We start from the raw sequence: 72,089 nt of genomic DNA on the forward strand, positions 1-72,089 counted from the left end.
TCAGCTCCCTGGCTGGGGATGGAACTCATGCTGCAGTGGCTGTTCATAGTGTCATAGTGCTGAGTTTAACCCCTTGCACCACCAAGGAGGCCCTGTGTATGATTTCATTTTATTTGGTATTTTCAGACTTTATTTTGGAAAGGTAATTAAATGGCATGTTACTGAAATTAGTAGGAAATATTGAATAAAAGAACTCTATACTTCGTTTCTCTCCTGTATGTGAATACCTCAAATGTGATAGTTCTAGTCTTTTTGATAATGCCCTCCTATATCCAGTAATTAGTAATTCTGTAATAATACTTTTTTGTTTGAGTGACTAAGTTCTCTTAAAACTTTGTCAGTAACTTTCTCAGAAAAAAAGTGTACTTGCTGAATGCTTTATTTCATCAAAGAACAAGGATATTTAAGAACTGTACAGTCTTTAAGCTTTCTTAAATTGTCCCTCGTGGTCATTATAGAAATCTTTGGAATATTCTGCTTTCATTTTTTCCTCCTAGTATATCCTTTAGGATACACTGTATCTTTTGGGATTATGCATTTGGTTATTCAGAGATATATTGGCTTATTAGTAATATGGGAATTACTTTCTAGAAGAAACCAATTACTACAGTTTTGTGACTACCTATTTAGGACTCAGATCATAACAGAAATTAGTAATAGAACATAACTTTATCAGATCTTCCTCTACCTAAGTAAACTAAGTGACTAGAAAGATATTTCTGGATTTTCGAATAAGGGATACCAAGTTACAATAACAATTGACTTTCACTCAGTGTTTTAGTCTTCCTTGCTTGTACTCAATCATTCTCCCTCCCCCTCAAGCCTCTGTTAAGAAGTGAAGCAGTTAGTCAGCTTTTTGTTTTCTTACATATCAATTTTCCTATAGGAGATGGTGTTTTAGCTTGGCTATGGCTTCTGTTAAGGGGGAACTTTTACATGATATCTAAAACTTACATAGTAGTGGCCAGTTCCATTCACTGCTCTTTAGAAAGTCAAGGGAATCAGAAGCAGAGGCAGCTTTTGACTACCAGAGACCACCTTGTCAGCTGGAGAACTCTTAATTTCCCACCAGCAAACATTGTGAACTGAGTGGAGTATTATGAAATAGACACTGGCATCATTCCTAACAAAACAGAATAATGATAAATTACATTACCTGGTTTTGCCTGAGACACCTGCTTGCTGAAGTCTGTTCCATGGTTTTGAGGTTAAAGGACTGTACTGCTTTCTCAGTAAGGTAGTACTAGAGTCCTTTTATCCTGCCCAGCAGTCCTACTGTTCTAATTGTGAAACTTTACATCTATTTCGGTATCCCACCATTCTGCCTAGCAGATCAGCTCTACTAGGTCTCTGGGGGGAAATTTTGCTTTAAGAGAAACCTTCAATGATACTGTTTTAGGATAGCGGACAGGCTCTCCCTGGTGGTACACGGGGTTAGGACACAGCACTACAAGCTGGCTGCAGCTGCTTCAGTGCACGTTCAATCCCCGGCCCTGGAGGTGACCCACATGGCACAGCAGACCTCTCCTGTCTCACCTGCTGCTCCCCTCAGCAGTGTATTTCAGTTGATCCGCCTGTCCTGCTCCGTACTCTGTCTCTGGTGAATCCTGTCACCCCCCCCACCACACCCCCAACTTCTGGCCTACATCTCAGTTCTTGTATGTATAAATAAATTAAATAAATCTTTTTTTTTTTTTAAAGATTTGGACAGGAAATAATAAACTCTTCTTTACTGGCCTAGTATGTCCCCCCAATTGTATATTATCTTTCAATCCACAGAATAAACCTGTGATGTTTTATAGAAGAGAAAAAATAAGATTTAGTCAGGTTGGTTAACTCAGTCAGGAGTAGGACTCTGCTGTGTCTGATTTCTAAGCTCCCTTCATCATGCAGCTTCCTCTCATTTAAAAGTGCAGTCTGACCCCTTGGGAGAGCTGCATTTAACCACAGTGGTAGACAAGTAGGCTTTCAATCGTCTGTTAAAAGCTGAACCTTTAGCAGTAATAGAACCTTGAGAAAATCAAGTGTCTTTTTGTCTTTGTCTCTCTGTTAGAAGGAAAAAAAGTGTAATAGTTTGTTTCTTTAATTTAACTTAACTTATTTTGTAGATAAGATTATGTGAAATACTTTAAGCTTTTCAGAACATGTTTAGTCTTGCAAATAACTCCATTTTATAGCCAATGCAAGTCAAACTAGCACACTAAATTTCATCAGTTACATGTCACTGGGATCAGGTTTTTGTGCCTATAGGCATAAGTTTGATAATGTTTTATTATGGTTCTCCTCCCCTTCCCCACACACTTTCTTAACATAAGTATTGCAGTGAAAACAATCCCTCATAAATTATTAAGTAAATATTTATATATCCCTGTTATGAACAACTGACTGTGTACTTGGCCCAGTTAAAGTAGGGCATGCTATAGTCAGGGGGAGAGTGGGCAATATAGAGGACCAGGAAAATTATGCATCTTCTTACCTATATCAGAAAGCCCAATTGGCAGTCACACAAGCTAGATAATACTGATCTGGCTAAATATTCCTCAACTGAAACTGTAATAGTTTTACTCTGGTAACCCATGCCAGTGAATAACTAATACAGATTCTAACTAAATTGACCTCAATGTAGTTATCCTTACAGGTGAGGCTCTTTTCTATTTTTAGGCTTAGGCCAAAAGTCCAGGATTTTATTGGGAGGAGTGGTAGAATCTACAGTTGGCTGATTTAAAAATGAACCCATGACCTGACTTTTGTTTTTGTTTTTATTTATTTATTTTTATTAATCTCTTTAATTTTGTTGCCTCTTTTTTTTTTTAAATAGATAATAGTTTTTTTTACATTGTTTTGTGCCTTTTTCCATCTCAGTTGTTATCCCTATGGGCTTCCCATCACCAATTCACCCATGTACCATCACCATAGTCCAGTGTACTCCCCCCCCACCCCATTTTTTATTCTATTACCCATTCCACCTCCATAAAATGTCTCTGGTCTCAGGTATATAGTTGTTCATTATTCTCTACCCTCTCCCCAAGTCCTTTATGCTGCTGCTATGAGTGAAACTATCTGGTATTTTTCTTTTTCAATCTGGTTTATTTCACTAAGCATAATCCCTTCCAGCTCCACCCATGTTGCTGCAAAAGGCATGAATTTATCTTTTTGATTGCTGAGTAGTATTCCATTGTGTATATGTACCACATCTTTTTAATCCAGTCATCTACTTTTGGGCATTTGGTGAACACATGCCCTATTTTTAAGGTAAAAGGTATAGTGTCATCCATTCATCTCTTGGCCTGTGTTAAGTTAGCCTAAACCTAGGTCCTAAACCTATAGGCAGTAACAAAAATTTTATTACTTTCAGTAGTGTTCATCACACTACAGAAAATAGTGCTTTATGTGTGTTACATGAAGTCCCTTTTGCTATATGTAAAAGCTGTGTGTGCTACAGGTCCTAAAAAGAAAAGATGTGGTCAAAATGATTTTGTTTAGAAATGTTCCCATTTCCCCTCCATAGTCACACTCCCACACATCTTTGGAAGTTGAAAATGCATTCTTTCAACAAAAGTACATTGAATGTCCATTACCAACCTGATAAGCAGAAGGATATTGTAATAAACAAGTCATACACAGTCCTTGCCCTTGTGGAACTTGCATTCTAATGGGGAGGGTGGGTCCGGACATCAAACAGTTCTGTATATTATTAGTTTTTCTGTCTCGATTACCAAAAAAAGTACTGGATGTTACCAGAGAATTTATAATAGGGCCATGTAACTGGAGATTAAGGATGTGACCTTCTGAAGCTATACTGCTTCAACTTGAATCTGGCACTAGTTTTCAGTAGGTGTGAAATTTGGGCAAATTATTATCTCTCTGTGCCTTGGCCTCCTCATCTGTAAAATAAGGTAATTATTTCAGGCTTAAGAAAATTATGTATGCTAATACATCTTCCTTGCTTAGAAAGCACCTCCTGTGCAATGCATACTCAATAGACTGTTTGGGAGGCCAGGGAAAGCCTTTATTTGAATTGATGATAATGTTGAAAAGAGCTTTGAAGGATAAGTAAGAATTAAACAGGTAGACTGGAGAGAAACCAACTAGAATGCAGTTCAGTATTGCAGGGAAATGAGTTTGTTGTATCGATACAGAGTGACAATAACAGCAGAAGTAGATGGATTTGAGGGATATTTACAAGGTAAAGGTAAGATTTAAAAATATTGGATATGGGGCATCCCTGGTGGCCTCAGGCTTTAAGCCTCAGCACTCTCACAACACAGTGGCCTGAGTTCGATCCCTGGCCAGGGAGCTGACCCACTTATGGTGCAGCAGACCGTTGCTATCTCACCCACTGCTCCCCTAAAGCAGTGTATTTCAGTACATCTGCCTGTTATGCTCCCCACTCTATCTCTGGTGAACCCTTTTACCCACTCACACCTCTGGCCTACACTCCAGATCTTGTATGCAAAACAAATACATCTTTTAAAAATATATACTGGATGAACTTCTGGTCTCTGTGGCCATGATTGGACAGATGTTGAAGAGGACTACCTTTTTTGGACTACACTTTGTGTGCACACGTGGTACTGGGGTTGGAGAATTTTAGAGGGACTACTAAGAAATCCATCTCCTTAAGGTAATAAAGTTAGGCGGTCAGTCAAGTGAGTCAGTCGAGGAGGCTGGCAATAGTATCGAGAACAACTGAGTAAGCCAGTGCATATGTAGATACAGAATTTAAAGTGGATGTCTTATCTTCAGTTACAGATTAACAACATAAATAATTTGTTGAAGAAAATAATAATAATTGAAAACATGTATTTGAACTAGATATTTTTGAAAATATAGAATGAGAAGAAAGAATATCTAAGACCACACTCCATAAACTTTTAACAAGTAACGGCTAGTAGAGAAGAGTAGCAAAGAAGAAGTGGCCAGAACAGTAGAAGGAAAATAGAAAAGTATGATGTCTTGGAAGCTATCTAAAAAAAATGTTTGAGGGTACAAGCCCCCGCCCCCCCCCAATCATTATGACCCTTCCTCGGATCCTGAGAGTCTTAGGGTTCTCATTTTTCAAAGTTGGGTTTTAGTGACTTAGACCATCTATAGCAGGTTGAGTGATGAATGCCGGAATCTGATCTTCAGTGTGGTGCTATTCCTTTTTCCCTCAAGTTAGATTCAATAGAGAAGAAGAGAGAGCTGAAATTCACATTTAAACACATTGGGGCCCTCCCTGGTGGCACAGTGGGAGCACAGCACTAAGAAGTTAAAGCCACGTCAGCATGAGTTCGATCCCTGCCCCAGAGGTGACTCACATGGCACGGCAGATCTCTCCTAACCTACCCACTGCAACCCTCAGCAGTGTACTTTATCGATCTGCCTGTTCTGCCCCCCACTCTGTGTCTGCATCTCTAGCCTGTACCCCAGTTCTGTATGCATAAATAAATAAATCTTTTTTAAAAAAATAAACACACAGATACTAGCCTGCTGAAATTAACAAGGTACTTTAGAGACAGTCTGAGTGGTGACCCCTGTAAGACTAGTTGGTAGAGACACTTGCAAAATCAGTCACCTTCCCAATTTTCTGTCCAGCAATAGTTGTCAAGTACCCTCAAACATATAGTAGTTATGTGCCAATACTGTACTGGGTGTTTTTTTAATTCTCAGTAGTAACCTTGTAACCTAATCCCCCTATGTACAGTGGAATGCACTTGACTAGAAAGGTTAATTTCCTTGGACAGAAACTTGAACCTAGATACCTCTAACTTCAAAGCTCATTGTATCTCCATATGTAAATTAAACAACTACAAAGTAGAAGATATTACAGTAAAAGAGTACTTGACCAAAATGCTATGAAAGCTCATATGGAACTGATTACTTTTGGCTTGACAATGAAAAGTAGGGATTAAGAAGGCTTACAATTATTAAATCCAGTGGACATTTTCGAGTTCTTATATTATTAGACATTTCTGCTTTGGTCATTGCAATCACTCCCTCTTCTACCCTTATCAAACCACCCTCCCACCCCTCTCTGCAACTCTCTTTGCTTCTGGGATTTTTGCACTCTTCTCTTTCTCTCCCTGTGTAGTAGGTATAGCTTAATCTGATTCCTAAGTTCTGGTATCCTCTTATGTTTATCTTTAACTTTTCTCACTTTTAACCAAAATCTTAAAACAATTGAGTTTTCTGCTAAGTGCTTTATTTAGCCTATGTAGTGGCTTTAAAAAAAGTTACTGATTTTAAAACCTAGGAGATTTACATAAAACTGTATTTCTGGCTTTTAGAAAATCTGAAGTTCTCTTTCACTCTTGAATGTGTACTTCCATATGGCAACATTTAAGTAGAACTGAATAGAAGCTACTCTCTTTGGAATGTACACGAATTCTCCAGTTCTTTTCAGATCTAAACATTCTCTATCACCTCCCCGGTAGTATTGGTACATTATCTCATATATTTTGTCTGCTTTGTCACACTGCCGGATAATCTCAACTCTTTAAACTACCACATAGATACTGAGAACTTTAAATTTGTTACCAAGCCAACTTTTCTTTCTTCTTCTTCTTTTTAAATATAGTCAGAGGTCTTTTATTTTTTTTCCACACTTCTCATGCCATGCATTCATACGGAATGGTTTCCGACAGCTCAGCTCTTTTCCCTTGGTTCTCACAAAGTGTGCTGCTTTGGGTGGAGCAGGCTGGCACTAAAGTTGAACCCAAGTACCTTTCTTTTTGGCTTTTTTTTTTTTCTGATCATTTTCTTTCACACATTTTAGGACACTAGCTCAGCTCGTAGAGTGCTTAATATGCCCAATATGAACTCTCTTGGCAAGAATCTCACCCTTTACTTGTCTGTTTACAGCAATGCCAGCTGCATGCTGGGAACATTACAGACTGCCAGTTTTACCATGGTAGCATTTCTGGAGCATTCCTTTTAGAGCAGTGTCCATCTCCTTGATGTCTACAATATCAGCTTTCTTGTAGATTCACATGTATGTGCCCAAAGAAATAACTCCATGTTTTCTAAAAGACTGGGGAACATTTAGTGGGTACCTCTTTTCTTTCCCTTTTGTGTTGGTTATTTAGGTAACTTACTAGAAAGTAGCATTTCTGGCCAAAAGGCAGCCAAGTCAACATTTAGATTTATACATCTAACCTTCTGCTGATTACTACTTAACATGCTCTGGACACTTCAGTAACATGAATGAATGCATCTTTCCTCCATATTCCAGGTTCAACTAGTTTTTTGGCCCCTAAATAATTCTCGATTCTGCCTTTCTCTAACTTTCTCTTTCACTAACTTTTTTTAAAAAAGATGTATTTATTTATACATAGAAGAACTGAGGTATAGGCAAGAGGTGCAGGGGGTGAGAGGATTCACTAGAGTCAGAGTGGGGAGCAGAACAGGCAGAACTACTGAAATACATTGCTCTGAGGGGAGCAGTGGGCGAGGCACGAGAGGTCTGCTGCCCAGTATGGGTCACCTCCCTGGCCAGGGATTGAATTTGTGCTACAGTGGCTGCTTATAGTTTCATTAGTACTGCAGGTTAACCTCTTGTGCCACCAGGGAAGCTCTCTGTCACTAAACTTTGAACCAGATTGCTGTAATTCCGGCCCTAATCAGTTTGTTATGACTATTGGTTGCAAACAACAAAAATCATCTCTTGGGTAACTTAAGCAGAAAAGGAATCTATTGGAAGAATATTGTGTGGCTTACAAAATCAATGGTAACACTAGAGAATCTGGTGTAGAAACTGTCATGAAACTAAGTGAGGTTAGCAACATGGAGAACATGCCAAGAACATAGCTCTCACCATTAAAGTGTCTTTAGGATGCTGCATTTGAACCCTAGTGTCTTCTGTTGCTGTCCACTAGTTAGTTCTGGGAGTTTATAATACCTGTGCAGGTCACAATTCCCCAGCAGGAGTGTCCACTTAAACTACCTTAGACATGTGTGTTCTTCATCTCTTCCCTCTCCTTACCCCAATTATATAGTGGGAGGTAAGTTCCAGCTTACCACTGAAGACTTTTATCATGAAGTTCTCTCCCAGTTTATTGGAAGGAGGCTTTTGATCGCTGAGCAGGAAAAAAAAAATCAAGAAATATCCACTATCCAACCCTTTTTGGACTACCACAGAAGCCTTCTAACTGCTTCTGTGACCTCTGTTCCCTCACTCCCAAATCTATTTATCTGACAGAATGAGTGAGTTAACAAAAATGTGTGGTTTTTAAAAAATTTATAAAGTAAGACTTTATTGTATTTATTTATGCATACAAGAATTGGGGTGTAGGCCAGAGGTGTGGGGAGCAGTGAGAGGATTCACCAGAGTATGGGGCAGAACAGGCAGATCTACTGAAATACACTGCTGAGGGGAATGGGGTGAGGCAGGAGAGGTCTACACCATCTGTAGGTTAGCTCCCCGGCTGGGGATTGATCTCATGCTGCACTGGCTGGCAATAGCTCTGAGACTTTAACCCCTGTGCCACCAGGAAGGCCTCCCCAAATGATTGTGTCATTTCATGTTTCAGTGACTCCTCATCCACATACAAGAAAATGCTTTAGTGTGGCACTCAAATCCCTTAGTGGTACATTCCAACATTCCAACCCTCATCTATTCCTTCAATCTGATCTCTAATTTCTTTGTGATTTATACTTTGGCAAGACTGAACTGCAGAACTACTATTTGTATTTCCTGTACATGTCTCATGCTGTTATTCGTTACTGTGCTTCACTTTGCCTTTCCTCTTTCTCTATTGCCTGAATTCCTTTCTTGTTTTCTGAATTCTCTTTCTTGAATTCCCTTACTCTCCCACCTAGTTAAATCTTTGGAGATACTACATTTCTTGTCAACTTTTCTTACTAAGTTGTTAAGTCTCTTTCATCTGTATTCCTCTAAGGCTTTCTGCTATTTTTTTTAAAAAGATTTATTTTATTAATGCATATAGAACTGGGTTCTAGGCCAGAGGTGCCTGGGGTGTGTGAGAAGATTCACCAGACAGAGTGGGGAGCAAAATGGGCAGATCCACTGAGATACACTGCTGAGGGGAGCAGCAGGGGAGAAGGACAGAAGAGGTCTTCTGAATCCAGTGGATCAGCCCCCTGGTGGGGGATTGAACTCATGCTGCAGGTGCTGAGACTTTAACCCCTGTGACAGCATTGAGGCCTTTCCCACTGAATTGTGCATGTCACTTTGTATTACAGTTGTCACTGATGCCATTGTTCCTACTCTTTACCTTTAGCTACCTGTTGTGAGTTTTTTGAAAGTAGAGATGATGTCTTGTTCAACTTTGCTTCTCCAGTGCAACCAAATTACATGGTATATTATATGTTCAATAAACATTGAAGTGATGAAGAGACATTTGATCTTAGAGGATAAGGTTTTGATACAACAAATAAGAATTACGTATATATTTTTAAAGATTCTATTTACTTATTTATGCATACAGAATGGGTACAGGCCAGAGGTGCAGGGGCCGGCCCCTTGAGAGGTTTCACCAGGGATAGAGTTGGGGAGCAGAACAGACAGGTTGATGAAATACACTCCTGAGGGGAGCAGCGGGAGGGTCGGGAGAGGTCTGCTGCGCCATGTGGGTCACCTCCCACTCGGGATCGAACTCATGTGGAAGCAGCTTTGGCTAGCTTCGTAGTGCTGCTCTTTAACCCGTTTTGCCACCAAGAAGGGCCAAGAATCACATATAATTTGAAGATAGCAGCATTAGCTAGGCTCAGGTGAGAAAAATAAGTATTGATAGTAAATTGTCTTTTGGCATGCATGTGAAAGTATAATATATGTAACAGACTAGTGAGAAGTAAGGTTGGAAAGGTAGAATGTGATCTTATATTTTAAGAGTAATCTTTGAAAGTTAATTAATTAATCTGGCAGCAGAATGGATTAGTAGGGGGAGTGACCAGTTGTCAAATGTCTTTCTTTTAGCACTGGTAACAGCATATGTAAAAAGGTGATAGCCACAATAAAAGAGTCAGATATCTAAATCCTAAAGGTGGCAAATCCTACTTTGCCACTTAGTTTCATAGTGGAATCACCCAACTCCCTGAGCCTCAATTTTCTCATCTGTACAACAGGATAGCTGATTGGTAGTCTCCAGATCTGTTTGTGGTACATGCAGGGGAGTAACTGGGAATCTAACAAATAGATGGTGCATACCTTTGAGATTTGACCCCTAGTGAGTAGGAAAACAGTATTACTCTTTATGGGAGTGATGATTGGGTGTTCTTAACAATTGTAGTGATGCAGAATCTTTAAAAATAGAAAACCTAAAGGTAAATTGATCTCATTTATACTGGAGTACACAAATTAGGATTTCAATGTTGAGGGTAGTTATATTTCAGGGGAAGCTAGTGATCAGAAGGTAAGCAGTTTTCAATAGCAGTTTTCTTTGGGGGCTTTTGGTTTCTATATCCTCATTCTGGGGTTGACTAGTGTCATTGGGAATTAGAGTGGTCTCAAGTGGAATTTCATAATAAACATCACCAATATGTCAAACAGCCTGAGTTTGGGGAAGTGAGGTGTGCTGATGGATCAGGTTTGGAGTGGGTGTGTGTTCTGGAGGGGAGAGGGCTGGGACTTGTTAAGAGGGCAACTGAGATTACTTTCCAAAAAGTGATACAGCTGCCCAAGGGTTGGAGTGTGAGGAATATAAGCCAGCATTATGGGTTGTGGCAGCATTGCGCTTTATCTAGATTTTCAGAGTGAAAGGCCCCATATTCCAGCAACCGGGCTGACTCACCCCCATGACGAGGGAGGATCTGGCCCCTTGTAATGAGTAGTGGGATAAGGTATCGCTACAGCAGTGTTGACAGGGCTGCTAGAAGGCAGGGGATTCAGAGGGAGGCGGAGTTGACCTAGTGTGGAGCCCTCCCTCCCGAGTTTACGCTCTTTGGTGTGCAGAATACATTGTAGATAGTAGGGAATTTAATCCCTGTTAGTAGTTTCCCGCAGCATGAGACCGTTCTTCTAGCCAGGCCCCCCCACCCACCCCCCATTTTTTTTTTTCCAAGCAAACTGCAGGCTTCGCCTCGGCCCTAGAAACCGGATAGGCCTCTCCGTGCGCTCTCAACCTAACTCGCGGTGGCGGGGGAGGGGGAAGTTCTTCCTAGTCCCGCCCTCTGCGCTGGTTTGCGTCCTGGCGCTTCTGGTGAGTGGCAGCGGAGTCTAGCCAATGAGGATGCGGGGCAGGCAGGCGCATCATGGTAGGTTGTACTGGAGGAGGGGGAACTGGTGCTGGAGAGACAGCGAGAGGGGCGAACCGGCCCCCCACGGCCGCTGCAGGTAAAGGCACCTCTCTTCCCCCGCTGGGGTGAGGCACAGTTCTTTTTCTCCTTTGGGGCTTGTTGGGCCTTCCAAACTGTAGCTTCCGCCCTAACATTGCACCCACCCGGGCATCCACATCCCCCCCTCCCCCCGCATCTCCCGTCTTAGCCATTCCCACCCTGGAGGGCACCCGGCTAGCTCCCTCCGTCAAGTGCATGTACCTCATCTCCATTTTTGGGGCGCCAGTAGCCTGAAATCTCCCGCCTCTGCTGTGTGGGCCTTACTGGCACCAACCCCGGCAGTATGAGCAGGTAATGTACTATGGTCCCCGCCACCCCCACCCCCAGTCGCGTTTCCTTCTCCATCAACCCCTCACTTCTTTACCTTGTCTCTTCCTTTCTTCCAATGAGTACATAATTTCTGTAGTTTCTCTTTTACCCCCGAACATACGCACACGCCATTAGCTTTTATAGTTGCTTATTTTGCTTTCCTTATTAATCCAGAAGGGCTCACGAGCCATGTTAGCCCCCAATGTCCATACCCCAGATTGAGGTGTGAGTGCTTTCCCCTTCAGTAATTGGGAAAACAAAAATAGAGTAACCATACATTTGGCAGTGAGAATGGGGAAAGTAGAGGAAATGGCCTAGGATCTTGATCTTCAAGAAATCATAGTGGCTTCAAGTTAATAGCTCCATTTCTTATGGCTTGTGTCCTTCCATCCTGATACCTTGTTGAACCTAAATGTGATTACAGTTACCTTCCATATTTGTTTCTGATTCCTTTATAAGATTTGAGACCCTATTGGTCTTACCACTATCTCCATGGTAGATAATTTAAATCATTCTCTTTTAAAATTATGCTGGCAATTTTCATTTTAGGTCTAATTTTCCCCCCTCAAAGAATTTCTCATATAAATTAGGCTGCTTCTACCCGTCTTGTGTTTCAATAACATGTGTTTATGTCTGTCTGCAGCTGATCCTCTTGAATGGATACAGTTTCCAATAACAGGATTTATACTTTGAAGTAAAATAGTTTATTCTTTTTTGAATCTTTGAGCAGTTAGAGGTTAAGTGGGCATGGATGATACTTTCTTACAGTATATATAACAGAAAAATGCTGGTATTTGTGATTATAACATTCATTCACTGTCTTCTAAAAGGATAGGTAGTACAGAAAAATCTGTAAATGGAGGATGGATGGGTGGAACTCAGTTTATGTAATTTTATCTGTTGGACAAGACTGATCTCTGTTCAGTGTTTCTCATCCATCATAGACAATAAACTATGATAAACTCCCTTTTGCGAGACCATAAGAAATCTTATCCCACTACAAATATGTTTATAACCCTTTCAAGCCAGTCACACTTCTTTTTCTTTGCAATCCTCCCTCCTCACCTACTCTCATGTATGTTTTCTTTTTCAGATCATCACTGGCCAGGATGTTGTCTAGTTTTACTTAATATAAGTAATTTGAACAGTGTCATTTTTTTCTTTTTCATTTAATAAATAATGAAACTATGATACAGAATACCATTTCACATATTGAGATTTTTGTGAGATACTTTACTTATACCATCCCCCCCCCCCCAGCTTTACTCCCCTCAATTGAGAAGCATTGCTTTGTTAAAAAATCTGGGAGTGCTGAATCCAGATGGAGAAATATCAAATTAAAAGAAAGTTTAAAGAGTTAAAAGTATAAAATTAAAACTAGTTCCTTATGATGGAAAAAAATAAGATCACAATGGACTTGGGTGGGAGACACATAAAATAAGGATGATAGTTGAGATCTAGGTTTTCAGAACAAAGCAAGAACTACATCATTAAAGGTGGTAAAGCTGCAGCAGAACATGTTTATACTTAGTCTGAGGAAAAGTTCCCCCTTTAAGGAGATGTTGTGAAGGATTATTATTAATCAGTATAAAATACTTCATTAGCATTAACTGGCTTGTTTTGGGGGGGATTAGATGAATGGCCTTGGATTTTTACCTTAACTGATTAATTTGTTCATTTCTTTTCCCCCTTTCCCTCTATGCTTTCTGTCACTAGTCTGGTCATTAGTTTGGAATTATAGAAAATGATTAAATGTAAACATTAAACTCTTTCTTTTGAGTTTATCTGTGTGTTTTCTTTGGCAGAAATCGTAGGCCAAAATTGGGTTTTCATGCTCAGTGTTACAGAAGTCTGTTATAACTTCTTATGGAGGTAGCTGCTTTACTTGGGGATAAGTCCTTCGTAAATTTGAAGCCTGCTCACCATCTATTTATTTTTACTACCAGGATTTGAACCATAGAAAGAGAATTCATGGGTAGAGAAAGTTGGTAGGCCTTATGGATACAGCCAGGATAATCTACAAATAAGAGTAGAAGGAGGGGGTGAAGAAAGTTGAAGGTATGTTGGGAGAAAGTTTAATCTGTTGAGAATGTGAGGTAGAAAAGAAGTAAAAAACTAATATTAAAATAAATGGAATATATATATATACAAGATGAATTAGATCACTAAAAGTTAAAGGGATGAGACTGTTAAGTAGTGGTACTTGATGGTGTGGCATTAAATCGGTGGTGAGGTTTTTAAATTATTGTTCCTAAACCAAACCAGAAGAAGCAGAAATTGGACCAAATATTTGGAAGGGTGATAAATTATAAAAGCATTGACCTTTAAAAATTTATACTTCAGTTATATGGGAGTAAGGAAGTATTTCAGAAACTGTAAGCCTTCTTTCTGCCTTTAAAAATGAGACCTCTCTCTAAAGGAGGTTAGGACACTACGGAGGGAAGGAAAAGCATTTGGATAGGTTAAATAGTAAGAAGTCATAGATAAGATAAAATGCTCCGTGCAGGAAAAGCCAGGTTACAAGCTAGTATCAGTGTAAACTTGGGTGAGTGGAAATTTTCACTGTAGTTTTTATGATACTTAACTGCTAGATGTTAGTATAACTTCTCTGAAAGGATTAGGTGATAAAAAGTGATAGATGGCAAAGTAGAACATAACTTGAAGCAAGTTGATGTTAATGTTGGAAATTTACAAAATGGGTAGATTTTCATTAAGTCAAGAAATAATCATAACTTCTGATTACCATTTTGAGTAATTCTGAGATAGGTATCCCATGAGAGAGAATGGAGTGAGTTTAACCTGGATGAGAAGTGATGAGGCTTCTGAGTGAGGTGTGAAAAGTATATAATTTTGTCTAACAGTGATGGAGATACCATGTATACTTAGTGCATTTGATTCAGCTACTGATGAATCTATTCTCCTTAACTATGTTTGAGTTTTCTGACATACTTATCCACATTTTATTATTTTTAAAGATAACTGGAATGAGTTAGGAAGGGGAAAAATACCTTTGAGGTTTGTGTGGAAAATGTACAGTTAAGCTGTACTGTGTAAATGACACTTTATTTCTCTGGTGTCCTCTAAAGTTAGGAGAGAGGGAATCATTTAAAACTTTCCTAAAAAATAATAATAATAATAATAATTCCTGATGTGAAGTCAAATACTGAAATTCTATACAAAGAACAGCTTCTACTTTTCATATAGTTAACTTTGTGGTCATATACTAATTCCTTGGCTTAGTTTTTTTTCCCCTCCACTTTTTTTCATGAACTTAGCCCAGTCATTTGTACAACAACTTTTTTTAAAGATTTTATTATAGTTTATTTTTACATATTTTTACATCATTTTGTACATTTTTTTCCCATCTCAATTGCAATCCCCTTGGTTTTCCCATCACCAAATCACCTATGTGCCATCACCATAGACCAGTGCATTTCCCTCCCCACAGTGTTTTTGATCCCATTCCCCATGTACAACTTTTTAAGATGGGATTTTTCCTACTGTTTTCATCTTAGTTTCTGTAAGGAGTAAATAGTTCACTCCAGATAGTACAAACAAATGAATATATTAACTCACTAAATATTTTTTTGAATAGCTGCTCTGTTTACCATATGCTGCTGGTCTTAGCTATCCACAGATAAATTAGATATGGCCCCTACCATCCAGGATTTTCTGTCTCTTGGGACTGGGCCACTATGCAGAATTATGCAGGCTGTGCATTGCACATATTCATGATTATTATTGATAATATGTTTAGTATGACAATTTTCCAGTAGATGGCAGACAGGCATCTTGAGGAGCAGACAGCTCTTTGTAAATTGCACAAAGGAACCTTTTCAGCTTTCATAGAATATGGACTAGAGACTCACCATTTTAGTAAAATAAATATAAGTGCTGTAAATAAGGTGCAAGCAATTCATGGGTAAAGAAGGTAAAGGGACCAAGTCAACATTAACTATTCTGATAAAAGGGCAGAGATCCAGGGCTCATTTTATAGAGTAGAAGACCTTTGATGTTGGGTGGGATTTCAATTGGGAGAGATGTTTGGGGGGAAGGGCTAGTTTCAGGCAGAAACTGGTATAAAAGGTAAAGTCAGGTAGCTGGGCCTCACATTAAAGAAACTAGTCTAGTTGGACTGCAATGAAACAAATGAAACGATGGGAGAGGAGTTGGAATATAAGTGGGAAATATAAATGGGGACAATCCATTTCTACTAAAATATGGAAAGCTTCAAGTCACTGGCAGAGGAAGTTTTTGGTCTTTTAAAAAAAGATTTATTTATGCATACAGGATCCAGTGTACAGGCCAGAGGTGCAGGGTGTGAGAGAATTCAATTGAGACAAAGTGGGGAATAGAACAAGAGGATTGACTGAAATGCACTGCTGAGGGGAGCAGTGGGCAAGGCAAGAGAGGTCTGCTGAGCCAATATGTGGGTCAGTTCTCTGGCTGGGGATTGAACTTGTGCTGTGGATAGCTTCGTAGTGCTGAAACTTAACCCCTTGTGCCACTGTAGGGGTAGGGAGGGGGGCAGTTTTTGGTATTAATATGAGAAGGGGACAGTGGACTTCAGAACATAAATGCTATATATAGATTGATGTATTAACTAGAATAAAGTTTGCAAACCTTCCTGGAAAAATTACACTATAAGTTTGTTGTGCTTTTACTCTGGCCCCCCCCCCCCATAATATGAGTTTAGTTAAAAGGTGGTTATTTTTGTCACTAGTAAGTAAAAGTGTCTAAATACAAGAGAAATCCATAAAATAAAATGTGCAGAAACCTTGTGTACATCCACTGAAATGTTGACAGTAAGTTGTTAACTTCTGCCACTTTAAGACCTCAGAATAGAAGGTAAATGAATATCATATCTTCTGGTTGCTATGTAAGAATGATGATTTTAAAATGAAATGGACAAAGACAGCTGAGTGCTGTTGACAGACAGAAGCTTCAAAGTGTGTGGGTGGAAGTGCCCAGAAAATGGGTGGTTTGTTTCATTTTTCTTTTTCACTCTTAGTTTTGAAGCAGAAATGTTTGTGTTCCCTCTGCTGGGTCTCTGTCCTCATATTTCTTTTTTCCTCACATTATTATTTTGATGTCCTTTGTTACAGTGTTAATGTTAGTACCTAGGAAATATTACCCGAGGTCACCTACTTTGCTCATTTTTCATTTGTCTTCCCACAACAGGAGTTCCACCATCTTCCTCTGAAGACCTAGCCATCTTGCTCCATGAAGGTCAGGACAATCTGACATGCACTTGTTTCTTGCTTCTTTACCTGAAGAGTAGTCCTCTTTCATTGTGTACATTTTTTTCTTAATAGGGGAGGGGAGGGGAGAACCAGTACCCCCCCTCCCCTTCCCTCCTTAGATATTGGGGAACTACCCTCCATTGCTTTCCCAAGATGGCAGACCCCATCATGGATCTGTTTGATGACCCAAATTTATTTGGCCTGGACTCTCTGACTGATGACAGCTTCAACCAGGTCACACAAGACCCCATTGAGGAAGCCCTTGGACTGCCAAGCTCTCTGGACTCCTTGGATCAGATGAACCAAGATGGTGGAGGTGGCGATGTGGGCAGTTCATCAGCAAGTGACCTGGTCCCCCCACCAGAGGAGACAACCCCCACAGAACTTCCCAAAGAATCAACAGCTCCAGCTCCAGAGTCTTTAACTTTGCATGATTATACCACTCAGCCCGTCAGCCAGGAGCAGCCAGCCCAACCTGTCTTACAGACATCGACGCCAACATCAGGACTTTTGCAGGTCTCCAAGAACCAGGAGATCCTGAGCCAAGGGAATCCTTTCATGGGTGTCTCTGCCACAGCTGTCTCCTCCAGTAGTGCTGGAGGACAAACACCTCAGTCAGCCCCTAAGATTGTTATCCTTAAGGCCCCACCAAGCTCCTCAGTCACTGGTGCCCATGTGGCACAAATTCAGGCCCAAGGTATCACCAGCACAGCTCAGCCCCTCGTGGCTGGCACAGCCAATGGTGGAAAAGTCACTTTTACCAAAGTGCTAACCGGCACTCCCCTTCGACCAGGTGTTTCCATTGTCTCTGGTAATACAGTGTTGGCCGCCAAGGTCCCTGGGAACCAGGCTACTGTTCAGCGCATTGTCCAGCCCAGCCGACCAGTAAAGCAGCTGGTCCTACAGCCAGTTAAGGGTTCAGCTCCTGCTGGAAACCCTGGGGCCACAGGGCCCCCACTGAAGCCTGCAGTTACACTGACCTCTACACCTGCCCAGGTGACTTGAGTGAAAGGGGGAGGTGAATTTTGGTTTAGTAGAGGGCCCAGCAACTGTGTGAGAGAGCACGCATGAGAGTTATCCCTGGGAAATCCTGTTTAAATTCTGTATTTACTTTTTATCAGTTAGTATTGGCAACCACTTACTAGGTGAAAGCAGTTAATGTTAACCTATTTTTGAGCTCTTACTACATGTTTACACTGCGTAGCTGGTGCTGAACGAGACAGACACAGTCACTGTCCTTACAGAGCTCAGTCTGCCAGGAAAGGTAGACATTAAACAAGAATTCACAATAATAAAGTTTTGTAAGACTTAGGATATTCTGTGGGAACATGGAGTCATTTGGGGGGAAAAAAGTATACTTGTAAGACTTAACAGAGCTATGTGTAACTTTTTCCTGTTCTTATTACAAAAAAATGTTCTCCTACATTGCTCAGTGAAAAGGATAGTTTCTGTTGTAAGAAAGTAAAGGCTCTAGCCTCTGCATAAATGGCCAAATGGGTTTTAGGGGGAAGAAGGGAAAAGTATTGAGTAATAAGACCAATGGGAAGAAGCTCCAAGAAGGTGGTAGATTTTCATCCAAATAAAGTCGTTTGTTCTAACAGATTTCAAAAACATTGAAATGACTGCCTGAGAAGATCCTGTCTTCTATCAGGAATATTCAAAAGTAGGCTTGCTACCTAGCTGGCACAGGTGTTATAGAAAAGATTATATCAGGACAGAGGAGGAGGATGATCAAAATGAATTGTACCAAATCTTCTGACCCTCAGTTTTTATGATTCTAGGATGAGGAAAGCTGGTGTAAATATTTAAAGGTGCCATTCTTTAACATTGTGCCTCTTGCAATTTCCTTTTTTTTACTCTAGGGTGAGTCAAAACGCATCACCCTGGTCCTCCAACAGCCACAGTCTGGAGGTCCCCAAGGAGGACACCGGCATGTCGTGCTAGGGAGTCTACCAGGCAAGATAGTGTTACAGGGCAACCAGCTGGCAGCCCTGACTCAAGCCAAGAATGCCCAGGGACAGCCTGCCAAAGTAGTAACTATCCAGCTGCAGGTGCAGCAGCCACAGCAGAAAATCCAGATTGTACCACAGCCACCATCATCACAGCCCCAGCCCCAGCAGCCACCCTCAACCCAGCCCGTGACACTCTCCTCTGTGCAGCAGGCTCAGATAATGGGGCCAGGACAGAGCCCAGGACAAAGACTTTCAGTACCACTCAAGGTTGTGCTGCAGCCACAGGTGAGACTTCTCTAGTTAGGCAAGAACACCAGTCTCTTAGTACCTTGCTCTTAGCCCTCAGCAACTACTTTTCAAATGTAGCACCAGTTTAGATTTATACTTCTGAACTGAGATAACAGACTTTTACTTCTTCTACCCATGGAAATCTTGTTTCAGTTGCATGATGAAAAGATTTGAGGATTATTGTTTGGTTTGGGGTAGAGATTTTATTTTATCTGGGTTTATCCTGGAACTATCTTATTTATAATCTTTTTTAACATCCTTATAAAATAAAAATGATTCAAAATAGGCTGTCATATAAAAGATAAATAAAAGGTCTCAAAGGCGTCACTTATCTCACCCGAGAGAGCTAATGGTAGCCAAAAGTAGAATCTGAACTTTTAAGTTGTTACTTTTACCTCACAGAAATTATGGGCTACATTGGTTGAAATTTTTGCCCCTTAAGCCACTAAGAGATACACAATGATGTAAAAATAAACTATTATATAAATAAATTATTACTTTATTATATAAATAAAGTATATAAAATAAAAAAGGGTTAAAAAAAACACTGATAGTTATTGATAGTAGGAACACAGGTAAAGGAAATCGTAATTTAGTTGGCATAATTTTTGCCTTTTCTCACGCCCCAACAAGAACAATTTTTGTTTTAATTGTGTCTAGGTTTGATAAGACTTGATCTCTCTTGGTGAAGAATTAGCTAAAGCGTGTAGCCTACCAGCTTTTTGTCTGGGTTTCATTTAGGTCACTCAGTTACAAGGATGGTGAAATTTTAGTGTCTTTATTTTTCTAGGCTGGCTCTTCACAAGGAGCCTCTTCCGGGCTCTCTGTAGTTAAAGTTCTGAGTGCCAGTGAAGTAGCAGCTCTATCATCACCAGCAAGCTCTGCTCCTCATACCGGGGGCAAGACAGGAATGGAGGAAAACCGCAGGCTGGAACACCAGAAAAAGCAAGAGAAAGCAAATCGGATTGTAGCAGAAGCCATTGCTAGGGCCCGTGCCCGGGGTGAGCAGAACATACCTCGAGTACTAAATGAGGATGAATTGCCCAGTGTTCGGCCTGAGGAAGAAGGTGAAAAGAAACGTCGAAAGAAGAGCAGTGGGGAAAGACTCAAGGAAGAAAAGCCAAAGAAGAGTAAAACATCTGGTACCTCTAAAACTAAAGGCAAGAATAAGCTAAAGTAAGTACTGCTCCTTGCTGCTTCCATAGGACGTTTGACATTGCACTCATTTTAAAGTTAAGAGTTGAGAGAAACCATATTATGTTTATGTTTAACAGATACATAATTCAGAGTGACCAGTGTATCATGAAAGAGAATATGAACTTTTTTTTCTGTGTTGCAATGCTAATTGTTAAACAGTTGAAAATTAGCATGTTTGAAAGAGAAACACATGGGAAAGCTAACTAGTAGCCTTGGCATTCACACTTAAAAGCTGTGGCTATGTTTGTATATATTTACCCTGATCTTATATCACTATAGAGTATAAGATTTCCCACTGCCTCTAACACCTACACCAGTAAAAGCTGCTGGAGATGTCGTCGTCCTGTTCTGGCATCTCATCTCCAAACTGAAAACCTTTCAACAGCCTCTCTACCTGAAGCAGTGTTGAGAGAAACATGCCTTACCTTGCCACATAATTCTTGTCCGAATTCTGTGTCCTCTTTCCTTTCTGTGTTAAGTAGCTTCACACCTTCCTTCTTTGTTTTTCTCCCATGCTCCTGCTCTGTAAGATTCTTCAGACTTTGTACCAAAGTTACAATTCATATTTGTACAGGATTTTTCAATTACAAGTTTCATACCTGTTCTTTTTAAAGATTTAAAAAAAAATTATACATAGGCCCTCCCTAGTGGCGCAGCGGGTTAAAGGGCTGCACTGAGAAGCTAAAGCCACTTCCGCATGAGTTCGATTCCCGCCTGCCCCGGAGGTGACCACATGGCGCGGCAGACCTCTCCTGACCCACCCGCTGCTCCCCTCAGCAGTGTACTTCGTCGATCTGCCTGTTCTGCTCCCCACTCTGTCTCTGGTGAAGCCTCTCGCCACTCCAGTTCTCTATGTACAAATAAATCTTTAAAAATATATATATACATATAAGAATGGGGGTGCAGGCCAAAGGTGCAGGGGTGGAGGTGAGGATTCATCAGAGACAGAATGTGTAACAGAAGAGGCAGACAGAAAGAAATACACTGCTGAAGGGAGCAAAGGGTGAAAACAGAGGGTGCTCCTGTGGGTTAGCTCATTTGCTGTGGATCGGACTTGTGCTTAGTGGTTGATGCTAGCTTGATAGCTGAGACTAAACCCTTTGTGCCATGAGGGAGGCCCTTATATAAGTGATCTTTAATAACTGTTAGACCATGTGTTACTAATGTTTACAAATAAGGAAACTAATGCTAGTGATAGACCTTGAACTAAAAAAGTAACTTTGTAGTTCTTAGTCCAGTATGTTCTCTCTTATTCAACCTTCCATTCTGTACTTGTGACAGCAAGGATTTGTCGTTCTCTGGTGTAAAGATCAGCCCAGTGGATTAGAAACCCCAATATCTTTTTTTTATTCCCCCCAAGTACACTACTTAATAGTTGTGTGTCCCACACACAAGAGCTAGACACTTGTATCTGGAAATTTCACATATGATGGTATAAACTTTGTTTTTTTAAGATTGATTTATTTATACATACAGAACTGGGATACAGGGCAGAGGTGCAGGACTGTGAGAGGATTCACCAGAGACAGTGAGAAGCAGGATGGGCAGATTAATGAAGTACGCTGCTGAGGGGAGCAGTGGGTGAGACTGGAGAGGTCTGCTGCACCACGTGGGTCACCTCCCTGGTGGGGTCTGAACCCATGCTAAAGTGGCTGCAGCTAGCTTCATAGTGCTATACAGGCTTTAACATGTTGTGTCACCAGGGAGGGCAAGATTATATTTTCTTACAAATTTTTCTTAACCTCACTGAAAATGAATTTGGTTTTTCCTTTTTAGCACCATCACTCCTGTCGTGGGTAAGAAAAGAAAGCGTAATACTTCATCTGATAATTCAGATGTGGAAGTCATGCCTGCACAATCACCCCGAGAAGATGAAGAAAGCAGCATTCAGGTAAAATGAACCTTAAAGAACTCGTATCTGTCTTATTTCTGACATAGGAGAAATAGATACTGAGCAACTGTAAGCATGTACACATTTTAGTGGTTTTTCTTTTTTTTTTCTTTTAAAGATTTATTTATTTGTGCATACAGAACTGGCGTACAGGCCAGAGGCTCAGGGGCGGTGAGAGGCTTCACCAGAGACAGCGTGGGGAGCAGAACAGGCAGATCCACGAAGTACACTGCTGAGGGGAGCAGCGGGCGGGTCAGGAGAGGTCTGCCACACCATGTGGTCACCTCCGGGGCAGGCGGGAATTGAACTCATGTGGAAGTGGCTTTTAGCTTCTCAGTGCAGTGCTTTAATCCGCTGCGCCACTAGGGAGGGCCTTTTTTTTCTTTTTAAGATGGATTTATTTATGCACACAGAACTGGGGCACAGGCCAGAGATGCGGGGTTCAGTGAGAGGATTCACCAGAGACAGAGTGGGTAGCACAACAGACTGACTGATGAAGTGCTCTGCTGAGGGGATAAGCAGGTGGGATAGGAGAGTCTGCAATGCCATGTGGGTCACCCCCTGGCCAGAACTCTTAACTCGTGCTATAGTGGCTGTGGATCTCTTCATACTGCTTCATACTAACCCATTGCACCATTTTAGTGGTTTTTCTAAGCCTATGTATAGGCCTAAAAGGTAAAAGAGGTAGGACTTGGTCATTGTCATGTCTTTTAAATTTTGTCTTTTTAGGCAAAAGCTTATTGTAGAAAATGAATTTTTTTAAATTCCAATTTTAAAAACTAAGCAAATATGAAATCAGAGTTACTGATTATTGTCATGACCATGTCAGGACTTTATTTTGTCTTAGATCTGTCCAACTACTCCCATTTCCTTTTCTTTTTTACACTTCAGGGTTCTGACTCTGAACTGGATACTTCCACACAAAGTTTTCCCTACCCCCCCCTTTTTTTTTTAAGATTTTATTTATTTATGCATACAAGATGTAAACCAGAGGTGCAGGGGTGAGAGGATTCACCGAGACAGAGTGGAGAGCAAAACAGGCAGATCAACTGAAATAAACTGCTGAGGGAAGCAGCAGGAGAGACAGGAGAGGCTGCTGCACCACATGGGTCAGCTCTCTGGCTGGGAATTGAACTTATGCTGCAGTGGCTGCAGATAGCTTCACAGTGCTGTGACTTAGTCTGTTGCACTAACAGGGGGACCCCAGATTTCCCTGGAATTAAGACACTGGACACCCATGTTATCTAAATAGCTCTACCATCCTAGTTCATTAACAGATTTAGCTTTGTCTTAATTTCCCACTGCAGGTGGAGGTTTGAACCTTAGTTGCCACTCTAATAATACTTAACATATCTCTCCTGTTCATATACATTCATATACAAATACATTTAAAAATTGATATTTTGGGTTCATGTGGGGTAAGTTAACATGTGAAAATAGCTAAGACATATTTGAAAAGGAAAATAAGGCAAAAACTAGATTTAATGGACATTATTCCAAACCTTATATCAAAGGTTTGGAATAAGAGAAGAAATACCAATAAAATAATAGTCTAAAAAAAAAAGTCTAGAAACAGACTTAAAAGTTACAAAAATGGGTCTCTCCCTGGTGGCACAACGGGTTAAAGTACCACATTGTGAAACTCTCTGAAGCCACTGAGCATGAGCTCTATCCCCAACCAAGGAGCTGACACACATGGTGTGGCAGACCTCTCCTGGCCTTCCCACTGCTCCCCTCAGCAGTGTTTTTGAGTACATCTGTCTAACCTGCTCCCCACTCCGTCCCTGCTGAATCCTCTCACAGCCCTTGAACCTCTGGCCATACACCAGTTCTGTAAGCATAAATAAATAAATCTTTAAAAAAAAAATCACAAAAATGCCATTTTAAATCAGTGGATAGGAAAGAGTATTTAATAAATGTTAGGAAAACTGAGTACACATTTACCAAAAAATAAACCTTAATTTCTTGTACCAGTCATTAAACCAAATCAAAACAAATATTAATTTAATTGAAGGTTTAAATGTAAAAATTGAAATTAATTTTCTATAAAATATTTATGAAATTTTAAATTATCAAGTGAGATGGATCTTAAAGGAGAAGATTGATATTTTTGACTATATAAAAATGATGCATATAGAACAGCATCAATTCCATAAGCAGCATAGTAGTTATGAGCCCACACTCTAACAAAATCTGTTGGGTTCTCATCTTTACCATTTAGTAACCTTGTCATTTCACCTAACCTTGGTACCTCAATTTCTACATTTCTAAAATGCAAGTAATAATCAACCAATAGGGTTATTAGGAAGATTAGATGTTGAAAAAGCACATATACCGGTACTTAACTCATGATAAGAACTCACAGTAAGATTAATATATATGTTTATTAAATAAAAGTGTCAGTAGTGTTAATAATTAAGAAACAAACTGAGAACAAATCTTTGTAATACAAGAAACATAAAGTTAAGTAAGAGTTAAAAAGTATGTTAGTTTGCTAGGGCTGCTATAACAAAATAGCACAAAATGTATGGCTTAACAACAGAAATTTATTTTCTCGTGTTCTGAATGCTAAATGTTCAAGGGCCAGCAATTTGGGTTCCTCTAATAGCCTCTCTCCTGGCCTTAGTGTGGCCACCTTACTGTGTTCTCCGCATGGCCTTTTCCCAGTTATCCGCATTCCTTAGTATCTTTCTGTGTGTTCAAATTTCTCTGCCTTACAATAATACCAGTCAAATTGAACGAGGACCCACCCTAAAAAGTTCATTTTAACTTAATCATTTCTTTAAAGATCTGTGGCCAGGTACAATTGCATTTTAAGGTAATGGGGGTTAAAATTGCATTATAAGAATGTTTGGGGATGCAGTTCAACCTTTAGCTGTGGTGATGGCGTCACTGGCAGTGGATTTAAGGAATAGACACTTTAGACACAATTGGTGGGAGGGAGTGCTGAGGCAATTTTTTTGTTGTCAGCATGTGTATATAGTGTCCACTGACTTAATGATCCTGCACCTAGGAAACTGATAAATACATTCTCAGAAGTATGCAGTGAAGCATATATTGTGGCAGAATTAGCCAAATATTTAATGTCTGTTACTGGGAAAATAAAATCATTAAAAGCCACCCAGTGGAGTACTACAAGGCAATTAAAAACAATGAAGGGTTCTCCCTGGTTGTGCAACAAATTAAAGGGCAACACTCTGAGGCTATACCTAGCCACTGCAGCACGAGTTCAACCCCCAGCCAGGGACCTGACCCACATGGCGCAGCAGACCTCTCCTGTATCACCCGCTGCTCCCCTCAGCAGTGTATTTCAGTACATCTGCCTGTTCTGCTCCCCACTCTGTCTCTGGTGAGTCCTCTCATACCTCTAGCCTAGACCCCAGTTCTTGTATGTATAAATAAGTCTTTTTAAAAAAAAAACAATGAAATAGAGTAGGACATGCTAATGTCGAAAACATCTTCATATTGAATGAAAAGATCTAAATATAGAATAGTATGTATAAATCTTTTTAATAACCCTGAGTGTATAAACACATGCATATCCCACCCCTTTATTTCCCCTGTGGATGATTGAACAAGAGGCTTTTTTTTAATGTTTTTTGTTGTTGTTTTTGTTTTTAAAAGATTTATTTATTTGTTCATATAGAACTGGGGTACAGGCCAGAGGCTCGGAGGTGGCGAGAGGCTTCACCAGAGACAGAGTGGGGAGCAGAACAAGCAGATCTATGAAGTACACTGTGAGGGGAGCAGCGGGTGGGTCAGGAGAGGTCTGCCTCGCCATGTGGTCACCTCCGGGGCAGGCGGGAATCAAACTCATGCGGAAGTGGCTTTAGCTTCTCAGTGCTGTGCTTTAACCTGCTGTGCCACCAGGGAAGGCCTGAATAAGTGTTTTTAAGAGTATGTTTCTTTGAGGAGAGAGAAGGGTAAAAGGGAAAGTGGGTCATGGTTATTCTTTCAGTTTTTTTTCTTTGAAACTTAATTTACTTGACCATTTACAATTTTATTTTCATATATATGGGTGAAGAAAATGATCTAACAGTTCAAAAAAAAGCATACTTTATAAAAATCTCCAATCTACACCCCAACCTCACAGTCCACAGTTCTTTTCCAAGAAGGAACCTGTTACCATTTTTCCTGTGTTCTTTTCATGAGAATTCTACTTTTGCATCTATTTCATGTTAGTAGTCCATATCTATGCTTTTTTTTTTTTTTCATGCATATAGAAGTGGGGTACAGACCAGAGGTGCAGGGGCATTGAGAGGATTCACCAGAAACAGTGGGGAGCAGAACAGGCAGATTGACGAAGTACACAGCTGAGGGGAGCAGCGGGCGACACAAGAGAGGAGGTCTGGGATCCGAACTCTCACTGAAGCAGTCGGCTCACTTGCAGTGCTGTGCTTTAACCCATTGCGCCACCAGGGAGGGCCACTTTTTTTAAAGGTCTGTTTATGCACATAGAACTGGGATACAGGCCAGAAGTGTGGGGGGTGAGGGGGTTCACCAGAGACAAAGTGGGGAACAGAACAGCAGATAGACAAAGTACACTGCTGAGGGAGTGAGACAGGAGAGGTCTGCTTTACCATGCAGGTCACCTCCAGGTCTGGGAATCTAACTCAGGCTGAGGCAGCTGTGGCTCGGTGTCCTAACCTGTTGTGACATCAGGGAGGGACATATCTATGCATTTGTTTTTTCTCTACCAGAACATTTTGAAGATTGTTCTTTATCAGAAGAGATAGATCTATAACATGGTTCCCCACCTTTTCGTTATGAAAATGTTGACGCATAGAGATTATGAAGTCCTATTTTCCCATTCTCTCACCTCAGTTCTTAACAACAGATATGTTTGTCATATCCCTTTCTAAATTATTTTAAGCAGTCCAAGTAATTTTAATGTCTCTTAAACTTTGTAAAAATATACTAAGATTACTATGTGATGGATGTAATGTACTTTAAATAATACATCAACACATAAAGTGGAAGATAGAAGTTCTCTGTAATCCCAATCATTATACCTACCTACCAGTAGTTCGTGTGTCTTCTCAGACATTTTTAATGAGGTAGAATATACATGCAGTGAAATGTACATAGGTTTTCTTTGTAATCTTAGGTGAGTTTTCACTAATGTATATATCCACGTGCAACCACTACACACAAATTTGATCCACAACCAGGGAGCTGACCCACATGGTGCAGCAGACCTCTCATGTCTTACCAGCTACTCCCCTCAGCAGTATATTTTAATAGATACACCTGTTCTGCTCCCCAATCTGTCTCTGATGAATTCTCTCATCCCCTGCACCTCAGCTCTTGTATGCATAAATAAACTTAAAAAAAAAAAATAACCTTTCCATTACACTAAATAGTTCCCTTCTACAATCTTCCAGTTAGTCATCCCACCTCCCAGTAGGCAGTCATTATTACTATAGTCATTATTACTATAGATGAACTTCCTATAAATGGAATGATATAATATGTGCTTTTAGGTCTTACTTCTTGCAGCATAGTGGCTTTGAGATTCATTCATGTTGTTGAATGTATCAGTAGTTCATTCTTATTTTTCTTGAGTTTTTTTTTTTTTTTTTTTTGAGTTATATCACAATGTTTATCCATGGACATTTGGGTTGTTTCCACTTTGGAACTATTAAGAATAAGGCTGAAATGAACAATCTTACTGTGAGTACTTAGTACAAGTGATGTGGAGCTATTATGAATATTATGAATTATTACAATTATTATGAATAAGGCATAGCTTATCATTTCTCAAGGATAAATGCCTGAGAATGGATTTGATAAGACTGTATGATGGTTAAACAAATAAACGTAACACTTTACAAAAATCGGCTAGATTCCAAAGTGATTTTATATTGCCACCAGTAGAGTTCCATTTTCATATCTTCTGCATTTAGTGTTGTTAATCTACCCCATTCTTTTTAAGTAGTGTACAGTATACATTGTTTTTTTTTTTAAGATTTATTTATTCGTACAGAACTGGGGTACAGGCCAGAGGTGTGGAGGGTGAGAGGATTCACCAGAGACAGAGTGGGGTCCAGAATAGGCAGATCAACGAAGTACACTGCTGAGGGGAGCAGCGGACGGGTCAGGAGAGGTCTGCCTCGCCATGTGGATCTCCTCCAGGGCAGCCAGGGATCGAACTTAAGCGGAAGTGGCTTAAGCTTCTTTGTGCTGTGCTTTAACCCGCTGCGCCACTAGAGAGGGCCCCATTATACCTTGTTTTAACAGTATTGTAATTTGTTTAACCGTTTAACCCTATTGATGGGCATTTAGGTTTTATCTAGTCTTATACTACAGCAAGGAATGTATATATGCAAATTTACCTGTAAGTTATCTTAAAACTGTAATTACTGTATCAAAGGGCATTATTAAATTTTCTTTCAAAAGTTCATATCCTTGTATATTCTTTAACAAAATGCATGAGTGTCTGTTTTAAATATTTAATCGAACTTTTCTAGTTTTGCAAATTTTCTGGCACAATAAAAATGGTATCTGCATTTAATTTTCTTATGATTATTTTATTGTGAGTAGGAACATCTTTTTTGCAATAAAAAGCCATTTTGTTTCCTGTGAACTGTCCATGTCCTGTGCCCACATTTCTATTGTATTATTGATCTTCACTCAAAAGAAGTTTTTATGCATAGGAACCGTATCATATGATATTTTCTTTAGTTTATGATCTGTATCAGCTGTGTTTATGGTGGATTATAGTATACATATATCATGTTATTTTATAAGCTGAGATTGATCAATTTATTATAAACACTATGATGTAGGATTATAAATTTCCATGTCTTCATGTAGAAATTTTGTTATTTTTTCCTTTTCCTTTAAATCTTTGATCTTCTGTAATTTTGTTTGTTTCTTCCTTTAAATGGTTGGCCATTTGTTTCTCTCCACTTGCTATTTTTAACATGTTCTAAAGTTCACTAAATATTTTACTCTCTACTTGGACACTATTTCATTGACTTACCTCTTCTTGAAGAATTGTGTTTATTAGTATTTCTTTATATTGGGTTTCATATTTGGTAAGTATAGTTTTCCTGGCTAGTCATTGGTATTTATTTCTCCATTGCAATTTTAGAATCAGTTTATCCAATTAAAACATTTTGTTGATTTTGCTGTCAGATTTGTGTTATCAAGAATTGTCATATTCTAGAACATTAATGTTTATCCCCACTTGTCTTTTTTTACATCTTATAGTGTTTTAGAATTTTCTTCATGTATTATTTTGTTTATTTCTTACTCTAATTGTTTAGATAATTTTATTCCCAATAATAGAATCTTTCATATTTTCTGGCAGAGGAACATAGGAATGTTCCTGATTTTTAAAACAGCAGGTTTACTCAATGGTTTTCTTTCTGACAACTCATTTGATTCTTTTGGGTTTTCAGGAACAACATGATTAAAAATAATATCTATTTTCTATCACTTCCAATTTTTTATTATGAGTGCAAGTATTACTTAAAAATATTTACCTCAGGCCCTCCCTGGTGGCGCAGCGGGTTAAAGCACACTACTAAGAAGCTAAAGCCAATTCCACATGAGTTTGATTCCCGCCTGCCCTGGAGGTGACCACATGGCGTGGCAGACCTCTTCTGACCGGCCTGCTGCTCCCCTCAGCAGTGTACTTCGTAGATCTGCCTGTTCTGCTCCCCACTCTGTCTCTGGTGAAGCCTCTCGCCACCCCTGAGCCTCTGGCCTGTACCCCAGTTCTGTATGCAAAAACAAATAAATCTTAAAAAAAAAAATTTACCTCAACCAGTTGAAAGAATAAAGTATATTTAAAATGTATCAATAATGGAAAATATCTCCATTAAAAAAAAAAAGCAGAATAATATGTATAGTGTTTTGTGTATGTATATGTGTGAGAATTAAAACAGAAACAAAATATTTTTGCACCATTACCCTATAGGGTTGTTTCTGGTGTGAAGTATTGTGCACCCTGCAGATTAAGAGTACTACTTGTGTTTAACTTTTCATAGGAATTTTGGAGTAAGATTTAATGACTGCAGGGAATTTTAAATGTTTTCCTTTTGAAAGTCCTCAGCAATTATTTCAATCACTTTTGTTTCTGTAGAAGAGGCGCTCAAATCGCCAAGTTAAGCGAAAAAAATACACAGAAGATCTGGATATAAAGATCACAGATGATGAAGAAGAAGAAGAAGTAGATGTAACTGGTCCAATAAAAACTGAGCCTATCCTCCCTGAGCCTGTGCAGGAACCAGATGGAGAGACTTTGCCTTCCATGCAGTTCTTTGTGGTAAGCTGAGAACTTGTAATTTGAGAGGTTGGTCCTGTGTTCCCAATCTCTGTTGACTGACTACAACTTTTGCTACAGGAGAATCCCAGTGAAGAAGATGCAGCCATTGTAGATAAAGTGCTTTCTATGCGGATTGTGAAGAAGGAGGTGAGGCCTCTATCTTAACTATCAGCCTTTAAAGCATGTTGATAGGCTTTATTTAATGAGCACTTTTGGTTGCCGGAATAAATATTGCTAGAGTGTACTTATCAGAGATGGTGGAGAAAAGTTAGCTAGAACTTGAGAACTGTCTTATTGCCTTATCCTTGCTTATTCATTTAAAATAGGTAAAAGTTTATTCTACTATCAAGCTTCTTATACTGAAATACTAGTTTAATCTTTCAGTCAAATAATATGTTCTCTTGAGAATTGATATGAACTTCTACATGTATGATTAAAATTAAAAGTTCTTGCTTTGACAAATAAAGTATTGGTAACTGCAATTTCTTTTTTCTCAGCTTCCTTCTGGACAATATACTGAAGCAGAAGAATTCTTTGTCAAGTATAAGAACTAGTATGTGATCTGTGCAAAAAAATTTTTACCCCAAATTTCCCAGGGCTGTAAAAAGTTAACCTGTATAGGCTATTTGTAGGGGAGTTGGGGGGGGTGGGGGGGGCTGGGTTTATTTCTTTTGAATGGTTTCCTACCCCAGTACATTTTCAGTGAGGAAAATTGCTGTTTGGATTGAAATTCAAGAATTAACATGGTTTTAATATTTCTGTAGAAAGGTAGAGTGAAGATAGTTTCTTGGTTGCTGATAAAATCTCTTACTTTCCTCTATACCTTACTATAAGCCTAAGACCTTGCTATTCAAAGTATGATTTGTAGAGAAGCAAAATTAGCATCATTTGGGTATCTGTCAGATATGTAAATTTTCAAACCCAGACCAAGTGTTTATGTGCAAACTTAAGTTTAAGTACTGACCTAGAAGACTCATACCATACTTTAGCATGTGATCATATCTGCTTCTGGCTGATTTCCAAATTTTGAACACATGCCTACCAGTTCCTTTTTCTCATACCATGACTGGCCATTTCCATCCTCTTCCAGCTCCTATTTACACTGTGAATGGGCTACCATCTCCCAACTTGAGAAGGATAAGAGGATCCATCAAAAACTAAAACGCTTTAAAACCAAAATGGCTCAGATGAGACACTTCTTCCATGAGGTAATTAGAAATATTATTGCCTGTCACTTCTTTCATAAAAGTATAAATTATAGTGTTATCAATCTTGACTGATTCTTCAAAAGACTTGTATGTGTATAAGTATGAAATTCTAATTTTGATCCTTGGAGTCCCCTTACTTAATTGTTGCATGCCTTCTTTTCCCAGCTCTAAATATGATATTTTTGTAAGTTATAGAATATTTGAAATTGATTTGTTCAACATTCATAAAGTATTTTCAAAGTGGGTGATAAATCAACCTCTGCACTTGAGGTATTTTTCCTCTAGTGTTCATCTGTTGATGGTATCTAAAGATAAACATAAACAGCTATATCAATAAGAGAACATTTATTTTCTCAAGTTTCTAATCTATTACTACTAGAAATAGTGAAAAGGTATTTTAATTTCTCATATCTAGTGTTATGGGATGATTACTAGTTAAATACTGGAGTATGCTTAAGGATCTCTTGAACATGTTTAAGCCATCTGTTTTGCTTTGAGGGTTTTGTGTACACATATTCTTTAACAAACTTATTTTTCATCTTTAGAATATATACACTATATTAAGTCCCCTGAGAAAGATTAATTTTCAAAAATTCTTAGAGCAAAAAGGGAAAAGGTGTAATGAGAAAGATTGAGAAAAGGAATAATGTATAACCAGCTCCCCAAAATAAGTTTTAACTGAAAAATGAGATAAACCTAGCTTTATACCACTAGGTTTATTAATAAATTAATTATTTTCCATATCATCTGAAGAGCACAAGTAGGACCATGAAGGTTTTATATTTCTTTTTGTAAGAAAATAAGTATAATTGGGTTGTGTTTTCCTCCGTGGTCTTTTTAATTTGTGAAATGCTCCATGCAACTATAATCCCATTCTAGCTGGCATTAGATGTACAATTTATGACTATTTTACTGAATTCTGTTAACTGACTCATACTTGGTTAAATCTGCCTTTACAGGTCAAACATTTAACCAGATCAGTCATTCATTTATTCATCACTTTATTATACTATAATAAGCAAATCAGACATGATCTTATGTAGCTCATTGTCTAATTGGGGATTGAGATAAAAAATTGAATTGTACTAGGAAAGAGATCCCTAACACATAGGTTAACAAGGCCATGAACACATGTAAATGGTATCCCTGAAGTGAGAATTAGCATATGTGAAGGATGAGATAGGGTAGAGTCTGAAAGAACAGGGAAATGCATAAATTACAGAGTGAATGGCCTAAATGAGATCTGATATTTAGGCAAGAAGGTTCTTTGTGGACTTTATAAGCAGGTTTTCTTTTTTTTAATTCTAAGTGCAAAGGGAAACCATTGAACTCTTTAAAACAGGCCAAACAAATAATCCAATTTTCACTTCTAAAAGCACCAGGATTGAAGAAGAATAAACATGAAAGTAGGATGAGCAATACAGAGGCATTAGAAGTTTTCTAGATGAGAAATTTCCATGACTTAGTGTAATGTGGTTTATTGGGTAGAGAGAATGGATAGATAAGAATTTATTTTAAAGCAGAATTGACAGGGTTTGGTGTGCTAGGTTTCTAATCTTAGCAAATGAATCGAATCATAGGGCAGGGGAGTTCTAATAGTTTTGTACTTTCCTGTAGAACATTCTATTAGAGAATGGTTGTGACCTTAGAACCAAACCTTAAAGAATTTTTCCTGATTCTGGTGTCCCAGTAAAACAAAAGGACTTGTCTGCCAGATTGATAGCTGAAAGGTACATCACAAAAATGAAGGGGAGAAAGTATCTTAAGAAAAAATAAGGTCTTTCCCCTTAAGGTTGCTCTGAGATCATTGTGGGAATCTTGCATTATTTATATTAAGATACAACCCAAATAGTGACTTAGGAAAAAAAAATCAATTGAATATGACTGAGAATTGTCCAAAAAAAGAGTGGAGGGGAGATAGAAAAAGCAAAGGGAAGAGTGCTTTAGGAGAGACTAGTGAGTTCCTGAATATTGTGTAGAGATGAAATCAGTACAGAAATGTTATTATTGTGTTTGGTGCCTAATGACCTTGATAAGATTAGTTTAGTTGTCTGATAGAAGGAATAGTGAAATGGATGGACAAATGAAATTGAACATGCTGTGTGTTTAAAACCTAAGAAAGTTTGAGTAGGAAACAGATAAATTGTTGCAAAGATATGAAACAGTAGTGCATGTTCATATGCTTATGGTCCAATACAGAGGGATTTCTAAGACAAGGGATGGATTTCAGGGCATCTATGGAGAAATTTACCTCTGTTATGGAGAAGAGACATTTTCTCTTAACAAGCAAGAAGATGTGTGCAGATGTAGTGAAGTTTGGAGGATTTGATAATATGAAAATGGGGAGCTCCGACTTGATGACTTCTGTTTTTTTTTTAATAACTTCTGAAGTGGGGTCATCAGCTGAAGGTGGGATGGAGGGATGGATCTACATAACGGTGATCTTTTGTTTTTTTTGTTTGATTTCTTAATTCCTTAAGGATGAAGAGCCCTTTAACCCAGACTACGTAGAGGTGGATAGGATACTGGATGAATCTCACAGTATTGACAAGGACAATGGGGAGGTGAGTTGGGACAATGGAGGCGCATGAAAGACCCTTTATGCTGGTCTTGCTTGCCTCTGCTTGCCCACCCTTCAGTTTTTACTTATAACTGAAATATCTTTTGGACTGAAAAGGTACTTTTGAATGTTTCTAATGGATCCTTAGAGTGCTGAGATAGAAAAGATTCCCATCTGGGGGCTTTATATACTAAAATGTCATTCACTTTGGTCTCCGAATTTTCTCAGATTTTATATAGGAGACCCTTGATTCTCACTTTAGGGTGAGAGTTAGAGAGGAGAAAAGAGTACTTCACAAATCTTCAAATTTGTGAATACTAACATATTTGCACATATTCATAGCTTTATGCATGTTGTTGAGAATTATTTATTTCCTGAATTTATCATCAGTTAAATGCATTTTCATTTATCATTGAAACAGGTCTATGGCATTTGATTCACTACTTTTAAACAGATTGTGCTGTCTGACTCTCACGAATTTAAATTGAGTAGGTCTATTGTGAGACTACCTTTTTTTTTTTTAAAGATAATTTATGCATACATAACTGGGGTACAGGCCAGAGGTGCAGGGGGGTAGTGAGAGGATTCACCAGAGACAGAATGGGGAGCACAAGAGGCTAACTGACAAACTATACTGCTGAGGGGAGCAGCAGGTGGATTAGGAGAGGTCTGCCGTGCCATGTGGGCCACCTCTCGGGCTGGGGATTGAACTCATGCTGCAATAGTGTTAGCTTCTTAGTGCTGTGCTTTAACCTGCTGCGCCACCAGGGAGGACCCGGGAGTACTTTTTTTTTTAAAGATTTATTTTATTTATTCATACAGAACTGGGTACAGGCCAGAGATGCGGAGGGTGAGAGGATTCACTAGAGACAAAGCAGGGAGCAGGACAGGCAGATCCATAAAGTACACTGCTGAGGGGAGCAGTGGACAGGTCAGGAGAGGTCTGCCACGCCATGTGGTCACCTCCGGGGCAGGCGGGAATCGAACTCAAGCTTCTTAGTGGTGGGCTTTAACCCGCTGCACCACCAGGGAGGGCCCCGGGACTACATTTTTAACTTGCATTCTAATTTGTTCTCAGGCATAGGTTGATATGGTTTAAACACTGCTATAGGCTTTCTTAGACTGAGGAGCAGAGTTTACAGATGTTAAAACGCTTGCTGGTAATCTCATAAATTATTGTTTAATAATAATAAATTATTGTTTTCATTTTCCATGTAAGAGTCTTTTTTTTTTAAGATTTTTAAAATTTATGCATATAAGAACTGGGGTACAGACCAGTGGTGTTGGGGTGTGACCTCTCACCAGATACAGCGTGGGGAGCAGAACAAGCAGATGTACTGAAATACACTGCTGAGGGGAGCAGTGGGTGGTCATGAGAGGTCTGGCATACCATGTGGGTCAGCTCACTGGCTGGGCATTAAACTTGTATGCAATGGCTACAGAGAGCTTCGTAGTGCTGTGCTTTAATGTTTTGCACCACCAGGGAGAGCCTATGTAAGAGTCTTATAGATTGAAACCACAGTAAATCTGTAGAACACCTCTGTCTACTTTATCTTTTAAGGGTGAATCACAGCGTCAACCTTAACCTGTCCAACACCTATTACATACAGTGTATCTTAAATCCTAATAAGTATGGTGTAGAAAACATATATGCTGCTTTTAGGGTTAGAGGTGTAGATTATTGTTTGTGGTGATTGAAAAATGAACCTGTTACTAACTTGGCTAGGTTAAATACTGTTAGTTAGCTAAAAGGATAGGTTAATTACCATTATTCCCATCATTTTGGGATCACAGCCTTCCCAGCCTTGAAAACCTTATGCTATCACTATACTTATCATCCCCAAAGTAATTTCTTGTGGTTAGGCTCCTTTAGAAAGTATTGCAACTGTAATGACAGATGAAAATGTTTCAGTATTCTGGTTCTATAATTTATATTCCTAGTATTGGGTAATAAGTTCAGTATATCTATTTTCCTCTTCTCCCGATGAGTTTAATTTGTTCATCCTATTTACCTTACCTAATAGTAGAAACAAGTATTAGAATAAAGTCCTTGGTAAAGTAAGTTATGATGCTAGAAATATGCAACCTGGACAAATGTACTAAGAATGTGACCTGAGTTCTGTGACAAAGGAAAAGGTAAAGGAGTAGCTGAATTACTTCTTTGATCTGTGACTGTGGAGTAACTATGTCTTTAGACTTCTTGCTGGCCTCTAACAGTGGGTCTTCCATGAATTGATGATTAGAGATTCCTGTTGATTGACTCTAGGCCCAACCTAATCCTTGATTATGTAAACCAAAATTGGAAATGCAGTGAGTGCAGTGATCATCTTGAATCATCTTGTCACTTCCTTTGACGTGAAAGGCCTATGTAGAGCATTGTGCTATAGTAGGAATTTCAGAATTTTCTCTTCTTCTTCACTTTTGCTACTTTATTCAGTGATACTATCTTCTAATTATCTCCTAACTTCCTGAGGCTCACAAGGAAATCTCTTTACTACCGTAAGAACACTCTTTGAAGAAGCATCTGCACTCAACATCAGGAACTCTGTGAAGTCCAGTGATTTCAGCCCTACTCTGCTACTCTGGCTTTGACCTGTTCCTCATTTCTAAAAGTAGCTTGCTTGGCTTTTGCTGTATCAGATTTGGTGCTCATATGCTTATCTTTTAAAAGCCTTATCTTCTCTTTTTTAAGCTAATTCAGCACATGTTAGAAATAGACTAAAAGAAATTTTTCTTCCTTTTTTCCTTTGGCATCTGTTTGTTTGATGAGCATGTTTTAGTTTTTACTGTTTTAGAAACTACCAGAGAGAAATTTTGCTTTTAGAACAGATACTTATAAATTGTGTGGAAGAAGGATCTAAGCCATGAGTAGTGCAGTGCATCTGCAAATGAACAAATGATGATGCAGTCAACCTGATCTTGTCAGTACCTTTAAGTTACTGACACTTTGATTCTATAATCAAAATGTTATGAGCAAATGATGATGCAGTCAACCTGATCTTCTCATTACCTTTAAGTTACTGACACTTTGATTCTGTAATCAAAATGTTATCCTGAATAGCTTGTTAATAAGTCTTTGACTCCATTCCTAGCCTGTAATTTACTACTTGGTGAAATGGTGTTCTCTACCATATGAGGATAGTACCTGGGAACTGAAAGAGGATGTTGATGAGGGCAAGATTCGAGAATTTAAACGGATCCAATCAAGGCACCCAGAACTCAAAAGAGTGGTAAGTACCTTTGCATTTAGCTTATAAAGCCCATATATGGCTTTATAACTTACCTTCTAAAATAGTATATGCTGTTTCAGCTTTTTATTATGAGACATTGTCAAACATATACCAAAATTGAATGAGTAATGTGAAATCTCTGTTATCCATTTTTAACAATTAACACACAGCCAGTTATTTTTCATGTGTCTCTCTTCTCACTCATTGTCCTGTTTCCCAGATTATTTTAAGGCAATTTCCAGATTCCTTTATTTCATCTCTGAATATTTTAGTGTATATGTCTAAAGAAAAAAAAAAATACCATTACCACATCTCAAAAACTTAACTGTTCCTAACTATTATGAAATATCTTGTCTATATATTTCCAATTGTCATCTAATTTTTTATTTTTTTTAAAGATTTATTTAGCATACAAGAGTCTAGATGTATGCTAGAGGTATGTGCGGGATATTTGGGTAAGAAGACTCAACAGAGAGTGTAGGGAGCATAACAGGCAACAGATCTACTGAAATACACTGTTGGGGGGAGCAACAGGTGAGACAGGAGAGGTCTGCTCCACCATGTGAATCAGATGGCTGGCTGGGGATCAAACTACAGCTGCAGTGGTTGCTGTTAGCTTCATAATGCTGAGATTTAACCCCTTATGCCACAAGGGAGGCCCTGTCTTCTAATTTTTGATAGTTTGAATTAGATTCAAATCCATATATTGCTTTTAGTTAATATGTCATTATAGTTTCCTTTGAGCTCTTCTTCTCCTTTGCAATTTTCTCTTGAAAAAACCAAGTACTTTGTTCTCTAAGATTTTCCATAGTCTGAATGTACCAATTTCATTCCGTTTGGTACCTTCTAAATATTCTCTATCCCTTCTATCTCTAAGTGGTTTGGTGTAGAGCAGTGTTCTCCACTAGAACATTTTAGAGTTATGCTGTCAAATACAGTAGCTTCTAGCCATATTTCAAATGCTGAACAGTGACATGTGGCTAGAGGCAGATAAGAAACATCTTAATTTTTATAGAAAATTCCACCAGACATCAGTGTTCTAGAGCCTTGGCATATAGGAGTGAGGACCACTAAGTATTCTATCATTTCTTCATTTATTAGTGGGAATCTTCTATAAAATGAATTGTGTTTCACTTACTGTTTGGTTACCCTGAGATACAGATAATATAAGAAAGGAAAATAAATGCTTTAATTTTTTATTTTTTTCTGGATCAAGTAGTTCCTTAGCATCCTCCAGAGTGGCCAGGGAGCTTTTACTCTTTAAAGTGTTAGTAAAAATTCATAAACTTGAATAAATTTAACATTTTAATTCAAGCAGTCATACATTTGAATTGACATCTGTTAAAACTGTCTAGTAAATTTGCCTACCTTTGTTCATGTCTCTGTCTCATTTATTCAAATTTTCTATTTTTTAGACTCGTCCACAGGCAAGTGCCTGGAAGAAGTTGGAATTATCGCATGAGTATAAAAACAGAAACCAGTTACGAGAATATCAGTTGGAAGGGGTCAATTGGTTGCTTTTTAATTGGTATAACAGGTAAAGAAAAGAGTGCCCCATAAGATATGTGCTAAGTCTGGGATTACTTTTACTAGTTTTCATTTGAAACTTTCTGTTTACATACTCCTTTTTATGATGTATCTTTGATTTATTTTTCTTTTTCCACAATGAATATGCAGGCAGAATTGCATCCTGGCTGATGAAATGGGATTGGGCAAAACTATTCAGTCCATTGCCTTCTTGCAGGAGGTATATAATGTGGGTATCCATGGCCCCTTCCTGGTCATTGCCCCACTGTCCACAATTACTAATTGGGAGCGAGAATTCAATACATGGACAGAGATGAATACTATTGTCTATCATGGCAGTCTGGCCAGCCGGCAGATGATCCAGCAATATGAAATGTACTGCAAAGACTCACGGGTGAGTTATATGTCTTGGGTTAGGGAGAGAAGGCCATGCATGGGACCTGGTATTTCAGAAGACTTTTGAGAATCTGGTTTTAGGACAATTCTGTGCAGGTCATGCAGGGCATTTTTTTAAATCTTCCCCTTTTTAAAAAAAGATTTATTTATACATGGGGGTACAGGGCAGAGGTGCAGGGGCAGTGAAAGGATTCACTAGAGAGCGAGTGGGGAGCAAAATAGGCAGATCTAGGAAGTACACTGCCGAGGGGAGCAGCAGGAGAGACAGGAGAAGTCTGCTACGCCATGTTGGTCACCTCCAGGGCCGAGGATAGAACTGGAAATGAAGTGACTGTGGCTAGCTTGCAGTGCCGTGTCCTAACCCGTTGTACCACCAGGGAGGGCCCAATTTTTCTGTTTGGATTCAGTAGACATTTGGATCCAGTAGAAGGTCTAACATTTTTTATCAATATATACATTTTATTTATTTTTTTAAAGATTTATTCATGCATACAGGACTGTGTTACAGGCCAGAGGTAGAGGTGGTGGGTATGAGAGGATTCACTGAAGACAGTGTGGAGAGCAGAATAGGCAGACAGATTGAAATATGCTGCTGAGGGGAGCAGTGGGCCGGTCAGGGGAGGTCTGACATGCCATTTGGGTCATCTTCCTGGCCAGGGATGGAACTCGTGCTGCAGTGGCTGTGATAGCTTCATAGTGCTGTGCTTTAACCCGTTGCGCCACCAGGGAGGACCCTGAATACATAAAATACATAGTTTTTCTATCATCAGTTTTTTTGTGCTCTTTATTTCAACCATACTACATTTATTCAGGTCACATTTTACTATTAATTTTGTTTTGATGATTTGATTCTTCTGTTTTTAAATAATAAACAGTATTTCCACATACAGTATTAGCTATTTTCACATTTAGTGTTGTATGTTTCAGCAATTCCCAACATTGTGGATTTCAGTGTTAATCAACAAAAGATCTAGGACTGAGGTACATGAACTAGGCATATAGCAGAGTCAAAAATGTCTAGCTTCATTCAGTGAGCTAGTCATATTCCCAAGAAGCTGAGTATTTTGAAGCGACACAGTGTCTTTTACATTCAGTGATTAGGCACTGTTTATCAGGAAGATAAATGACAGTGGAAGTGGTTGGTGGTGCAGGGTGTATTTCCTACTAAGCTTGCCTTAATATGACAAAGAAATGTGTAATTCAGAAGAACTCATTATAGGTATAATGAGTTCCTGACTTTACTGCCTTCATACTTAGGGGCGCCTAATTCCAGGGGCTTACAAGTTTGATGCCCTGATCACCACTTTTGAGATGATTTTGTCAGACTGCCCTGAGCTTCGTGAAATTGAGTGGCGCTGTGTTATCATTGATGAGGCCCATCGACTGAAGAATCGTAATTGCAAATTGCTTGATAGTCTCAAGCATATGGACTTGGTGAGTCGCTCACATCTGATTGTGGATGAAAGAAACCTGGATTAAAATAGCCCTAATTAAAATAGCCATAATTTAGCAGAGAAGAAAAATGAATCTCCATCTTGCTATTGGGTGGTGGGTATTGATCTGTGGCATCTCTGGGAATGGTAACCTAAAAGTTATATATAAGTTTTAGAACTAGAAGTAGTTAGGTTAATGATTCTCAATCAGCTGGAGAGGAGGGATACCATATCAGTTACCTATGGCTTCATAATACAATACCAACAAACTTAAAACATATATTTTTCAAGATTCTTTAGCTCATCAACTTGCCTTAGACTTAGCTATGACAAGTCTTGTTTGGAATAATTAATATATCTGCAGCTGGCAGTTGGTGGTGGTTAATGGCTGGGTCACCTTGGCTTACCTTCAACACAGACATCACTCTAATAGGTCACACTGGACTTTACTTAGTGGTGCTGGAGGTGGAAGCTGTAAAGCATTCGAGGTATAGGGTCTGTAACTCACACAGTATCATGTCTACTGCATTGCCTTTGTCAGAACAAGGCAAGCCCAGCTTCCACAGGTGAACTTGGTAGAGGGAGCTACCAATAATTTAATGGCCATAATTTAATTCAGTACAGGTACATTTTCTAGAGGGAGGCATATTAGGATATCTGTGAGAAGTGTAGAGAGACATTACTGAAAAGAAAGCATTTTCTGAATTGCTATTTTATTTCATAGTCACAGTCTTTTAAATTAATTCAGTGTGCTAATAAATAAGAGCAGAATTATTCTTGAATGCTTTATACGTAAGTCAAAGGAGGGAGCAAATAAAAGGCAGTAATCTGGTCCATTCCCATAGTTTTGTAGATAAATTAAAATGAAGTTATACACTCAGTAGAAGACTCCAGAAGTCCTTTGTGTTTCTGAATTTTATCATTCTGTTTTCTTCATCTGTAGGAACACAAAGTGCTCCTCACAGGAACACCATTGCAAAATACAGTGGAGGAACTGTTTAGTTTGCTTCATTTTTTGGAACCTTCACAGTTTCCTTCAGAATCAGAGTTCCTTAAGGACTTTGGGGATCTCAAGACGGAGGAACAGGTAGGAAGACTATCTGGTGAGGTACTAAATATCTAGGGCAGATAAAAGGTAAAGTTTGCACATCTGTTGCCATAGACACCCAGAATCTTTCTGGACTCTGTGTATCTTGCCCCGACATCATTTGGGGCATTGTCCACGTAGATACTGCAAAACTTTTCTCTGTTTCTACATTATCTGAGAATGTTTGTCTTGTTCCTGATTTCTTTTTCTGTTTGGACACAGGTTCAAAAACTACAGGCAATTCTCAAACCCATGATGCTACGAAGACTCAAAGAGGATGTTGAAAAAAACTTGGCACCTAAACAGGAAACTATTATTGAAGTAGAACTGACCAACATCCAAAAGAAATACTACCGGGCTATTTTGGAGAAGAATTTCTCCTTCCTTTCTAAAGGGGCAGGTCATACTAACATGCCTAATCTACTCAACACAATGATGGAGTTGCGCAAATGCTGCAATCACCCATATCTCATCAATGGTGAGGAAGTTCCTGGGAAAATACCTGAATTTCCATATTACCTGTGTTCTTTCTAAGTGCTACACCTCAGGAAAAACGGATACATTGACTGATTGAGCCTATTTTGGGGATTCAGGGTTTTTTTAAAAATGATTCTTAAATGTCTTTGTCTAGTTCATTATACCCTGTATAATCTCTAAATTAAATGGGATCTGTTATTAAGAATTTCATGAGTAAGAACTCACATCATTCTGTTCTGTGTATGGTGTTGTCACAACTCATACACCATTTTGCTGGTTCTGCTTTAGATGCCAGTACCTTGGTACTAGTGGTTTGCATGTTCTATCCTAGTCCTTGTCCTCTTATGTACATACCTGAGATTCTGTTATACCCAATTATAGTTGTAAGCCTGATTTACTTTGGAGATTCTAATATAACACAACTGTGGGTGATTTTGGATTTTTTCATGCTGAAATATATGTGAGAAATGTTCCTCTCAGATCATTAATTTTTTTTTTTAAATTTTGCTGCTGTACCTCAGTTAACTACATCACAGCCTGAGTAGGTATCTCTACATCTTACCATCAAGTTTAATTTTTCTCTTGGCAGGTGCAGAAGAGAAAATCCTCACAGAATTTCGAGAAGCTTGCCATATCATACCTCATGACTTCCACCTGCAGGCCATGGTTCGTTCAGCTGGTAAATTGGTTCTTATTGACAAGTTACTTCCAAAACTGAAGGCTGGTGGCCATAAAGTTCTGATCTTCTCCCAGATGGTACGCTGCCTAGATATCCTAGAGGATTATCTAATCCAGAGAAGGTGAGAAGAGAGTTGCTATAAGCCTTGTGTTTACTATATCCTCATAAAGCTACAAAGAGTAGAAGGTCCTAAACTGGGCCCAACGTCAGTAAAACTGACCAGGACTGGAATGAAAGACATATTTAAGAGGGATATACTTAAGTTTCTGATGAGGTTTTTGGCTAGCTAGAGACACGGATATACTAATACTGATTCTAGTATTTTTGTTTGTTCTCTGTGTCCTTAGCCAATAAAATTTTTTTTCGTTGACTCACATGCAGGTACTTATATGAGCGTATTGATGGGAGAGTTAGAGGCAACCTTCGACAGGCTGCTATCGACCGCTTCAGCAAGCCTGACTCAGACCGCTTTGTCTTCTTGCTATGTACCCGGGCCGGTGGACTTGGTATTAATCTCACAGCTGCTGATACCTGCATCATCTTTGATTCAGACTGGAATCCACAAAATGACCTGCAGGTAATGGAAACAATAGAATCAGGATCTTTTAGGAAGTGCCTTTCAGAGAGTATGGAATTGTTTACTTATTTTGGGGTGGCAGTTAAAATCCTAAGTGAGCAAACATTTTGTAAAGGAACAGTAAATGTTTTAGACTTTGCAAACCATGTGATTTCTTTGTAACTACAAATCTTACTTTGTTGCACAAAAGAAGCCAATGGTATATGTAAAGAATGGGTGGAACTGTGTTCCAGTAAAACTTAATAAAACTAGGTAGCTACAGTTCATAGTTTGCTAACCCCTGGTCTGTATGACAGGGCAATATACACCTGGAAATTTTGATTTGGAATTTTGATTTGGAATTTTGATTTGGAGTTGTTTCATACCTGCTTCATAGATGTGAATTGGTATTTTGTGTTCTATCCCCATGTCATAATATCTGCCCTTTCCTTCTCTTTCTCTCTCTCTTTTTTTTAAAGGCCCAGGCACGTTGTCATCGAATTGGGCAGAGCAAAGCTGTGAAGGTGTATCGTCTTATCACTCGTAATTCCTATGAGAGAGAAATGTTTGATAAGGCTAGCCTCAAGTTGGGCTTGGATAAGGCTGTGCTTCAGTCCATGAGTGGTCGTGATGGCAACATTACTGGAGTGAGTCCATTTAGACTGTTGATATGTTTGTAGCAGGTCATGATGACAGAGGGAAGTAAAAGCTATGTTAGCACAAAACCTAACTACCTTGTTTGGATTTTCAACTATTATTTCTTAAAATGTAATAAACTAAAATACTATGATAATGTTAGTTAATATTCTTAGTAGTCTCTTCATCTTTCTATTGGATTTTGTAGATTCAGCAGTTCTCTAAGAAGGAGATCGAGGATCTTTTACGAAAAGGAGCATATGCAGCCATAATGGAGGAAGATGATGAGGGCTCCAAGTTTTGTGAAGAGGACATTGACCAGATTTTGTTAAGAAGAACCACAACAATCACCATTGAGTCTGAAGGAAAGGGGTCTACCTTTGCCAAGGTATGTTTTGTTGTGCTAGAGGCTAGAAAAGACAGATAGGAATCTCTAGAACTTAGGTATTTTTTTTATATGTAGCTATTGGTTTCTCATTGCCCAAAAACATGTTACCGTCAACATTCTCTGTTCCTTTATTTCTTATTAGGCAAGTTTTGTTGCTTCTGAAAATCGGACAGATATTTCTTTGGATGACCCCAACTTTTGGCAAAAATGGGCCAAAAAGGCTGACCTGGACATGGATCTACTCAATAGCAAGGTGAGCTTCTGCTTCCCTTAGGGAGGAAGTGTTGCAGAAGAAACATTACTTTTAGGAGTCTCTGACTTGTTCTGATTCTTAAATGCTAACCTGTTTGATGATGGCATATTATATCTGAGGATCATTGTGCAAACTTTCTATATAACAGGCCCCAGAACCATACTTATCCATCACTTAAATTTGCTTACTTGAGTTCCTAGATTATCTTGAATGTCAGAAACTTTGAGTATCTATAAATTTGCATTCAAGGTGTTTTCAATCCCTGATCATCTGAATTCCTTTCCCATGAACATATCATGAAGAGAGTTACCTCTTCTGTTCTCTGCTTAGAATAACTTGGTGATTGACACACCTAGAGTACGAAAACAGACCCGCCACTTCAGCACTCTGAAAGATGATGACCTGGTGGAATTTTCTGATTTGGAAAGTGAAGATGATGAGCGACCACGCTCTCGCAGACATGACCGTCATCATCCCTATGGGCGCACTGACTGTTTTCGCGTGGAAAAGCATCTGTTGGTGTATGGGTAAGAGTCTGCCTTGTCATCCCATGTAGAACATCTCCATTTATAGACACCCTGTTTACCTTTCATATTAGAGCTGTGACAAAAGGACTCGTGGGGCTTGTTTGCATTTGAGGCACTTGCTTCTCTTTATTCTGTTATTGTGATTTCCCAACATCTTTTTGCCTCCACCATTTGGGAGATGTGATTTTGGGGGATAGAGGTATCTCACCGAGTTAGTGTCCAGGAAAATACTAATATTTCCTTTTTGGTTTTTCCAGTTGGGGACGGTGGCGAGATATCTTGTCTCATGGACGCTTCAAGCGACGTATGACTGAACGAGATGTAGAGACAATTTGCCGGACCATTCTTGTATACTGTCTTCTACACTACCGTGGGGATGAAAATATCAAAGGCTTCATCTGGGACTTGATTAGCCCTGCAGAAAATGGCAAGACAAAAGAATTGCAGAATCATTCAGGTAATTATCAACTCTTTACTTTTCATCTTTCTGTAGGTTATCTTATTGTTTTCATGTCCAAGGGTTTTTCTCAATCCAAGTCTTCGATATCTCTCCTGCCCAAGGTCTTTCTATCCCTGTGCCTCGTGGACGCAAGGGAAAAAAAGTAAAGTCACAAAGCACTTTTGATATCCATAAGGCAGATTGGATCCGGAAATATAACCCTGATACTCTGTTCCAAGATGAAAGTTATAAGAAGCATTTGAAACATCAGTGTAACAAGTAAGAATAGAACTTAGCAAATAGTATATCATTTTTCACCTCAAACTTTCTGTTATTGAGCCAGCTCTTCTGCTCTTGTAGGGTGCTGTTGCGGGTCCGAATGCTGTACTATCTGAGGCAGGAGGTTATTGGAGACCAGGCAGAGAAGGTGTTAGGGGGTGCCATTGCCAGGTAAAATTACACTATATTTTTCTTTGTGTTCAACCTTATTTCAGGAATGATTCATTTATTTCTTTCTATAACATCTTTGGGACACATAATATTAATATCTCTAGCAGATCTTTAATCCTATATGTTATCTTAGTGGAAGGAAATAGGCAGACACATGAGTGGATAGAAGAAACCTGACTAATCTTTCCAAGGATTATCATTTTCATTACCTGTTTCTTCATACTGACTCTGACCTCTTACACCTTTAGTGAGATTGACATATGGTTCCCAGTAGTGGATCAGCTGGAGGTTCCAACAACGTGGTGGGATAGTGAGGCCGATAAGTCCCTGCTCATTGGCGTCTTTAAGCATGGTAGGTACCTTCTTTTAGCTTATTACTTTCCTATTGTAGATTTGTGTAGCTGATAAAATACTCAGTAGTAACTGGTTAATTTATGTTCAGTAAACTTAGGTTTAAATGGTAACTAGTTTTTGTTTTTTTAAAGATTTATTTAACTCTTTGTCATGTGGGTCAGCTCCCTGGCCAGCCAAGGATCAGACTTGTGCTGCAATAACTGGCAATAGCTAGATAGTGTTGTATTTAACCCCTGTGCCACCAGGGAGGCCCAATAAGCTAGTTCTTAAATATCTAGAGCACATCAATTTTTATAAATAGTTCAAGAATGATCAGATAGAAAATTAATTCCCAAAACAGAAAGATTCCCATCAGTTTTTTAATAACTGTTAACCAATCTTTAGGTTGTGCCCTCTAAATTAAGGTTCCACAAATCAGAAGAGGTACTATATTTCTATGTACTTACAATCATAATTAATTGTTTGGGTTTTCTGTAGCTTGCTAAAAGTATTGTATAGTTATTTTTTGACTCTTACACTATCCATTTGTCTAAATGTTCAGCAATTTGATGAGCAGTAACTTCCAGTGAATCAGTAAATTATATAACTTTTTCCCCCCAAAGACTATTCTGTACTTGTATAAAGTAGGAGTGTTTGAGTTAATCCATATTTTCTTTAAATTTTAAAAGGATAAGAAAAATGGACCGTTTATAATCTTTGGTTTACTTGTGAGACACAGTTTATAGGAGTCTAAATATCCTGAAATTTCTTTCATTCATTCTTATAATGTTAATCAAATATTCAGAGTGCCTATTTGTAGGTACAAGTTTCTTATGCTTCATTTGAGAATGTGTTACCTACTTCAAAATTATTTAACTATTTTAGTTTCTTCACCTTTATTGGACAAATAACAGAAAGATTACCAGTTAAATGACTGTGTAAGTCTATCACCACTCTATATAAGCTGATTAAATTACTTCGCTAACTTGCACTAAAACTCTTCATGAAATGTTTAGTAATATCCAACAAAACTATCCAAATTAACATTTAACTTTGCAAAATAGCTCATATATCATATTTACTCCATCAGTAAATATATAGTAATATACTATCTAAATTTCTTTAATTTATGGCTCTTTTTCCTTCTAGGCTATGAAAAATATAATACTATGAGGGCAGACCCAGCCTTATGCTTTCTGGAAAAGGCTGGCCGACCAGATGACAAAGCCATTGCAGCAGAACATCGAGTACTGGATAATTTTTCTGACATAGTAGAGGGGTAAGCACTGGTGTTAGTTCTCTTAAAACACTGAGTCTACTCTATAAAGGCTCATAGCTGCATGTATTAAGAGGTAACAATTCTATTCTTGCCTAAACCTGTTGGAATTCTTAATGATGGTTATACTCATGAGTGATAAATTCTTGAGAGAGAACGGGAACAGCAGAAAAGGTTCCATAAGCTGACCTAAATCCACATATTGCCATAAGATGCTCCTAAGTGTCAAAGTTAATGTTACTCCCAAGTATTTTATTTGATTCCATTTTCTCTGCAGTGCTTTCCTCTACGGCTGTAGTAAATGGCTAAGAAGATAACTGAATCTATTAAAATATAGTCATGCATTTATTTCTTCATGCCACTTTCTGGTACTACCTAAAGAATATATGACCTTCCAGCAAATGGTTGAATGTGGACCATCAGGATACATGCCTCAGTGATGAGTTGCCATGCTAATACTGAGCCACCAGCTAAGGCAGTTTTGCCTTGGCTTGGGTGCCAGTGAGTTTAACAAAACTTCTCACGTGGAGACCTGAGAGGCATGTAAAATAATTCACTTAGTTCATAAGTACCCATTCACATTTTTGTGATCGAGAGATTTCGATCAGTTCCTTAGTGTGAGATCCTCAAAGGCAATGGGTTGTTTATTTTTGGAAAAGTGTATTATGTCATCCTTCTGCTCAATAGAAAAAAGCATTAAACAAGGTAGAGTAGATCTTGAAATAAATAAAAATAAGTAGTAGGGATGAGAGGGGCAGTGGGTTAAATTTAAACCTTAAAAATAAGTACAATCAAGAGAAAGGAAGTGTGCTGGTCAGTTTTTCATTTCATATCCAAGCAATATAGAATAATATATTGTCAGTTTTTCCAGTTATTTCTTCTGTTGGGCACTATACCTAACTTACTCAAAGCTTACTGGTCTCCAGTCCATCAAACATGACGGAAAAGACGTATCCCATGGTAGATTCTCTGTTATGCCAGTCTTTATCCTAGGTTCCTCTTAGGGGTAGAAGCTGCATTGTTAACATTTTGTCATGCCTCTGGATAATTCTAGGGTTGACTTTGATAAGGATTGTGAAGACCCTGAATATAAACCACTCCAGGGTCCACCGAAAGATCAAGATGACGAGGTAAGGAATCCCATTTGAGTTTAACTTTTCTCTAATATTAAGTGGTTTAGTATTCTCCCATTCCTTGGAGCCTATACTAATTAATAAAAAGTGGGAATTAAATACCGTCTTGAGAATGAAGAATTGTAGCGTCAACTGGGGGAGATCAGGAATGGCTTTATGGAGAAGGTGGGACCCAAGCTGGATACTGTAATTTAGATTTGGCTACTAAATTCCTCAGTTCTGTTACCTTTAAGCTATTAATAAGAACTGACTTTTCAGATCATTTTTTTTTATTATTTTACTTGATTGCTTCCATTTTTTTTTTCTGTGAGGGTTCCTTTCACTGGAAGCTTTTCTTAATCCCTTGGTGCCATAGAAGGACAAACACATAACAAAGTGATTTCAGAGTGCCAACCTCCCCCCCTTTCCCTCCCCCTCCATCCTGTGGGGTGGATCTCCTTCTCTAGGGTGATCCCTTGATGATGATGGATGAGGAGATCTCAGTGATTGATGGAGATGAAGGTAAACGTCTAGGAACTAGTACAATTTTGTTGGGGTGGTGGGGGTTGGGGAATTATTGACTGAATTCTATCCTATCTTGGGATTTCTAAGAGCTTTACCTTTGGGTGGGTTGGATACTAATATTGTTTCTATTATCTTTCTTTTACTTTCTATTCATCCTGCTTTGTTTCCTACAGCCCAGGTGACCCAACAGCCAGGCCATCTTTTCTGGCCTCCAGGCTCAGCTCTAACAGCCAGACTTCGGCGCCTAGTTACAGCCTATCAGCGCAGCTATAAGAGAGAACAGATGAAGATAGAAGCTGCAGAGCGAGGGGACCGGAGACGACGGCGATGTGAGGCAGCCTTCAAGTTAAAAGAAATTGCAAGGCGGGAGAAACAGCAACGGTAAAATATGACTAGGAATTTGTGCTGAGCTGTAAGTCTGTCTTCAGTTGTGACCCTATTTTTAAAAATATCTTAGAAAGGACTTGGAATTCCCTTACGGAGGGACCATTTTTTTGCCTTTAATTGTTACATCTCTGTGACATAAAACCTTACTAAGTACATAATCACATAGGAGATTCAGGTAGTGCTTGTTTGTAGCCATTCTCTTTTATTTATTTCCCCTTATCATTTTTCCCCTTGACTTGATAATCCTTAAGGTTCTTATGCATACATTATAGAGTACCTCTTAGCACCTCTTTTGCTATCTTCTGTGCTTTTTTCCCCCTGCTACTTACAATTTTGTTTTTCAGGTACATTGAGTCACACTGAGAAGTAATTGGTCTCCATGTATTCTTCTAATCACAGTTGCCTCATTCCTCTTCCCTCTGTAGGTGGACAAGGCGTGAACAAACTGATTTCTATCGAGTAGTGTCTACCTTTGGTGTGGAGTATGACCCTGACACCATGCAGTTCCATTGGGATCGCTTCCGCACTTTTGCCCGACTGGACAAAAAGACAGATGAAAGCCTTACCAAGTACTTCCATGGCTTTGTGGCCATGTGCCGCCAAGTATGCCGCCTTCCCCCAGCAGCTGGAGATGGTAAGCGAGACTGGAGAATCTAGGAAGCGTAGGGATGGAGGATGACACAACCAATTCTTGATTCTTTTCTTCTCTGCTGTCCCTGTGTCTTACAGAGCCCCCGGACCCCAACCTGTTCATTGAGCCTATTACTGAGGAGAGGGCCTCACGGACTCTCTACCGCATTGAATTGCTTCGGCGTTTACGGGAACAAGTTTTATGCCACCCCCTTTTGGAAGATAGACTGGCATTATGTCAGCCTCCAGGTCCTGAATTGCCCAAATGGTGGGAACCTATTCGGCATGATGGGGAGCTTCTACGAGGGGCAGCCCGCCATGGGGTGAGCCAAACAGACTGCAACATCATGCAGGATCCAGACTTCTCTTTTCTGGCTGCCCGTATGAATTATATGCAGAATCATCAGGCAGGAGCATCAGCTCCGTCCCTGTCACGCTGCTCTACTCCACTGCTACACCAGCAGTATACCTCGCGCACTGCCTCACCGCTGCCCCTGCGCCCAGATGCTCCTGTTGAAAAGCCACCCGAGGAGACAGCTGCTCAGGTCCCCACTCTGGAGAGTCTGACTTTAAAGCTAGAGCATGAGGTGGTGGCCAGGAGCCGAGCAAACCCACAAGACTATGAAATGCGAGTAGCCCCCTCTGATACCACCCCTCTGGTTTCCCGGAGTGTCCCACCAGTCAAACTAGAGGATGAGGATGATTCCGACTCTGAGTTGGACTTGAGCAAGCTATCGCCATCATCCTCTTCTTCCTCATCCTCATCCAGCTCCAGCTCCAGCACTGATGAGAGTGAGGACGAGAAGGAAGAGAAACTAAGTGAGTGCATGTGACAGGCTGTTGGCCCTCTTCCCTGTTTCCTCTTCTCTGCTCTTTTTCTTTCTCACCTAAAAGCATCTCCTGACATAGATTTTAGTTTTGATTTGATAGAATGTCAAAAAAGACATTTTTTTTGGAGCCTTTGTTGGAAGATCATATGATATCATTTCCTTTCTAAATTTATTCTTCCATCTTTTTCATATATGTATGATCTCTAGCTGCTGACCGACCCCGCTCCAAGCTCTATGATGAAGAGAGTCTCTTGTCCCTCACTATGTCCCAAGATGGATTCCCAAATGAAGATGGAGAACAAATGACCCCTGAGCTTCTGCTGCTACAAGAAAGACAAAGAGCATCTGAGTGGCCCAAGGTAACAGTCTTATTCCTGGACATGTAGAATTTAGAAATACAGTGAAACATATAGAGGGAAAATGGAATATATACTTCTGGTTTTTCTTGTAGTATTCAGTGCTGCTTATTTTTCATGAAACTGGGAAGCTGATAGTTATTTGTTACCTTCCTCCTTTCTGCCTTAAGATTTTTATCTATCCTGATAAAGAAAGTAATATTCTTTGGCTCAGAATCATACAGCTAGTTAGTTCTCTGAGCTTTAAGCCAGTCTTTTTTTCCTTCTCAGGATCGTGTCCTGATAAACCGTATTGACCTCGTCTGCCAGGCTGTACTCTCAGGGAAGTGGCCTTCTAGCCGCCGGAGCCAGGAAATGATAACAGGAGGAATTTTGGGGTCAGGCAACCACTTGTTAGATAGTCCTTCATTGACTCCAGGCGAATATGGAGACTCTCCAGTCCCCACACCACGAAGTAGCAGTGCAGCTTCTATGGCAGAAGAGGAAGTATCTGCAGTCACCACAGCAGCAGCTCAGTTCACCAAACTTCGCCGAGGCATGGATGAGAAGGAGTTTACAGTTCAAATCAAAGATGTAAGCTCAGCATTCAGGGATTGGGATGTGGGAAAGGAAATTGTAGTTCTTGCTAGTTTCACTAATAGGATACTCATGCATTTGGTCAGCTGACTTTAAAAATGAGAGGAGACATTACAGGTCACAAAAATTCATTTTTAAAAAGTCACTGAAGTAAAGAAAGGGATCTTGACTTCAATCTCCTGGAGACTGGATTAAAAGAAATAACATTTTTTAAAGAAATCTAATTGATAAAGGCTTCTTCAGATAACTTGCTTCTAGATCTAAGCCTGATTTTTAAGAAACTGAAATCAAATTTGGGAAAGCCTTAAATTAAAAAGGACTCTTTCTTTGTGAAATTAAATCACTGTTATTTCTTATTCTACAGATAGGAAATTTGAATTTTTTCTAGTGAACCCAATTAGCTGGTCATTAACTACTTAATAAGAAAAATGTGTGACAGTTAATTAGGATTTGCCCCTATGATGAGCTGCCATGCTAATATTGAGACACCAGGTAGGGTATTTTTTTACCCTGCTCTGGGTGTTGTTGAGATAAATTCTATTTCTCTTAAATCTACCTGAGGGGCATTAAGTCAAGAATTAAATTCTTTGTAAGGAGAACCTTTGTAAATTGTGTTAGATTTCTAACTCAGATTTCTAACTCAGATAGTTGTCTTTCTCATTATCATTAAACCAGAGGGTGACTCTTATCCCATATCCTCCAAAGCTTAATCTTTCCTTTAAAACATTTGCCATATAATGTCTTGGGTGGGTGGGTTGTGTTCCTAGGAGGAAGGATTAAAGTTAACATTCCAGAAGCACAAGTTGATGGCTAATGGAGTAATGGGAGATGGACACCCACTGTTCCATAAGAAGAAGGGGAACAGAAAGAAACTAGTTGAGGTGAGTATAAAGGCTTCAACATGAGGATAAGATCGTTTTTTTTCCTAGTAATTGATGAAGTTGGGATTGAGGGATTAGAAGATTTTAGAGTTACTTTATGGTTATCATTGGTTGTGCCCCCCCTCCTTCCCTGCCCCAAAGAAGAGTATGTGCTCATGGGGGTGGATTCTGGGTTTGCAGCTGGAGGTGGAGTGCATGGAAGAGCCCAATCACCTTGACGTGGACCTGGAGACTCGGATCCCTGTCATCAATAAGGTGGATGGTACAGTGCTGGTGGGTGAGGATGCCCCTCGCCGGGCTGAACTGGAGATGTGGTTACAGGGTCATCCAGAGTTTGCTGTCGATCCCCGATTTCTAGCGGTGAGTGGTAGTTCCATACAGCAAGATTTTAAAGTCATTCCCTTGGTATTTAGCTGTGTGAGAGGGAGAAAGCATGCCATATTATGTCACTGTTTTTGCATTAAAAAAATAAGAGCTATAATACCCAAACTTCCTATCTTGTAGAATTGTCCTGCGTGTCAAAGTAATATTAAGTCACTTGTTAAACAACATGGTAGACATATGTTTAGTGTTAAGCTTATATAACTATGTAATCTTTTTTGAGAGATCTGCCTAGTGGCATTTTTGCACTAATTAGGACTAAGCATTTATTTATTCATGCAATAAGCAATTATTATCAAGCTAGGTTTTGTGCCATATTACTACAGAGAAGATTTATTCCTCCAGGATAACTGCTACTTTTCTATTGTAGTATATGGAAGATCGCAGAAAACAGAAGTGGCAGAGATGTAAAAAAAATAATAAGGCAGAATTGAACTATTTGGGAATGGAACCAGTACAGACAGCTAATTCTAGGAATGGAAAAAAGGTAAGATTGAGGCATTAACACTCTCCATACTGTGCTTTCAACATTATGTTGTGACTGGAAATTACTAAGGTAAAAGTTAGGTAATAATAAAAGAAAAGCTTTTTCCACTGCCCTATGATGTTAAATTCAAGAAACAGATGGCCCTTTTAGCCACCAGGCTTTTCTCATATCAACTGCTCTGCTCATTACATGCTTGGTTCCATGGAGGCTAAGAAAAAAAATTAAAATATCCCTCCATGGTAACAATATTTACATGAAACCACTTTTCCCCTACATAAAAATCATAAAGAAGCCTCCTAAATTTACTTCACAAATTATATAATATGTGCAAAATAATGTTACCAAAATCATTAAATTTTATTAAAAGATTTATATTTATATATATTATATACATGAAGACATGTATTTATTTCTGCTTCAATGAATTTAACCAGTATTTGAAATCAGTATTTACAAGAAAGCAATTTAAAATTCAGTAGGTAATTGTAAGCCTACCACTGTGTGGGGAAAAACATTAATTTTATGAGGAGCTACTCACAATTTGGTGTTCTAGATATCTAGAAGTCTTAATGTTTACCCCATATCAAGTTTACCCCATTTATGTGATAAGGATGATACTGCAAATATTGGTTTAGTTGTTCTGCAATTCACATGGTCAGATCATCTAAACAACCTGCCATCAGTTAAGTACACTGTGCAAGTACTAGTTCAATTACTGTCTTACACCCCTTACTAACAAAAGTAAAGAACTGAAGAATGAATGACCAGAGTAAAGGTATTTTCATAAAAGTAAGCAAAACTCAGTGTCAAATCCTTTCACTTAGCTGTAGCATCAGAATGCCTTAGCCAGTTACATTCACATTTGCTCCCCTGGTTACTACCATCAGGCCTTTTCAGACTATACTTCTTTGCTCCTCCTAAAAATCGATTCCATGAAAAAGCATTTGCAAGTTAGAACTCTGTTGACTTCTGTTCCCCACCCCCCCACCTCCTTTCTACTGTCTTCTGTTCCATCCTCCCAGGGTCATCATGCTGAAACTGTGTTCAACCGGGTGTTACCAGGCCCTATTGCACCAGACAGCAGCAAGAAGCGGGCCCGTAGGATGCGACCAGACCTCTCTAAGATGATGGCCCTGATGCAGGGTGGAACCACTGGGTCCTTATCTCTGCATAATACCTTCCAACACAGCAGTAGTGGCCTGCAGTCAGTGTCATCTCTGGGTCACAGTAGTGCCACTTCTGCATCTTTGCCTTTTATGCCATTTGTGATGGGTGGTGCAACATCATCCCCTCATGTAGACTCCAGCACCATGCTTCATCACCACCACCACCACCCCCATCCCCACCATCACCACCATCACCATCCAGGCCTGAGAGCCACTGGCTACCCTTCTTCACCAGCCACTACCACCTCTGGTACTGCCTTGAGGTTGCCACCACTGCGACCTGAGGAAGATGAGGACGATGAGGATGAAGAAGATGAGGATGATTTATCTCAGGGCTATGATAGCTCAGAAAGGGACTTCTCACTCATTGATGATCCTATGATGCCAGCCAATTCAGACTCCAGTGAAGACGCTGATGACTGATGTCCCATGGTCCCCATTGCTTGGGTGGCTGCTGTATTTTCATTTACTCTGGCCCTTGGACTCTGGAAAAGTGGGAGGGGCAGGGGAGATGTGGGGAAACCCAGGACTCCAGGAGGTGAAAAGGAAAAAGAAAACTTGTACCTGATTACTTCCAAATTTGAGAGGATTGGGTGGGCAGGGGGACTCCTAAAATAATACATGACCACTTCCTCATTTCTGGGGAAGGAAAGGAGACCAGAGCAGCTGATGCTCTCACCCCTCCCTAGACACCTCCATTAACCACAGACTATGTAGCGCTGGCCCTGGCCTCTGGCAGAGCCTGTTCCTGGCCGAACTGTGGACACAGCTGGAGGGTCAGGAACTGTTACCTTCCTTCCCCTTGGCATTAATAAATTTAAGTTAATCCTTTTCCATTTTTCCCTTGTTCTATATTTGCTCAAACCCAACAATACTCTTTAAGAGTTGATATAATTTCAACATAACTTCCTAAAGCTCATTACTGTTCACACAGTTACCTGAGTAAGACAATTTACCTCCATTAAGGGATATAAGTTGTCCAGCTTGCTAAATGCTAGGAGATGATCTGAGCTGAATAGTATATAAAATGTCTTAGATTAAAATCCAAGTTCTGAGGAGATATGAGAAGGAAGAGCTTCACAAGAACCATGTACATTTGCTTGGACTGTTTTCTTTTGGGAAACCGCTTAAGAATGGTGTCGCTTCATAATGTGGCAAGGGGACTGGTTGATTGGAAGAACACCTCACTACTTGGGCCTAGGGGACTGCTTGAGCTGTGTGAAACCCCGAAAGCCATGTGTTTAAGACGACCCTCCCACACTGGCTGGTAGTCAGGAGGTCGGGCTTCCTCTCCAGTTGTGAGTTATGTCCCGCAAAGCAGCCCCTGACTCAGAGCAGAGAACCTCCCAGCCCTGGAGCAGCAGCGACTGCTGCTTCCCCAGCTCTCGCAGAGGCAGGTACCCAGATAGGACTGCGGTCTAACACTTGCAACCCAGCTCCCGCTCTTTCCTCTTCCCCTTCCTTTGCCGATGGGTGGGGCCTTCCACCCGCGCGCGCGGCAGCTGAAGTGGGGCGGGGCGAGTGCGTCAGGTCTCCCGCCTCCTTCGCACGCTCAGCCGCCGCCTTCTCAACAAAAAGTGAGAGCTCCTGGAAATCGCGGCCGGCCGCAGCGTGAGGGCAGGAGCGGGGTGTCACGTGATGACGTCGGCTGGCGTGCGGCTCTTCCTAAATTGATGTGAAAACCCCGCGAAAATCTAGACGCTTGGCATTATACTTTCGTTGATTCCCCACCACCACCCTTTTTCTTCGTCTCTCCGCCCCCAATCTCTGAAGAGAAGATTTAAAAAAAAAAAATCTGAACGCTGCCGGGACCCGGAAGCGGAAAGGGCATCTTTTTGAGGTCGGTACTTCCGGGTCACTGGGAGAGTGCGGGATTCCGGGGCCGAGAGCGGGTGGTGGAGCCGGGACCTCGCGTGATTCTCGGAACCCGAGGAGGAGCGGCGTCTGTGGCTATGGCTGTGACTTTGGACAAAGATGCCTATTACCGGCGAGTGAAGAGACTGTACAGCAATTGGCGGGTGAGCTGGATCCCGTAATTAATTTTCCCTAGGGAGCCCACCTCTGCCATCCCATAATAACTCCGTTTTTCGGCGCCCTTTTTTCCCTTTCGGTCGATAATGCCCGATTTCAGTGTCGCGCCCCTTTCGTCGCTCCCGAATCCTTCACCGCAGACGGCTCCGAGCGCCCCCTGGTAATAGGGAATCCCCCGCAATCACCCTGCCCTGCGGCCACCACCATCTTCCCCCCCGAGTGCCGGCCCCCGTCATGCATAACAGCCGCCCCTTGTAGCTCTTCCCGCCCTAGAAGAGGCATCATCCTTCCCTCCCACTCCGTGATCTCGTCTTGCTGTCCCCTCCTGCAGTGTTCACACACACCCACGCACTCGCTCTGCCCCCAGAACCACAGTATAAAGCCCCAGGTCCCGTCAGACTTAGAAGCATCCTCGTGAAGGATGGATGGAGGGGCTCCGGCTGCGAATCCGGCTCCTCACGTTTGTCGTTTGCAGGAGTTAAAAAAAAACAACAACACAAATGCTGCTCACGCGCAACCGCCTCACGTTCTAGGCCTTGCTGTGGGTAACACAGAAACCTCAGGCTGAACACCCACAGGCATTGGTAATAGAAAAAGCGATGTGATGCCTGAAACCTTGTTAGTTTTCCTCCTCGGTAAGTGTCTGGGGCACGTGTTCAAGAAAAAGAGCTTTTGCGGTCTTTTAAAGATTGGGCCCTTTTGCTGCCTGAAAAATATCCACAGTTAACGTTTATTTTTATGGTAGTAATCAATTCAGACGTTTGGTTGCATCCTGTGGTGCAGCGTGAGCTGTCTAGCTTGAGGCTGGCCTTGGAACTTTGTCATCCAGGGAAGATAAAACTAATAGACTTTATATACCTGGAAATAGCCACCAGAATTATCAGTCTGATTTCAGCGTTTTAAGTTGCCTTTTCAAATTGAGCTACTAAAAACCAAGCTGTTGGCCATTTCCCTGACTTTGAAAATAAAGGTTCCTGTGCATGTTTCATTTTTCAAGGAGACACGTATGGAGATAATTGGAAATAAAATGGATCTGCTATTGCATTTTATGAATGGCAAAAATAAGGACTGTATTAGTCAAATCATAACCATAATCTTTTAAATTTGCTCAGTTTCTAACTATATCTTACAGCGTTTTTCTCTGTCCCAAAATTAATTTGAACTTGCTCCATGTTGAAAAGGTCTTTCAGAAAGCTTTAACATTTTCTAAAGATTAGTAAGTACTGGTGTTCTGAAGATGAGCAAGTTGAGTGTGCTGGTATAATCAGAGCCCTTAGATTCATGGACTCTGAAATTAAACACCCTTAATGTACAAGTTTCTAGTCCAGTGAAATCAGTTTATCAAATTATTGCTCATTCTCTAGATGATTCATAAAAGGTATGATTAGTTTTGAGCATAGCTTATAAATGGAAAGCGTGGAACAACTTATAGGAAAAACTTGGGGTCTGAATACATATTAACAAACTCTAGAATCAAATGGCAGTCTTTTAAATTCATGAAAATTAAATTACTATTCCTTATTTTTTGTTTTTGAAAATCATTAAATTGGTATCGGTCCTGTCAGATATTATTAGGATAGTTGCATCATAACATTGTGAGCCAAATTAATATAAAAATACTCATTAGCTAATCTTCTGGTTAATTATTATTAAAACCTTGATAGGCCTGCTTTTCTTAATAACTAAATTTCAGTGACTACGCCCAGAACTCATTTTATATGTACAGTCTTTTCAAGTTAGAATACTTGTATTCTGATCTGCTTAAGAAAATATAACAGTTTTCTGGGATAAGTTCTGATCACTGTAGCAGAAAGATAGTTGTGCATATAGGTGCATGCTATGTTTTACTTTTAACTTTATTAAGAAAACACATTGAACTAGAATAACTGAAGTTACCTATATAAATCCCGAGATTTAGGCTGTCATTTTCTGTCTTCAGAGAAATCTGTTAGTGACAAAAAAAAAAAACAAGTTGGGGTCCGCAACCAACTTTTGGTATTAGCAATCTTTAAGGATAAGCAATTTAGAGCCGTGATTGCTGAAGGTCACTCTCACTATCTATGTGAAGTAGTATAGAACGAAAAAGCTATTCTTTTTACCTAAGAGTGAGAGCTAATGTGACTCCTAATCTCATCTCCTTGCAAGTTAAATATATATTGTGAGGCCATTGCAAATAAGATACCTCTTAATTATAACATTTATAATTTAAGTTCTAAAAATAGTTCATTGTCATTAAAACACTTTTAACTGCTTGAGTAGAAATTTCTAAAACATTAAATCTTATACCTGAGACAATAATTTAGAGATGAGAACATGGACTCAGTCAAAAGTCACTAGGAAACCTTTACAGTGACAAACTACTGTTTTATGACTCACTGGATGTTCGAGTCCAGTCTAGTCCAGTCTTGTTTCTTAGTTTTTAAACTAGGATTACTAAAAGTTTAAAGGGTTTGCAGCATCTGTTTATTTCTGCAGTAGAAAAGCTCAGGAAGTAGTGGTCAGTCTTGAGAGTAGGTTGTGGGCTTCTCTGCTGTCTTATACCTACTGGGTCTTTATTCAGGACTTCGCAGCCTTTTCATGACTGATGATGGTTATTTTTAACCAAGTAATGTGATTAGTATTGCTTGGGATAGGAGTGGGGTGGTTGTCTCCTTCCTGGGGTGCCAGCTACTTTAAGAGCTGAGATATACAATATCCAGAAACATCTGTGACTTATTTGAGACCCACCTTTTGAGACATCCCACAGTGAGTGAACCTTAACTTTAGTCTTTTGCCTTCTATCCCAGAAGTAATCCATTAAATGTCAGAAAGGCAGCTGTTTTCTAATGGAATACTCATCTAATGCATTTGTTCACACTGCTCTGCATCACAGGTCAGCATTGAAGTGATGAATGATTGCAGCCTCTGAAAGAAAATTTGCGCCTTGGAGAAAACTACTAAAGCTATAAATCAGTGTTTTTCTCTGGTGCCAGATTCTGGCTCTTTGCTTGTATTTGTTGTGGACAAGTTTCTTGTTCTGTATCGCTCGACCAGACAGCTATCTTTGACTTGGGAAGGTTCTTTAAAATATAAGCAATCTCCTTACTGCTTTTAGCAGGGTAAGGTTATTTCCACCCATTTCACTCTTCATAGCTCCATTATCTCTGGAGTAAGATCTAGAATGGTTTAAATAATGCTTTAGTTTATTAAGTAAAGAAGAGGGCTAGATGGAAGTAAATGACTTAAGTAGCTTGGGGTTTCTTTATTCTTGCTTACTCAAGAATTGAGTTGTCTACTGTGACTATCTTTTTATTATTCCTTTTTCCTCTTTATTAAGTGTAGTACCTGGTATATAATAGTCAGTGGACAATGGTGACTTTGAGCTGGTCGTGCAGCCTTTCTTGGTTTGAAAATACTTGTGTCCAGGCTATATTTAGGGTGACCATAAGTCCTGCCTTTCTGGAACTGTTCACCTATTATCCCTGTGTAATTATTATTAGCTCACCCTTTTATTCTCAGAATTGTCTTGTTTTGATGATAAAGTATCTTAACTGGGACCTAAACCTTGCAGAGCATTTCCTCTTTGATGTAGTACCCATTTCATTTAAAGAGAGCTAGTTCTTGCTCGCCTGCTGTATTTCCCGTTTTTATCATTCAGGTAAAAACCTTCATTCACTTTTACCAATTTCTTACCACCTATATTATCTACCTTGCACATCAATTAATACATACGTGGGTTTTAAAAAACTAAATAGTTCTAAAATCCTGGGCCCTCCCTGGTGGCGCAGCGGGTTAAAGCACAGCACTGAGAATCTAAAGCCACTTCCGCATGAGTTCGATTCCCGCCTGCCCCGGAGGCGACCACATGGCGTGGCAGACCTCTCCTGGCCCGCCCGCTGCTCCCCTCAGCAGTGTGCTTCGTCGATCTGCCTGTTCTGCTCCCCGCTCTGTCTCTGGTGAATTCTCTCACCCTCCGCATCTCTGGCCTGTACCCCAGTTCTGTACAAATAAATAAATAAATTAAAAAAAAAAAAAACTAAATAGTTCTAAAATCCTTAGAACAAAACCAAAAAGATTTACCTGTCCCCAAAGTTGCCACAAGCTATTTCTTGAGTCAGCAGTTTTAAATGTGAACTTGTTTTCTGGTATACTCAGATTTAAATTAAGCATTTTTACACCATCATACTTACTAAAAAGTGGTATGTTGGAGTGGGGCCTGGGCTCTCAAGCAGAGCTGCACAGGTTCACATCCCACATGCTGGCCTTCATTTCCTGCTGCTTACTGGCTATGGCCCACCCAGAAGGTTGCCCCCTACCATCATACTCATCCCAGCTTCCTGATCTTCCTCTCAGATTAAAATTTCTTCTGACATATTCATTATGAAAAATTTCAAAACACAAAAAGATGAAAGGATTTTACAGTGCATATCCATGTACCCTCCACCTAAATGATACAACTAACATTTTTTTCTATTTGCTTTATCACATATCCACCCCTCTTGATAAGTTGTTTTTTGTTGGTTGGTTGGTTTTTTGTTTTTTGCTATTTTAGTGAAGTCAGTATTCAGTGTACATTGTTGTGTTCATGTAAATATTTTCAGTGTTGGGTCTACTTCGTATTTTGGTTTTAGTTTTTTCCATTTTATCCTGACATTAATGATGGCTACTATCTTTCTTCCTTTTTTAAAAATGTACTTGCCCTTAGTTTTTTTTCCTGCTAGTCTGTCATCAGTTCATCATTCTAAAAGTCTCACACTCACCTGATAATGTACTCTGTGTGTACGTACTTTGTGTGTGTCATAATCTTATCAATCTTTGATTTTAAAATGTCACATTTAAGTCTGTTATTTTTAAATAGCCCTGTTCAGTACTTCTCATCTCTCTAATATTATTCTCCTTATTTGTGCAGGTTGTTCTCTAGGCTTATTGACCCATGTTACCTTCCTTATTGGGGGGTGAGGGAGCTTACCCTGGACCCTTTGCCTTGATTTTGCTTTATTTTGTAAAGCCTGGAAGCTTTGCATCAGTGGGGCCTCTTAACTAGTTAAGTTACCCTAGAGTGAATGAGCTGGCTTTTTCATGGAAGACTTCCAAATGTCAGTATCTGATGTGTTTTCTTTGAATTCACTGAGAATGTATAAAGAAAAAAAGCTCCAGTTCTTATTTGTTTTATTTCCTCAACACTTAATGCTTATGTTCTGCTGGTCCTAGTACCTGGTTTTAGGATCTTTTTTGTTTCCATTTCTCCAGAGAACAAATCCAGTCCTTTTGCAGACAGATTAGAAGTTGTCTTGGAACTTCTGAGAACCTGAGCCTCATTTCAGGCTTGCTGACACCACCCACTGTCAGCTCTGAACTCACCCATCACATACATACTCCGTTCCTTTTCCCTGGTACTTGGTGCCCCATTGGGGCTCTTCAAGGTCTTTGTATTTACCATTGTTATCTTCTTGGTGAGAAAATTTTTCAGGCCCTTGGGGTGAAACTCTGACCTGTTTTCCTGTTCCAGAAAACTTTTGAATTCTTTAAACCTAAATGTATTCATAAAAGATACATAAACTCACTATAATGGAAGAATAAATTAAAAATTTAATGTCACTTAAATTAAAAGTTGCTGCTAAGGAAAAAAGATAATATAGTCACAACTGCACTATTAAGTTCTGACATTAAGCACATTAGCAGATAACATTAAATATTAAACGGATATTTTTGCTATAATTAAGAAAATTAAAAAGTATGTAACTGGTTTTGCTCTGTGATTGAATGTTTAAAGCTGTATGTGGACTCACCTAAAATTTATACATGCTGCACACTTTCAGGGTGTTCTACCCAGTACTTAATGGTGTCATCAACAGCTATTCTTTGACATCAAGAACAATAGCGATGTGTTGCTACCTGCTAAATTTCTAACAAGTTATCATTTCATCTTAGGTAATAATGAACTAAGCGCTATTCTAAGCACTTTATACACATTAACTCATTTCATTCTCACAACAAAACTTAAATATCTAAAGATAGAGGAGACTGGAGGTTATAGTAAGTAGCACTGTTTTTCAAAGGGAGCCCTATATGGTGGACATGCTTTCTCTAGAGACAGAAGGCTGACTTTTTGACTCAACCAGAATTTTAAGTATCAAACAATATTGTTGCTTAAAGTAACTAAAAGAATTTTCTGATAAATTTAAGAAGTCAGTATCAGTGTACTGATACCTTACCTGAAAGTGTTTGTCAAATGATGCTAATTCTCCTTTAAAGTAAAAATGAAAAACTTCCAGAGAAATTTATTTTTATTTTTAGCAGCCTCATGAAAGTATTCTCTCATCTAATTTGATAACTGGAGGTTTTAAAATAGAAAAAGTATAGCTTTATCTGTTGTTCTATAAAATTCTGTAATAAAAGTAAATTTTAATTAGATTTTACTTTCAGTCCCCTTTAAAATGTAACTTACATGAGTGAGGCCTGCCTATATATATTTGTGTAGGAATTTTGAGTGTGCTAGGTTTTGATTTGGAATTTTGAGTAAGTGATACAACTTTTATGGAGACAGAAAGGACTTGGTGAATGTCAAAATCTGAGCATACTATGGGTCATTGCTACAAGGTGGATCATCTAGAAAGGGGAACACAGTAATTACAGTTCAATTGACAAGGACATGAGTCTAAATCCCGAAGACTGGGGCCTCCCTGGTGGCATAGGAGTTAAGTCTCGGCGCTGTCACTGCTAAGGTCTGAGTTCCATCCCAGCCAGGGAGGTGACCTACATGGCCCAACAGACCTTTTTTGTCTTTCCCACTGTTCCCCTCAGCAGTGTATTTCAGTCAACCTACTTGTTTTGCTCCCTGCTCTGTCTCTTGTGAATCTTCTTATCTCCTGCACCTATAGTCAACACCTGGGTTCTTATATGCATAAATAAATAAATAAATAATTTTAAAAGGACTTCAGCTTAAAAATAAATAAATCCTGAAGACCATCCTGAGCGGAAATGTGGAGTTATTTAAGCAGCACAGGTTTGGGCCCCACCTGCCTCTGATGGCAGACAGCCCGTGGGACAGGTTCTGAGGCAAGGGCTACTTGTGGGGGTTTATTTTTATTATGATTTTTCAAACCAGTCATCTCTACTTCCAATATTTTAAAACAAATTCCAAATATTTTTAAAATATTTTAGTTTTATATATAATGTTAACCTTGGAGAAGTGTTAGAATCCATCCTGTTATCTTTTTGATGGGCAATAGAAACTAGGCATTTTATATGAATTAAAATTCTTGGATTTGTTACGTTTGTTTCCCCTGTCTGCATAAAATAAATGTGGCCTTTTTCTCTTTGTTTTCAAGTACAGTGAGATCCCTTTGAGTAATTTTCCACAAAATTAAGTTGTATGCTTTACTGTTACCTTTTAAGAACATAATGTTCTTTGAATTTTTTATGTTGATACTTTTTTCTCTTTTTCCCAAACAGCCAGACACATACAAGGTTTTATTAATTCCCTCATGAAAAATCTGTGTAATCACCACAGTTACAGATAAAGTCACTAAAGAATCTTGACCACTCCTTTTTGACAGCATCAACATTGGTCTTTGCAGACTCACTGACTTTCTTTGTTCTGTTCTTGTGTTTCTTTTGCTATTTTCTTGACGTCTTTTCATATAGACCGTGGTCTTGCAGCTCTGTGTTTGGGTTCATTTTTCTTTGCATAATCCAAACGTAAATCATGCCAAAATTGCCTTTGTTTTGCCACCTCCAAAATGGTTTTTGAACTCAAGTGCAAAGATGACATTGGGGATACTCTTGTACATTTTAGCTAGTTTTTTCTCAAATTTCTATCTACTATTGCCTTCCCAGGGAGAAGGACATAAATGACCATTTGTTTCCATTGAAGAATTCAGTTGGTCATGAACTTCCTGGTCTCGATAGTTCATAATGGTGATGGATTTTTCAGGCAACCAGGGAAGGAAAGGAGCTGATAGCTTTTTCTTTGATGAGAATTTTTGATTCAAGCAAGGTTTTAAGTATCAAAATGCTAAAAAGGGACTCAGTGATATTTTTTTTTTTAAAGATTTATTTATTTATTCATACAGAACTGGGGTACAGGCCAGAGGCTCAGGGGCGGTGAGAGGCTTCACCAGAGACAGAGTGGGGAGCAGAACAGGCAGATCGACGAAGTACACTGCTGAGGGGAGCAGCCGGCGGGTCAGGAGAGGTCTGGCTCGCCATGTGGTCTCCTCCAGGGCAGGCGGCAGGCGGGAATCGAACTCATGCGGAAGTGGCTTCAGATTCTCAGTGCTGTGCTTTAACCCGCTGCGCCACCAGGGAGGGCCGACTCAGTGATATTTTTAAGAAAATGTTTAAGAAAAAAATTATCTGTTCAGAACACAAAGCATAGGAAATGCCTCTTGCTAATTTTTGGAGGTTATCAAGGTATAGTAGTAACATTGTAGTATAAAATTGTCAAAATCCTTTGTTACTGAAGAGGAGGAATCTGAGGGAACAAAATCTTTAGGAAGGGAATAACTGATGTCCACTTCAGACCTAATGGGTCTAGGAATCATATGTTCCACTGGATCTTTACATTCTTAAAATACTCAGAACCCTAAAGAGCTTTTCTTTATGTGTATATTAAGTATACAGAGAAAATATGATCTCATGTACATGAAGTTTGAACAGGGAAGACAAGTATTTTCATAACCTTTTCAGATAATTACAGATATTCTTTGTTACTCTAGAAATGATAGTTTCTTAAAAGTAGTAATGTAAATCTGAGCCCACAAAAAGTAAACTTGTAATGTTTTATACCTCTGATCCTTTACGCATGGATGACTTTGTAGCATTATGAATTATTTGGAAAACACTGATTTTTCCTCAATTGTGCAGATTTTTAAAATGTTTTATATATAATCAGTATTTTTAGACAATCAAATAATCATATTAATGTTACCACTGATCTTATCAGAAAGGTTGAATAAGTAAAGACACTGTCACATTTCAGGGGTGGGATACAAGTTTTTCAAATTGATTTTAGTTCAAAAATTCAAATCTTATTGATAACACAATCATTCATTTTTCTTGAAGTGGCAGATTTGCTTCATTCGTTATGAGAATATGTGACAGATACCCACGTTGTTTAAAATGACTTAGTGTTAGTCAAATGTACAAGCATTTTGCTTGAAAAAACTATTGTATTTCAATAGGAACACAGGAGGGCTTGTGTACTTCTCATTTCTTTTTGCAGAATAGTAAAAGTGGGATTTCATAATTTTTTAATGGTATCAGCGATGTTTTTAATGAAACTTTCTTTTTTCTTTTTACGGATGTGTGGTAAAGAATTATGTTGTTCTTAATTCATGCTTTGGCACCATTGCTTTTATTTCATCCATGAGATCTAATGGTAAAATTTTATCAGCCTGAAGTAAAAACACATTCTTAGCAAAAATGGGAAAACATAAATACTTTCTAAGTAGTAACTTTGGGTTACATACTTTGTGGTGGTAGAAAAATTCAGTAGAACCTCAGAACTACAAACCTATATAGTAAGCAAACAATTTGGCACTAATGGAAAGCTAGACATGAAGATCTGTGGACTAAAATGTAGAATACAGGAATAAACCTCTGTGTTTATGCCATTTGACTTTTTTTTTTTGACTGGTTCTAAAACAGTCCAAAGAGGAAAGAATAGTTTGGGAAACAAAAACAACTGGATAGCCACAGGTAAAAGATGAAGCTAGGCTCCTTCCTCGTGTGTGACTTGAAAATAACTCAAAATGAACCCCAGACCTAAATTTAAGGACTAAAACTGTTGTAAAACTGCTGTACATGAGTATATAGGTAAATCTTTATGTTCAATTAGGCAAAGCCTTCTTAGACATCAAAAGCACAAAAAAATAATTTTAACTTCTCCAGAATTAAAAATGTTTGTGTTACCAAGGATATAAACATGAAAATGAGAAAAGAGAAAAAGTATAGATGATGATCTGATGAGATTTAAATTTAAACTATAATACCAAAGAGTTCTTAAAACTCAATGATAAAGCAATACTCCTTAACCATTATAGAAAGACCTCCATATAGGCACTTCTCAAAAAAATTAAAAAATAGACAGATGGTAAGTAATCTGTCACAGGAAGAGGTGTTCTACATCTTTGGACATCAGGGAAATCAAAACTAAAATGGCATATTACTTCACACCTGGTGATTTTTTTTTTTCAAAAAGTAAGCACAGTTACCATTTGACTCAGCATTTCCTTAGCTAGGTGTATGCTCAAAAAAATTATGGCCACACAAAACTTTTATGAGTGCTCGTGGCATTGTTATTCATGATAGTCACAAAAATGGAGACAACCAAAATACCTAGCTGTTGATGATTGGATAAAAATATCATATGCTGTTTCCATACAATGAACTATTCAACAATGAAAAGGAATGAAGTTCTGATATGTGCTACAACTTGAATGAACTTTGAAGCATGTTGAATGAAAGCAGCCAGATGCACAGACCACATGTCATTCCATTTATATGAATTTGTTCAGAATACACAATCCAAGGGACAGAGTAGTGGTTGCCTAGGGCTGGGGGAAGATCGATAATAATTGTTAGTGGGCTTCATTTTTGGGAAATGAAAATACTCAAAAATTTTATTGTCATGTTGTATAACTGAATACCCTAAAAAAAAAAAAAACCTGATTTTTTTATATCTTAAATGAATGGATTGTATTGTATGTGAATTCTGTCTGAAAGCTGTTTAAAAAGTAGTGAGTAGTAGCTATAAGGTTGTTAACCAGACATGTACCTTACATTGGAATTTCTGTTAAGAAATTGTACGTTTTCTGTGTCAACATTCCTATTTTGTTAGTATAAAAGTGACCAATTCCTCCTTAATTTTCAGAAAGGAGAAGATGAATATGCCAATGTTGATGCTATTGTTGTATCAGTGGGTGTTGATGAAGAAATTGTTTATGCCAAATCAACTGCTTTACAGGTGAGAGGTTTATAAGTTTCTAAGCCCTGAGAGTCACTGGATCATCTACTGCACTCCTTTTGCCTCACCTAGTACGTTTGCTTACAGCTGTCATACTTAGTTACAAGAAAGGTTAGCATATAATTGATGGGCAACTAGCAGTCTTTGGGGGAGATGGAATATGCAATTGCCTGAGGTATTGCTCTGTTGTTCATGTATTTATATTCTCTAAACAGTTAACTTGTTTCTATTTGGTGGTCTTTGTTTTGGAATATTTTAAACATATAAAAATAAATATATCATCTACTCCTGTGTACCTATTATTCTGTTTCAATAAATTGTCAATTCTTGGACATTGTCATTTCAGTTGTGTCCATATTCAGGTTCCCCCTCCACAGATTATTTTGAAATCAATCCCAGGAATTCTGTAAGTGTTTCAGTATAAATAGTTTTTCATTAATTCGTAAGTATTGTCATCACTGTTATCTTTTTCCATAGACATGGCTCTTTGGTTATGAACTAACTGATACTATTATGGTTTTCTGCGATGACAAAATCATCTTTATGGCCAGCAAGAAAAAAGTGGAGTTCTTGAAACAGATTGCCAACACTAAAGGCAACGAGAATGCTAATGGAGCTCCTGCCATCACACTGCTGATACGAGAAAAGGTCAGAGCTGATAAAATATGTGTCATAAATGTGATGGAGTGTTTAAAAGTGATAAACGGTAATACCTTCTAGGAATTTAAAAGACTATACATGGCAGATTTTAGCCAATGTGGTTGTAATGACAGAGTTCTTTTACATATTTGTTAGTTAGGATGAAAAGCAGTTTGATAGTATTGTGGTTTTGTCGCAAAACATGATTGTGTAATTGCAGTGAATGCCTTGTTTTTCATCTGAGTACCTTAATTAGAACAAATGGCCTCAAGTGTCCTTAAGTAAACATTCATTTCCTGCTTTATCAATTGTGGTCTTTTTGTTATCCTGCCCACCTGACATTTTTTTTTTTATTATTGTTAACTTGGGACCTTGAATTTCTTAATTGTCCTGAAGAAAAAGAATGGTCTTGTAAATTTATATGGCACTTCATTTAAGTATATAAAAATAACCAAAGAATTTTGGTTAGCTTCTGTTTTGTTATAATCTGCTCTACAGAAGTAGATAGCATGTGCGGGGGTTATTTCCTGTTACTAGTAGAAATAGAAGTCCAACTCTAAAACTAATTAACCAACCCATTTCTTCCCTGTGGTACTGATAGAATGAAAGTAATAAGAGCAGCTTTGACAAAATGATTGAAGCTATTAAAGAAAGTAAGAATGGCAAGAAGATTGGAGTGTTCAGCAAAGACAAATTCCCTGGAGAATTCATGAAGAGCTGGAATGACTGCCTTAACAAAGAAGGCTTTGACAAAGTAAGACTACTCCCTGAAACAAGTACACTGGGAGTCAGAAAGACAAACGTGTGATGGACTTCCATAACTGATTGTGCAGAGTATGTTTTGGGAAGACTGTATATTCATTCACATTTCCATTTTCATTCCCCTTAAGGGAGTAGTAAACTAGTTTTAATTTTGTGTCAGGAATGAGGCTTTCAAGAGATAGTTCAGCTCCTTCAGGGAGATACTGAGAAAAATCTCTGTACCAAAAATTTTTTGGGGGGTTATTTTCCCCCTCAGGTCTTACCTTCTTCCTTTTTCAACCTTTACAGAATCCTTTATGGAGGGACTATTACATTAGTTTTGTCTCTTAGAGTACACAGAATGACCCAGTAAATAGTGGTTTCAAATGTTTATACATCTAAGAAGAGAATAATATTTAGGTATTCCACAAACTACTGATGAATAGTTTACTAAATAACCAGTTTTCATCATTGTTAATAGTCAAAGTTGAAGAAAATGATTTTTTCCCCCATAATGAAAACTCTTAACACCTTCACTGCAGATAGATATCAGTGCAGTTGTGGCCTATACCATTGCTGTCAAGGAGGACGGGGAGCTCAACCTGATGAAGAAAGCAGCCAGTATCACCTCTGAGGTCTTCAACAAGTTCTTCAAGGAAAGGGTCATGGAAATAGTTGATGCAGATGAGGTAAATGGAAGAGGAAGTACTTTTACTATTGAATAAAACAGGCATAAGTCCTTAACTGTGCAATATTTGTCTGTTTTTAGCTTCCTTTGAAAATAAGTGTTTGATGTGTTAAGTTGGTATACAGTTGTGTCAACTGTATACCTTTCTCCTGTCCTCTAAGTATTGCTTTGTTTCTGGGTACACTTACAGAAAGTTCGACACAGCAAACTGGCTGAGTCTGTGGAAAAGGCCATTGAAGAGAAAAAGTATCTAGCTGGGGCAGACCCTTCAACTGTGGAAATGTGTTACCCTCCTATCATCCAGAGTGGTGGCAATTACAACCTCAAGTTCAGTGTGGTGAGGTAAGTATGAGAACTTTCAGAAATAACAGTAGCCAGAGTGTGTCAGCTTTTAACCTATTCTCCCCCCTCCCCTTACTCTAGAATGCAGAAATACAAGAGACAGAATAACCATTCTGTTTTCTACATTGTCTTATTCTACATGTATATTTCTGTTTTACACAACTCACCACTTGAGTGCATTTGTTTGTAAACATTTTTTCCTGGTGATTGAAAATGCTGGGGGAAAGCACAAGACATGCAAAAAATTAAATTGCTATTAGAGGTACAATAATGCAGTTCCCCCTCTAATTTAAAAAATACTGTAAATAATGCTGTTTCTCCTGCAGTCTGGGAACATCTGGAGTAAATACAATTCAGCATGAACAACATACTTTATTTTATATATATATATATATAATAACATATAACAGTATATGTTAACCTATACAGACAGTATAGCATACTGTAAATGTTCAGCTGCTTGTCCATTGAATTATTCTGAAAGTTATGGCAACAGGTATTATACTTTAAGCATTATAAATTGATTGGAATAAAAACAACATAAGCCTGGGCCCCTCCCTGGTGGCCCAGTGGGTTAAAGCACAGCACTATGAAGCCAGCTGCAGCAGCTTTAGCACAAGTTCAGGGAGGTGACCCACATGGCACAGCAGACTTCTCTTGTGTCACCAACTGCTCTCCTTAGCAGTGTATTTCGTCAGTCTGCCTGTTCTGCTCCCCACTCTGTCTCTAGTGAATCCTCTCACTGCCTCTGCATCTCTGGCCTATACTCCAGTTCTGTATGCATGATTAAGTAAATTTTTTTTTTAAGGCATAAACCATGAATATCACTGGTTTTACAGTGATATTTAAAAAATCTTCAGAGGTTAATTACTTGTTCAGATCTTCATAAAGTACCATACCCTTATTGTTTGTCTAAAGGTTCTTCTGCTTCAGCTTAGGGCTGTAGCAAAGAAAAATGATTACAAGTTTTGTGTACCAGTGCTACTAAGAACCCCAGGTTCACTTAGTTTGGCTAATGAAATACTTTGTTTCGGTCTCTAGTGACAAGAATCACATGCATTTTGGAGCTATCACTTGTGCCATGGGTATTCGCTTCAAATCTTACTGTTCCAACCTTGTTCGCACTCTGATGGTTGACCCTTCTCAGGAAGTTCAAGAAAATTACAACTTTTTGCTCCAGCTTCAAGAGGAACTGCTAAAGGAATTAAGACATGGTGAGGTGCCTTAGAGGAGGTTTGGAGATCATGTAACAAAAATGGTTTTTAAGTTGATGTGAATGTGCCCGAAGCTATTTTACTAAAATTAGAACTAGAATTTACAAATTTGGAATCATATTAGCATGTAGTTCTGTTATCTACTTTTCTCTTGGGCATGAGTGGTCACTGTGGTTTTACAGTGTATTTAGAAAAGTCTCTTGAGCATAGGCATTGGTGTCCAAAGCTTTGTAAAATACCATAGCCTTACTGTCTCTCTTTCAGTTTTTAA

General features: G+C 39.0%; 2 protein-coding genes and 1 pseudogene across 3 annotated transcripts in view; 2 read left to right on the forward strand and 1 right to left on the reverse strand.

Moving 5' to 3' along the window:
* Positions 1–6,590: 6,590 nt before the first annotated feature.
* LOC101636631 lies at positions 6,591–7,063 on the reverse strand (annotated as a pseudogene).
* Positions 7,064–11,245: 4,182 nt separating this feature from the next.
* On the forward strand, positions 11,246–56,046 carry CHD8 (chromodomain helicase DNA binding protein 8). Of its 2 annotated transcripts, none has more exons than XM_012734084.1 (38): positions 11,246–11,272; positions 16,765–17,822; positions 18,689–19,063; positions 19,857–20,242; positions 22,040–22,154; positions 30,247–30,429; positions 30,508–30,576; positions 30,927–30,982; positions 31,520–31,637; positions 34,118–34,201; positions 37,290–37,427; positions 38,843–38,964; positions 39,105–39,348; positions 40,608–40,784; positions 41,727–41,870; positions 42,093–42,348; positions 42,937–43,147; positions 43,408–43,603; positions 44,062–44,229; positions 44,427–44,606; positions 44,749–44,859; positions 45,190–45,386; positions 45,644–45,843; positions 45,924–46,104; positions 46,186–46,275; positions 46,524–46,627; positions 47,758–47,887; positions 48,939–49,014; positions 49,464–49,518; positions 49,695–49,902; positions 50,334–50,542; positions 50,638–51,357; positions 51,576–51,727; positions 51,995–52,297; positions 53,068–53,181; positions 53,362–53,541; positions 53,933–54,049; positions 55,072–56,046. In XM_012734084.1, the coding sequence occupies exons 2-38, from the start codon at positions 16,980–16,982 to the stop codon at positions 55,636–55,638; spliced, it is 7,779 nt and encodes a 2,592-aa protein (XP_012589538.1). In that variant the 5' UTR covers positions 11,246–11,272; positions 16,765–16,979; the 3' UTR covers positions 55,639–56,046. The 2 variants fall into 2 exon arrangements, with proteins under 2 accessions (XP_012589538.1, XP_004694731.1); XM_004694674.2 differs by having other exon boundaries at positions 45,948–46,104.
* A 799-nt stretch (positions 56,047–56,845) lies between these two features.
* The window catches only part of SUPT16H (suppressor of Ty 16 homolog (S. cerevisiae)), a 32,331-nt gene continuing 17,087 nt past the window's right edge, over positions 56,846–72,089 (forward strand). Inside the window, exons 1-7 of the mRNA XM_004694675.2 lie at positions 56,846–57,233; positions 68,102–68,194; positions 68,672–68,842; positions 69,435–69,587; positions 70,117–70,263; positions 70,453–70,604; positions 71,646–71,818. Coding sequence (XP_004694732.1) covers positions 57,168–57,233; positions 68,102–68,194; positions 68,672–68,842; positions 69,435–69,587; positions 70,117–70,263; positions 70,453–70,604; positions 71,646–71,818 — 955 coding nt within the window. The 5' untranslated portion in view covers positions 56,846–57,167. The remainder of the gene's footprint in view (positions 57,234–68,101; positions 68,195–68,671; positions 68,843–69,434; positions 69,588–70,116; positions 70,264–70,452; positions 70,605–71,645; positions 71,819–72,089) is intronic.

The sequence above is a fragment of the Condylura cristata genome, unplaced genomic scaffold, assembly GCF_000260355.1.
Source record: "Condylura cristata isolate star-nosed mole 26May11 unplaced genomic scaffold, ConCri1.0 scaffold00045, whole genome shotgun sequence".
Classification (NCBI taxonomy): domain Eukaryota; kingdom Metazoa; phylum Chordata; class Mammalia; order Eulipotyphla; family Talpidae; genus Condylura; species Condylura cristata.

Bases quoted from the DNA above. Each gene is read 5' to 3' on its own strand.
- CHD8 (XM_012734084.1), top strand. From the start codon at position 16,980: ATGGCAGACCCCATCATGGATCTGTTTGATGACCCAAATTTATTTGGC. The intron at 44,607-44,748 runs GTATGTTTTGTT...ATTTCTTATTAG, and splicing joins AGGGGTCTACCTTTGCCAAG to GCAAGTTTTGTTGCTTCTGA. The intron at 46,628-47,757 runs GTAGGTACCTTC...TTTTCCTTCTAG, and splicing joins CATTGGCGTCTTTAAGCATG to GCTATGAAAAATATAATACT.